This window comes from Pinus tabuliformis, chromosome 1_2 (genome assembly GCF_031772625.1).
Source record: "Pinus tabuliformis cultivar Carrire ecotype Pingquan chromosome 1_2, CPIR1, whole genome shotgun sequence".
NCBI lineage: Eukaryota > Viridiplantae > Streptophyta > Pinopsida > Pinales > Pinaceae > Pinus > Pinus tabuliformis.
The window spans coordinates 617,595,608-617,667,696 of NC_142298.1; the positions used below are offsets into that span (position 1 = coordinate 617,595,608).

The window sequence follows — 72,089 nt, forward strand, 5'->3', positions numbered from 1 at the left end:
TAGCAAAGAACAATAAATTTCTGCTATTTTTTAGAGCATCCTAACAAAATTCAATCGAATTTATTCCACTTGCATTAGATAAAAAAAAAATTCTAGTTCATAACAAAAATCATGCCATTTCATTTTCACTTGATTTGGTTAGGCATTTCTTAGATTTACTAGCTCACTAGTTCTCAAATTTCTAGATTTTCGACTAGTAATGTTTTTTATTTTTTTTGCATGGGTTAAAATAGGTATTTTTGAGTGATTCCACTTGGAATAGGGACCTAAGACATCCTAGTTAATAAAAAAAATCGTCCCATCCAATTTGGATTTTATTTGATTTGTCATTGAACCATCACCAATTTCATCATGTCACAAGGAAACTTCTCCAAGCTTTTTGAGCGAATCCATCCATCTCCCAACTTTGGTTTTGAGTTCTGGGTGATCCTAGGAATTTTCCCACTCCATTCCACCCATAACACACCTTTACTAGGCCTCCCATCACCTCCAAAACCTCACATTTTTCTCTCGGCTGTATCATGTAGGTTCACTATAATTCCTACACGATCATCCTGTAGGTTTTCTTGAAATGGCATGTTTTGAGGCCGAATTTATAGAAAACCTCTAGGAAGTTACCAAAAACCTCCCAAGGGTATCCCACACCATCCAACCATCTCCTAAGCCTTCCATCCGACCTCCAACATCCTTAATTCACCTGCCACATCACCAAAAGAAACTAGTTTGCATACTTGATTTTGCGTGAAAAGACAAAAAGACAAAAACATATTTATTTTAGTCCCTTTACTTGCACATTAGTGATGTTTGATGCTTCTTAATTCCATGCTTAGAAAGTAGCATTTGGTTCATGATAATTTAGCATTATTGCAAAGCATAGCTTCTTGGCAGTTAATTAGGAAATGGTGTGATTTAGCATTGAATTTCTGTCACTTTCCTTGTACTTTCTTTCTTGCAATAGGTTAAGGTTCCATTTCGAACGTTTCATTTTATGCAATTAGTTTAGGATTTGACTTCAGTATATGCACTTCATTACATCATGAAAACAAAGGAATGACACAATGTATGTCGCACATACAGTGCCAACACCTCTTAAGTTTGTACGAACCCCACGTTGATAATTAAAGTCGATAGCCTTAGGAGTTTCAACATTCTTATTGCAATACCAAGGCTCATCAAATAGTCGTGGTTTTTTCCCACATTGGGTTTGCACATGAAAAGTCTTGGTGTTCATGTGTGCTGCTTATGTGTGTTGATTTATTCTGTTCACATATGTTTACTACTGAGTAAATGCATCACACTCTGATTTAAGACAATGAATTCATTGTTTATCAAAGTTTATTATATACACGTTGGTTTCATTGTTTATAGGTGCAGACATACACTGGTTAGTTTCAGCAAAATAGCATATACAATTTGAAAAAGAAAATCATTATTGTGAATGTTAAAATACTGATTCACCCCCCCCCCCCCCCCCCACCTAGAATTTTCCCCAATAATTGGTATCAGAGGAGGTCCTTCAGAAGAAGCTTGATCACTTGATGAGTATATGAGATTGTAAATTGCATGAAGAATCTAGGTGAAGAAATAAAGGAGGCTACTTTAGTAGACAAAATTTTAAGATCTCTATCTTCTAAATTTAAGTCAAAAGTATCTGCCATTCAAGAGAAGCAAGATCTACAATCTATTATTGTTGTTCAAATTCATGGAATTTTAACTTCCTTTGAAATGAGGAAAGGAGGTCCATCAAATATTAGAGAAGCCACTTTTAAAGCCTCGACAAAAGGAAAAGAAAAGGAATATCTCAAGGATTCAGGATATATATCAGAAGAAGATGATGTAAACTTTGTGAAGAAACTTCAACGAGGTTTCAGAAGATTCAGAGGTATGCTTCCCTTCAAATGTTTTGCTTGTGGTAGAGATGGACATTATGCTGCTAAATGTCCTCATAAAGATAATCATGACAAAGGAAAGGATTCTGAAAAAGGTAATAGAAAACAATTTGTTAATAGAAGAAGTTATTATATTCATGAAGATAGTTATGGCTTGTCTAATAGTGATGAAGATGAATCTAAACAAGATATTAAACTACTCATGGCTTATGAAAATGATGGTTTTATGGATTCCTTATAAGAGGAAGATTTTCTTGAATAAATCACTCAACTTAAAATCTGTTTGGAAAAAAATAATATGGTCATAGACACTTTGACACATCAACTCATTGAAAGAGAAAAGAACAATGAAAAATTGGAATGTGAAGTAGTGGGTCTAAGAAAAGAACTTGAGAAGACAACATCTTTGAATCTTAGATTTGTTAAAGGATCAGAAACCTTAGATGAAATCATCAAGGTTCTTATATAATAAAGACTGGTCTTGGACACACTGGAGAAACATCCCAACTAGAAAATCCTTCATCCATCACTAGAAGCTATCTTGATGCAACAAAAATGAGTGAACAATGCATCAATCCTTAGTAAAAGCCTAAAGGTACTCCCCAGGTAAATCATGCTCATTTTACTCCAAGGGAAGATCAATAGAAGCACCAACCAAAAGGAGAATGATACCAAAAGACTTTATGATCACATAAACTTCTTCTTTAATGGAGAATGTTTTTCATACCATAACTTTGGTCATAAGGCTGCTCAATGTGTTGCTTACAAAACTATCATGACTAGAGAAGCAAGAAAACAAAGGAGCATGATAGGAATCAACAAAATCTCTTATAATAACTTTTCTCCTCTTGAATATGAAATTGAATGTTCATTTTGCAATAACTTTGTTCATGAAGAATCTGAATGTAGGAGAAAATTTCGTCCAACAATTCAAAAGGAACAAACATCATCAAATTCCAAGGTATGGAAAAGGAAGGAATTTTAGTCAGAAAGATGTGGCATAGATTTGTTTGCAGAAGGACAAGAAAATTAGTGGTACATTGATAGAGGATTCTCTAAACACATGACAGGTGATAAAGATAAACTCCTTTCATATAAAGCTTTAGAAAAAAAAAAATATGTCTCTTTTGGAAATGACACACTAGCTGTCATTAAGGGTAAAGGTTTTGTTTATTTAAAAGAAAAGGTTAAAGTTGGAAATGTTAATTATGTTGATGGTTTAAATCATAACTTGTTGAGTGCTACTCAAATGTGTGATCAAGGAAATGAAGTTATGTTTCGATCAAAAGAATGTGTGGTTCGTGAGCTTGACACATGGAAGACCATAATAAAAGGTACAAGAACTCCAAGCAATCTATATTTACTAAAAGGAGGTCAAGAACAATGTTATCTAAGGAAAACAAAAGAGAATTTGTTATGGCATAGAAGATTGGGGCATCTAAGTTTTTCTCAAATAAGAAAAGCATGCAGGCTCAAGGCAGTTTGTGATCTTCCAGATATCATCATCCCAGAAAATACCATCTTCAAACTGTGTCAATTCAGTAAGAAAACTAGAGTTCAATTCAATGCCAAAGAAGGATCAGAAGTAATCCCCTTGAACTCATTCATATTGATTTTTGTGGGCCAACAAGGAAAAAGTCACCTCATGGAGAAAAATACTACATTTTATTCATTGATGATTTTTCTAGAATGTGCTAGATTGGTTTACTAAAGCATAAAGATGAAGCATTTGAAATGTTTAAAGTCTTCAAAGATTTAATTGAAAATGATTAGATTTAAAAATAAAATGTATGAGATCTGATGAGGGAGGAGAATTCATATTAGATGAATTTTTTGAATTTTGTGAACAACATGGAATAAAGAGACACTTCTCTTCTACCAGAACTCCTCATCAAAATGGCATGGTGGAATGAATGAATAGAATAGTTCAACGAATGGCTGGAGACATACTTGATGAATCTGGAACTTCTGACACCTTCTAGGGTGAAGTTGCACATATTGCAATAAATATTCTCAACAAAGCTCATGTTCATGTAAATAGTGATGAAACTCCATATGAAATCTGGTATGGTAAGGCTCCTACTGTAAAAAACTTCAGAGTTTTTGGAAGCAAATGTTTCATCAAAAAGACTGATGAAAAACTTGGTAAGTTTGAACCCAGAGCAAAGGAAGGAATATTTCTTGGTTATTCATCTAGAAGTAAAGGATACAAATGTTGTAATAAGAGACTCCAAAAAATGGTTGAATACATCGATGTTGTAATCGATGAACCATGTAGAAATATGGAACAGGTGAACTCAGCAAACGAAGATGATAATGATAAAGATGGTGAATGATTTCCCATATGAAATCGAAATGATATAGAGGAAGAAGCCAATGAAGCATCAGAAGAAGATACATCTGATAAGGAAAAGGCTCCATCTAGGTATGTTGAACAGAATCATCCAGAATCTCAAATTCTAGGAGAAAAAGGGTGTAGAGTACAGACAAGAAGAACTCTAGTAGGATCTTCTAGTTATCTATCATTATTATGGTCAATAGAGCCACAAAATGTCAATGAATCTAGTAGAGATGAATGTTGGGTTAAGGCCATGGATGAAGAACTAGACTAAATTGAAAAGAATGATACTTGGGAATTAGTTCCTAGACCTGATGATAAAAATGTTATGGGAAAAAAATGGATATTCAAGAATAAGTTGAATGAAAATGGAGAGGTTATTAGAATTAAAGTAATGCTTTTTTGTAAAGGGTATGCTCAACAAGAAGGTATAGACTTTGAAGAAACTTTTGCACCTGTTTCTAGACATGAAGCCATAAGAATGTTTCTTTCTCTTTCAAGTTTTTGAAAATTCAAAGTGTATCAAATGGATGTAAGATTTTCATTTCTTAATGGATATTTAGAAGAAGAAGTATGTGTTGAACAACCAGAAGGATTCATTCTGGGAAATGATGCAAAGCTTGTATGAAAACTCAAAAAGGCTCTATATGGAATGAAACAGGCTTCATGGGCATGGTATGATCGTCTTGACAAATATCTTCAACAAAAAGGTTTCATAAAAGGATTTTAAGACAAAAACTTATATACAAAATTGAGAATAATAAATTATTAATTATTGTTGTTTATGTTGATGATATCATCTTTGGCAGTAATGAAGAATCTATGAGTCAAAACTTTGCTTTTGTTATGAAGCAAGAATTTGAAATGTCTTTACTTGGAGAACTAACTTATTTTCTTGGTCTACAAGTACAACAAACAAAAGATGGAATCTTTCTTTCACAAACTAAATATCTCAAGAAGATTCTGAAGAAGTATGGAATGGAAGATTCTATACCAGTATGTACTCCAATGGTAAGAGGATGTAGTCTCGGCTCTAATGATGAATCTCCTACAATGAATCAACCAACATACAAATCTATGATTGGAAGTATACTTTATCTAATAGGTACCAGACCAGATATCATGCATGCAGTAGGAATTGTTGGAAGGTTCCAAGCCAATCCAAAGGAATCACATATTTAGGCTGTAAAAATAATATTCAAATATCTCCAAGGAATTCAAGACTTTGGTCTATGGTATCCTAAAGATACACATCTCACTCTTCATGCATATACAAATGTGGATTGGTCTGGAAATGTTGATGATCAAAAAAGCACTAATGGAGGTTAATTCTATATGGGATCATGATTAGTATCTTGGTTCAGCAAGAAAGAAAGTTTGATTTCCTTATCTATAGTTGAAGCAAAATATGTGGCTACTACATCTTGCTACACACACCTACTCTAGATGATGAAAATGTTACAAGATATTCAAATCACATGTTGTAGTATACTTGGGGGAATAGAATGGGGTACTAAGGGAGGTACCCAAGGGAATAATGTAATAATGAGAGGGGCCATGGTAATAAATAAAGTGGTTAACCCGTATCATGTAAGGGACCACAAGTAGTTAGCAATAATATAATAAGCCCATTGTATTAGATAGATGGACACCTTTTTCACTGATAATCAGACTATTCGAGCATGTTTCTCACTGACAGTCAGACTATCCTCAAATAAGGATCTTCAATCTGAACAACAACAACTACAAAAAATGGTATATGGGTTTTGGCATGCCAAGAGTGGACAACGTGGCTACAAAATACCTTAGTGTTTTTAATTCCATGGGAGTCTCCTTATGTTTTATGTCAGATCAGACTCTGGTTCATTAATGAAAATAAGAAGAGCCTTCTTCGCGTGTGATAATAAATCTAGTAAATTGGTAAATATCATTAAAATCATTTATTTAACAAAGCTTCGACCATATGGAAAATATACATGTTTGTCACCCATGAAGATGGGGAACAACCTATGGTTTTATCCTGGCAGCGCGAAGCAATTTGTGTTGATGTGCATGAATCATGGCGGAGCAGAGCAATTTGTAATGATGTGCATGAATCATGTTACGGAAGGTGAGCAATTTGTGTTGATGTGCATGAATGATGGAAAATATACATGTTTGTCACCCATGAAGATGGGGAACAACCTATGGTTTTATCCTGGCAGAGTGGAGCAATTTGTGTTGATGTGCATGAATCACGGCGGAGCAGAGCAATTTGTAATGATCTGCATGAATCATGTCACGGAAGGCGAGCAATTTGTGTTGATGTGCATGAATCATGTCGGAGTAGAGCAATTTTCCTATAATCTCCAATTACAGGCTTCCACTGAAATTTATGACTAGTAGTTTAAATGCTTCCACGTCAAATCAAATCTACAGATTTAAATTTTTTGAATGAAGCCTATAGTATAGCCGGAAATATCGCAAAGCAATCACTTTCTTTAGTTAGAACAGTCTTCACTTTCGTTGGAGAGAAGAGGGCAATGACCAAGTTCTCGGATGCGCTTAATGCAACTGTAAAGCTTGGGCTTAAGCAAGGTCTTCTGAAAGGCTTGGCAGTAGGGAGCACAGGAGTGAGCTTCTGTATTACGGCATTTAACGCTTGGTACGGTAGCAGATTAATTATGTTTCATGGCGCAATCGGAGGAATGATTATGTCAAGTTCTGTTTCTCAACTTACCGGAGGCTTGTAAGCTTTCTTCATCTCCTTTTCTCTCTTCCTCAATTGTTTCTATAATTGATTCTAGAATGGCAAGTTTACATCATTTTTGGAAGTTTGATCCAAATTGCTGGAATCGCTGTTGCAATTTACCATATTTTCGGGATTTTGATCAAGATGTCTGGAGTCACCAATGTGCATGCAGAGATCTAGGGACTGCGCTTCTGTATATCAGATACTTTTCAGAAGCACGTGTTGCTAGTAAACGCATCTTTGATATGATCGATAGACAACTAATTATTGATTGTGAAGATACAAAGGGTAAAATACTTCAAGAGATCAACGGTGAAGTTGAATTTAGAAATGTGGAGTTTGCATATCCATCTCGACCAGAGTCCATGATATTTCACAATTTCTGTCTAACCATTCCCGCAAAGAAGACCGTTGCGTTGGTGGGAGGAAGCGGGTCAGGAAAATCTACAGTTGTGGCGTTGATAGAGAGGTTCTATGATCCGCTCGCTGGAGGGATTTTCCTGGATAGAGTGAACACCAAAATGCTACAGTTGAAATGGTTCCGTTCCCAGATTGGACTAGTAAGTCAAGAACCTACACTTTTTGCCACATCAATCAAGGAGAACATTCTATTCGGAAAGGAGGGTGCCAGCATGGATGAGATTGTCGGTGCCGCTGCGTCTTCCAGTGCTCACAATTTCATAAGCCAACTACCAGATGGTTATGACACACAGGTAAAAATTATCTTTTCTTTCTCATCCTCCATTTCTAGCAAGTGCTGTCGATTTGAATTTCCTTTCATTTGGGCAATACAGGTGGGTGAGCGCGGAGTCCAGATGTCGGGAGGGCAAAAGCAACGTATAGCTATTGCAAGAGTTATGCTCAGGGATCCTCGTCTGCTTCTTCTAGACGAGGCCACAAGTGCTCTAGATTCAGAGTCGGAGAAGATTGTTCAGGGTGCTCTAGAGCAAGCTTCAGTCGGACGCACAACTATTATAGTTTCTCATCGCCTCTCCACCATCCGCAACGCCGACATGATCGCGGTGGTTCAAAATGGTCATGTGATCGAGACAGGTACGCATGAAGATCTGATCTGTAAACCCAACGTAGCATATGCTACTTTGGTGCAGCTGCAACAGGCCGCGGCCGATGACCCAGATGAGCGATTCGAAGGCCCCACTATACTAGGCCAGTCATTGAGAGCAACGAGCTCTAGCATCTATATTAGATCGAGTTCGAACAAGTCCATATCTAGCCCGAACGCGTCCGAATCAGTCCAGCGAAAACTCAGAGATGAACATCAACTTCTGTCCGCCCCTTCATTCGATCGACTGCTTCTTTTAAATGCTCCGGAACGGAAACATGCTCTTTTAGGCTGTGTAGGAGCCTTAGGTTTTTGAGCAGTTCAACCTACCTATTCCGTTTTCTTTGGGGCAATTATATCTGCACTTTTTCTCCACGACCATGACCAAATCAAATCCAGAATCAAAGTATATGCCTCCATTTTTGTTGCCATGGGAGTAATATCGCTCATACTGAACGTGTTGCAGCATTACAAATTTGGAGCTATGGGGGAGTATCTTACTAAAATAATTCGATAGCGGATACTATCCAAGATCCTTACATTCAAGGTTGGGTGGTTCGACAAGGATGAGAATTCTAGCAGAGCTATTTTCTCGACTCGCAACTGACACTAATGTGGCGAGTACCTGACCTAAATGTTTTAATATTTCTAATAATGTTGTGAATCATGTTACAGTTTTCTAATGATTAGAGTGTTCTATTTGTATTAAAGGTGAGATCCCTGGTTGGAGATCGTATATCGTTAATTCTACAAACTTCGTCCGCTTTGACAGTACCCTTATCCGTAACTTTGATTTTAGAATGGCGCCTTGCACTTGTAATAATTGCAGTGCAACCCATCATAATATCATGTTTTTATGCTAGAATGGCTCTCCTCAAGACCATGTCTCAAAAGGCTCTCAAAGCTCAAGATACAGGCAGTCAACTCGTAACAGACGTTGTTGCTAACCATCGTACTATTAGTGCCTTCTCTTCATAGGACAAGATTCTCTCTCTCTTCGAAAAGACTCAAGAAGGACCTTGGAGAGACAGTATCAAAGAATCTTTGTTTGCAGGATGTGCCCTGGGAGCATCACAATGCATCACTATAGCTAATGTCGCTCTGGACTTCTGGTATGGGGGACACCTTCTAGCGAAAAGACAAATCACCCCCGAAACTCTTTCCGAAGTTTTCTTCATTCTGATGAGCATTGGAAGAGTGATAGGAGAAGTAGGAACTATGACGGCGACATCGCTATAGGCTCTGATGCAGTTAAATCCGTCTTTGGCATTCTGTGTTGGGAATTTTTCTGGGAAAATTTCAAAAACAAATTAACTGAACATAGAGACAATGCTCTGTTTTTTCTCCAAGATCTTAACACAGAGAAGATATAACTGATTTCTGATAACAGAGTATTACATACACCCACAAAAGCTTTGTATTCATTAAAATAAAATGCCTGATACAAAATTCATCCTCTTTCTCTCAGAGGGATTCACCAAAAACATTTCAGCAAAATTACTCTGCCTCTTTATGAAAAGATTTACACTTCTGTGTGTAAAGTTTTCATTTACATTTACTGCTGTAAATAAAAAAAATTCTTACATATCCATTCTTCACATTACATTTCAATCAACAAAAATACATATGTGGTGCTGCATATATTTTCCTCACGCTGCTGCGTTTACACAATACATTTCATTGCTATGCGTTTCAATGCAAATGCTCCACACACAAATAAATTTCCACGCTGCCCATGTTCTTCTATGTTTGCACTGCTGTGCGTTTCACAATATGTTTTCAATAAAAGGTCAACAAACAACAAAACATAACATAATATATAAAATGCGTTTTTACTATGCCCATACCTCCGTAAGAAAAAAAAAAACATTAAAATTAAAAATCTTTACCAATACTCTACGAACACATTTAATTTCATTTATATTTTACCGGCGGTCAACCAAAAACTTCACGCAATGTCATTCCCTACAGGCCTGAATGCAGCTTTGGATTAATTGGACGGTGGGCAGCCTTCCTTCCAATCAAACGGTTCGGAACAATATCGGATGGGCCTTTTCTACTGAACTTTACATCCCGATGAAAAATGGATTTTGGAAAAGTACAATGAACATGCGTCAAAAAGTGATTGCATCGGGTGCGTTTGGAGGAAAACCACTTTTCGTGAAAAGTAGTCCGATAAGGTCTGGTGGTTTTGTGCATTAAATGCAGCATGGCAAGTTGAAATTAATATTTCAACACTCCCCTTTAATTTCAACTGCTGGGTTATCAGTCATACCCAAACACTTCCTCAAAAATTTGAAGCTTTTCTGGTCCAATGGCTTTGTCAAAATGTCTGCAACCTGATCCTGAGTCCTGCAATGTTGTAAAACAATTTCTCCATTGCTTACCAATTCCCTGATGTAGTGAAACCTTGTGTCGATGTGTTTCGTTCTCTTATGAACATGGAATTCTTGGATAATGCAATAGCTGAGCTATTGTCACAAAAAATCATTGTTCCTTTTGCCTGCTCTTGGCCTAAGCTTCTTAACATTCTTCTCATCCAAACTGCTTGACATGCTGCTGCTGTAGCTACCACATATTCAGCCTCTGCTGTAGACAATGCTACAATAGGTTGTTTCTTAGAAGCCCATGAAATGGCTCCTGAACCCATGTGAAAAACATAACCGGATGTGCTTTTCCGATCATCTACACTTCCAGCCCAATCGCTATGAGTGTATCCAATTAAATCTGAACATTCTGAAGCAGTATATAAAATGCCAAATCTTTTTGTACCTTTAACATACCTCATAATCCTTTTTGTTGCCTGCCAATGAGTTTCTTTTGGCCTCTCCATGAATCTGGAAATTAAACTAATAGCAAACATTATATCTAGCCTAGTTGCAGTCAAATACATTAGGCTGCAAACTATGCTCTTATACAAGCTAGGATCAAAATCCTTGCTGCTCTCCTCTTTGCTAAGTTCTAATCCTATCACTATGGGAGTGATTGATGCCTTGCTGTCCTGCATATTAACTCTGCTCAACACTTCATTTACATATTTTGCTTGTGAGATAAAAATTCCATTTTCATTTTGATCTACTTCTATTCCTAAGAAGTATCTCGGCAAACTCATGTCAGTCATCTCAAATTCTTCTTTCATGACTCATTTGAAATTTTTAATGAGGTAGTCATCATTACCTGTAAAAATCACATCATCAACATACAACACTACAATTAAAATTTTACCATCCTTTTCTTTGATGTAGAGGGTGGGTTCTCCCTCACACTTTGCAAATTCATTTTCCAGTAGATAGGAATCTATCCTACTGTACCATGCTCTTGGTGCTTGCTTCAACCCATAAAGAGCTTTCTTCAATCTGCACACTTTGTGCTCTTGGCCTTTCTTTTCATAGCCTAGAGGTTGCTCAATATAAACCTCTTCCATTAACACTCCATTTAGGAATGCTGACTTCACGTCCATTTGGTAAACTTTCCACTTGTTTTGTGCTGCTATGGACAACACTGCTCTCACGGTTTCCATTCTTGCAACCGGTGCGAAAGTTTCCTCATAGTCTCTCCCATACTGCTGCTTGTATCCTTTGACAACCAGCCTTGCCTTGTGCCTTTCTATCTTGCCTTCAGCATTACTTTTGGTCTTGTAGACCCATTTAACTCCAATGACTTCTTTACCTTTTGGTAGCTCAACTAAATCCCATGTCTTGTTTCTTTCTATGGCATTCATCTCCTCATCCATAGCTTCTATCCATTTCTTATCTTTAATTTCATCTTCGAAATGAATAGGGTCATCAACATGACAATACAAAGAAAACAAGGAATTCATTCCTTCATCATAAATATCACTTAAATTTCTGAATTTCTTACCTCTTTCATTTGGTGTGCAAGTGCTTGAAGATGCACTTGAATTTCCTCCTTGTGGTGTGCTTGGAGAAGCACTTTCATTTCTCCTCAAGGGTGTCTCTTGCTGTCCTTGTGTTGGCGCTGCTGTTTGGGGATGTGTTTCAGCCATCTCCTCATCATCTTCATCATGAGACAAACAGTTTTTAACATTCACTGTTTTCTCTATGCTTCCATCCCAAGCTTCCTCCTCAATGAACTGAACATCTCTGCTCACAAAAAACTTCTTGGTAGATGGGATATACAACCTGTAAGTTTTGGATTCCTCACTGTATCCAATGAAAATACATTTCTCCCCTTTGTTGGCCAACTTCTTCCTTAGCTGATCTGGAATGTGTGCATAGGCCACACATCCAAAAACCTTCATGTGGGTAACTCCTTGCTTTCTCCCACTCCATGCTTCTTCCAGCACTCTATTCATCACTGCTTTTGTTGGACACCTATTCAAAATATATACTGCACAGTGTATAGCTTCAGCCCAATAATCATTTGGCAAATGATTTTCCTTTAACATACTCCTCGCCATGTCCATGATGGTCCTATTTTTTCTTTCAGCAACTCCATTTTGCTGAGGGGTGTACCTTTCTGTAAATTGCTTGTGTATTCCATTTTCTCTACAAAACCGTAGGAATTCTTTGGAGATATACTCAGCTCCTCTGTCAGTTCTCAAAACTTTGATGCGTAGCCCACTTTGATTTTCCACAAGTGCTTTGAAATTTCGAAATTTTTCAAACACTTCACTTTTGTTCTTCAGAAAATAAACTCAAGTCTTTCTAGTGAAATCATCAATGAATGTTAGAAAATATTGGCTGCCTGCTAGTGATGGAGTTTGCATTGGTCCACATAAATCTGAGTGGACAATTTCTAAGGGTGCTTTTGCCCTTATGCTTTTCCCTAATGGAAAACTTTCTCTGTGTTGTTTCCCCAAAATACAACCTTCACAAAGGCTGTCCGGTTTTTCTATCAATGGTAATCCTCTTACCATTCCTTTTCTACTCAACAAGTTAAGACCTCCAAAGTTGAGATGTCCAAATCTCAAGTGCCACAACCAGTTTTCATCCTTTGGTATGCTTTGGAAAGCCTCTTGGGTAACTGCTGCAATTACTTCTTTGTTTCTCAAATCTGCCCTTATTCTAAGAGGGAACATCTTGTTCCTTGTCATCTTTACTTCAACAATACATCGTTTGCTGGGTGCTCTATCCATGATGGTGCATACATCATTCACAAAGAAAACATTGTAACCCTTTTGAACAAGTTGTCCAATACTTAAGAGGTTACACTTCATTCCAGGAACATAATAGACATCTGCTATGGTTTTCTTTTCACCTTTCTTTGTAAATATTTTTACTTCTCCTTTTCCCATAACAAAAATTTTACTATCAGTCCCAAGTGTGACTTGTGATTTCACATTTTGATCTAAAGCAGAAAATAGGGCTATGTTTCCTGTCATATGGTTGTTGCAACCAGAGTCTAGAAACCATATATCATCACTGTTTGTTTCAGCCATGTTACAAGCTAAAAGCACATTATCTTGGATGATATTTTCTCTAGTAATATTTGCAGTAGATCTATTATTTATATCATGCTGCTTCTTCCTACACTCATTTGCATAATGCCCATATTTTTTACAATAATAACATTGGACATTGGATTTTTCATACCTTTGTCCTTGAGCATGATGTTGTCCTCTTTGTTGGCTGCTGCCTTGGCCTTGGTTCTGATTTGGATTGCTGCCTCTTCCTTGAGCATTTACTGGATTGTTCCTTCCACCTCTGTTTTGGCTTCTGCCTCTTCCTCTCTTGTTTCCTCTGCCTTGACCTCTTCCTCTTCCAAAGGACATCTGAGTCTTGAAGGCTTGCTCTAGAGATAAGTTTTCATTTTTACTCAACCTCTGCTCATGTGTTATTAGTGATGCATGAAGTTCATCAACTAAAAACTTTGTGAGATCCTTTGTCTCTTCTATGGTGGTGACAATCACATCGAAATTTGAGGGTAGGACCCTCAATATTTTCTCCACAATCCTCCTTTCTTCAAGAACTTCTCCATGAGTCCTTATTTGTGTGACCAGACCAATCACATGTGTGAAGAATGAGTCAATATTGTCTGACTCCTTCATGCACAGGTTCTCAAAATCTCTCCTCAACAATTGTAGTTTTGTTGTCTTCACTTTCTCCATGCCTTGATAGGTTATCTTGAGAGTTTGCCATGCTTCTTTGGATGTCTTTACTGCTGCTATCCTTGGAAACACACTCTCATGAACTGCTTGATAAAAAAATACGAGGGCTTTTGAATCCTTCTTCCTATTGCTCTTCAATAGATCTTTCCCTGCCTGAGTTAACCTATTAAACTCATCTTCATCTGCTGGTTCTTCAAAACCATCCTCAACTAATTCCCATAAATCTTGAGAAGCAAACAGGGCTCTCATGGTTATTGCCCAATAGTCATAGTTTTTCCCATTAAACTATGGGAGCTGAGTATTAAACATACCCATGCTAGTGCTGGTGCTGTCCATTCCTTGCATTCTCAGCTATGCTTCTAATATTTGACTGTGTTTAAAAAAAAAAAAATCACTGACTGTTTCCTCAACAACAACACAAAAAAAACTTTGAGAAATACCTTGGATTCTTTTGCCTGAGACTTCACTCTGTTGGAGAAGTTGTTGTAGCGAAAAAACTCATTCCTTCAGCTTCTTTGACACCTTCAAAGAGCCTGGATATGCTCCGATACCACTATTGGGAATTTTTCGGGGAAAATTCCAAAAACAAATTAACTGAACACAGAGACAATGCTCTTTTTTTCTCCAAGATCTTAACACAGGGAAGCTATAACTGATTTCTGAGAACAGAGTATTACATACACCCACAAAAGCTTTGTATTCATTAAAATAAAATGCCTGATACAAAATTCATCCTCTTTCTCTCAGAGGGATTCACCAAAAACATTTCAACAAAATTACTCTGTCTCTTTATGAAAAGATTTACACTTCTGTGTGTAAATTTTTCATTTACATTTACTGCTGTAAATAAAAAAAAATCTTACATATCCATTCTTCACATTACATTTCAATCAACAAAAATACATATGCGGTGCTGCATATATTTTCCTCACGCTGCTGCGTTTACACAATACATTTCATTGCTATGCGTTTCAATGCATATGCTCCACACACAAAGAAATTTCCACGCTGCCCCTGTTCTTCTATGTTCGCACTGCTGTGCGTTTCACAATATGTTTTCAATACAAAGTCAACGAACAACAAAACAAAACATAATACATAAAATATGTTTTTACTATGCCCATACCTCCGTAAGAAATAAAAAACATTAAAATTAAAAATCTTTACCAATACTCTACGAACACATTTAATTTCATTTATATTTTACCAGCGGTCAACCAAAAACTTCACGCAATGTCATTCCCTGCAGGCCTGAATGCAGCTTTGGATTAATCGGATGGTGGACAACCTTCCTTCCAATCAAACGGTTCAGAACAATATCGGACGGGCCTTTTCTACCGAACTTTATGTCCCGATGAGAAGTGGTTTTTGGAAAAGTACAATGAACACGCGTCAAAAAGTGATTGCATCGGGTGCGTTTGGAGGAAAACCACTTTTCGTGAAAAGCAATCCAATAAGGTCTGCTGGTTTTGTGCATTAAATGCAGCATGGCAAGTTGAAATTAATATTTCAACATCCTGGACAAAGAGAGCCAGATAAACCCGGACGACGAGATGGGTGAGAAAATGGATAAGATAGAAGGAGGCGTGGATCTGAGAAATGTGGACTTTGTTTATCTAGCTCATCTAGATGTTATGATCTTCAAGAACTTCTGCTTAAGCGTAAAGGCTGGATAAAGCATGGCACTTGTAGGACAAAGAAAATCTGGAAAATCGACCATCATTGGATTAATTGAAAGGTCTTACGATCCCCTAAAAGGATCTGTGAAAATCGATGGCAGTGACATCAGGAGGTTCAATTTGAAGAGTCTGAGAAATCACATTGCTCTGGTCGGTCAGGAACCCACCCTGTTTGGAGGAAGCCTTCGGGAAAACATTCTCTACGGAAAAGAGAAGGCAAGCGAGGTGGAGATGATCGAAGCTGCAAAGGCTGCAAATGCTCATGACTTCATCAGGTAAATACTGCAATTGTTGAATTGAAAGAGAATGTTTATGCAGTAAATTACAACATACTGAATCAACTGCAATCAAAATTATTGTTTATGGAATAGGGATTTATTGAACCAGATCAGTGAAATAAACTTGGATTTGTGCAGCTCTTTGAAGGACGGCTACGAAAAAAACTGCAGAGACAGAGGAGTTCAATTATAGGGAGGACAAAAGCAAGGCATTGCGATAGCCAGGGCAATAATCAAGAATCCAAGCATATTACTGCTGGACGAGGCAACAAGCACGTTGGACAGCCAGTCAGAGAAGATTGTTCAAGAGACGCTCGATAAAATTATGGTGGGAAGAAGGAGCATTGTGGTAGCTCATCGACTGACCACCATTCAGAATGCAGATTCGATTGTTGTGATTGAAGGTGGGAAAGTGGTTGAGCAGGGAAGTCGTTCTTATTTGATGAGCAAAGGAGAAGGCAATCCATATCACTCTCTTGTCAACATGCAGCGTTGAGAAAAGGAGAAGGCAATCCATATCAGTCTCTCTAGCGGCGGAGAAGGCAATCCATATCACTCTCTTGTGAACATGTAGCGGTTATCCTTAAGTCTATTGTAGATTCCCGGAATATTTCGGGATCCGACGGATATAATATGGTTAATTTTTTAACCACGCCCATATCTATCAAATATCAAAATATTCCGAGAATCTACATTCGACTTAACCCCACCGTGCAGCGACGCCACCACTAGATCCTCATCTTCCTCATGCAACTCATGAGCCACGTCGTTAATCTTTCTTTGGGGCTTCCCCTAAATATTGAATTTAGAATCCCTGCGAATATAGCTCGCTTTATCGAATGAAAATTTTACAAGAAATGTTTTTTTACAAAGAACCTTAACGATCACGTAAAATATTTTGACCGTATTTCTATTTCATTATTATTCGAAAATATATTTATTTAATTATTTATTTATTGGAATGTAAAATTTATATAAATTTTATAGTTCATATATATTATACTAAAATCAATGCTTATTAATAGTAATCCAACCTCCCTAACTCAATGATGTTTCGATCTTTAATGTGTTATTTTGTTCACTAGCCAAAATGTTACAAAATATATATTAACATTTGTAATATGAAAATTTGGATATAGAAGAAATTCAATACTAAATAATTACTATTATGATTAAACATTTTTCAATATAATATATAAATTTGTTAAATAGTTTTTATTCTAAAATATAATAAAAATGATTCTTTGGGGTAGCTTAATTGGCAATGGCCGTGGAAACGAAATTTCACCAACCAAAAGTCTTCGATTCAAATCTATCTTGTGCTATCCCCAATCCAGGCGAGAAGTTAGACATGATGAAGATATAATCTTACCAAGTTTATAAAAAAAATATAATGAAAATAAAAAAATATGCATTTGAGTTTTCAAATTTTAATTATTTCAAATTAGTAAACAAATGTAGGAGGATTTGGGTTTTTATATTTTTATATATTATATGGAGTTGTAAATTCATAATTTCTTTTTTTAATATTGAGAAATGAAAATATTTTAGTAGCCTGGTTACAAATTAAAATTAATTATGGATTATGGGAGAATTAATTAATTAAAAGTGACTAACTAAAAATAAGTATTATAAGTCACTCTAATAAAAGAAGAAAATGACCCATGATATTTGAATGACCTATAGTATTATGATAGTCCATGACTATCAAAGGAGATGAGAGCTCACTCGTGTGTGCATTCATCTTGGAGCTTATAGGGTAAGAGCCCACATTATGTAGAGGATTAGTTTGATGGTCATTCATTTTCGAGCTTGTTAAGGTGAGAGCCCACATTATGTAGAGGGTTAGTTTTGATGGTCAGTGATCCAACCTAGTTGATCTAGTAAAGAGAGACTTTGGTATTGAGAGATATACCATAGCCACTCAATGAGGAGTGATTGATCAGATTCCTCATTGATGCTTAGAAAAATTGAGATTTTGGAGCAATGGTGAGAAGGATGAAGCAACACATAATTGAAAATCGAGGAATCTAGAGAGAGAAAATTTCTCTAAATTATCTATTTGTTAGGTTCCTATGAATTTTGATGTGATTTGCTTCTTAATAATAAATAAATAAATAGTTGTGGTTTCATAGTGAATTTGTCTGTACACTTTGCAATTATTGATTTTAAATCAATCAAATCCTTGGCAAGAATTATTATGTGCTTCCCTTGAAGAAATTTCATAGAATAATTTCTAGGAAATTAAAATAAATTTAAAAAGGATACTGCATTAGTATTGGAGCCAATTTTCCTAGATTTTTCTGGGTTGCAATGTATAACCAAAACCCATAGCAGTAAAGCCGACTTGTCACCATATTACGACAAACAATTTTCTAAAGGATTTTGCGAGATTTAGTCTCATAGATTCACGAAACAATTCCTTCAAAGAATTCCTTCAATGAAATAATATTTGTAGCTTAATCTCTCATTTTGCATTTGATTTAATTAGTGGTGATTTCTAGTTGTATAAATTCTAGTGTTTTATTTCCCAAAAATAAATTGTGCCACAAAATTTATGTAGCAAACCCTTGAATTTCTATGGTGTTTTTCCAGCAAAAAATTATGCCATAGAATTTCTTAAACAAACCCTTGAACATTGTGAAGATTTTCTTTAATGGATGTTGGCATATTTAGCAATAATGGAAAGGGGAAAGCATAATATCCCTTGAAAATTCTAAAGAGGAATTTGAAAAATTTCATGTTCATTGGCTCATGGATGCTAGATGGAACCAAGCCTTAGAAGGCCTCATACATGCCATCAATAACTTGGTAGGAGGGAAACAACAATTTAGCAATACTTTAATGGGTTCTTTGGGCAGTGATGTTCTTCTGGAAAAAATAACAAGATAAATTAGCAAACCTTTCTACAAAGGAGTTCATATCTCTCTTCAGCAACAGCATGTGAGTGATCTGTAGAAAGAAAATGATGTGGGAAATTTTCTCTTTGTACTTGGGTCAAATTTAGAGTTTATGTAGATAGGGGATGTTCACTCTCAGTTGGAGGATTTGGATACATGCTTGTCCAAAGTAGCCCAATTTGATTGTAGGATATTAATTTGGGAAGTAAAGCCATAGATGCTTTCCTTTATCTAGCACAAGTTCATGGAATATCCTTGTAAGGAGGTAAGACTTGCAATTGCTTCTTGCCTCTATGATATCATAAGCATAACTACTATTATTCGCCCTACAACAAAACAATTCTAAGAATGGTGTTATAACTGATTGTGGAGAGCTTCCAAGAATTGTAGGATATTGAGGACTTTACCTTTGGTAAGAAAATCAAGATCTTGGATATAGTGGCCAGAACAAAAATGTGTGCCAATATGTTCACTCTAGATTGCAATAATTTGATTTCATATACTACATTATGTCTTCACCAACATTAGAGAATATCACCCAAGCATTGTAAAGGCCAACATGCAAAATATTTTTTCTTTGATTTCAAGTGATGATCATGTCTTTTGCAAGTAGTTGCAATTGAAGGTGCTGGCTATTCTAAGGAAAAATAAGTTGTTTCACCTGTTTCCCATGGACTCTTAGGAAGATTGGTTGAGATAAACCTTAAATGGTTTAAAATATAACTAACTGAAAGAGAGTTAAGTTTAATGGGGTTGTAGGCTACATATTATGCCAACAAGGGTAAGAACTAGAGGGGAAGGAAGCAAAATTTTTAATCACAATAGGAAAGAATAACAACTTGCCACTGTTGAGGAATTAGTAAAGGAAAATATTTGTTGCAGTCAAAGGGTGCTAAGGACAAAGGAGTAGGTGAAATCGCAAAGTGTAGGGTCAATTCCATACGCTAAGAAGAAAAGATGTTAGTTGAGGAGGAACTGATAGAAGAGAAAAAACCTAGTGAAGCACAATCCTCATCATCTGTAGATACCATAACACAAGAGGATGATGGAAGTGGTGATCCCTAAGACAGAGCGCAGGAGCTATAAATGTGTCAAGAAGCCACAAATTTGTAGGATCTTGTAGGAGGCCTCTTAGAAATAATGCAAAAACTCAGGAGGCCAAAGTTAACAATATTGAAGAAGGATAGTGAGCTTGAAAAATGGAGGTCATAAATGCAAGGTCAGTTGTTAAACTTTATAGTATTGAGGAGTAGTTAAAACACCTTAGAGGGAAACAACAAAAACATGCTCTTAAGTTGCTCTTAACAAGAGGAGGAGGTGAGATGTACAATAACCCTCTTCAGAGGTACATAAGCAAGGCTTGCAAAACATGGAGTTCACAATTGTAGAAGGTGATTGATGGATGGTACAAGGAAGCATGAATCTGATCTTATGGGTTGTTAAAGATTGATGATAAGTATATCAAGATACAAAATCAGAAATTAGAACTATGTTGTAGTGGCATCTTAGTTATAATCAGAATTGTAACATCCATGACCCTGAATTAGGAAATGCTACTCACCCAAAACCCAAATTTTATCAAAAATTCCTATAGAAGGACATAATTTATGATTCCAATTATCAAACCCTAGCTAAATTCCATTACCAATGAGATACAATTGTACCCAATGGTTGACAGTGACTAGTAACTATACCAATTTCCTTTTCATTTTCCATTCCAACCCATGATTGTAACTATACGTGGGTAGGAGTTACTTACCCAACTTTAGCATTTCCAAGTTTTCCTAGAAAAACAACCAATTTAATTGCAACACCTCATTTATGCATAAATTGATGCCATAATGCATAATACCCATGAGTTGTATAGAAAATACTTGCTAATTAACCTTGATGTGTAAAATATGGGCACAACGCAAACATAGGAAAATATACATATATACATATTTAACCTTTAATAAACATAAATTAAACAAGGTTTAACATTAATTACATAATCCCTACGCAACATAACTAGTATGGATGTAACCAGAAATAATTAGAGAGGGGCCAAGCCATAAATGGATCAAACTCTAACAACATATTCAATATGCATGTAATCAATTTCAAGCAATTAACACCATGGAATCCATTCTAAGCATAAACAGGTACCATGTATTGATTCAACATTTAACCACACATTGCATGAACAATTATATACATTAATTATTTCTTGCATAGTGGAATAATCATAAATATAGAACCCACACTAATATTTACAGGAAAACATGGCACATAAACATAAATCAATACACATGGCACATGAACACTTATTTGTAATAGAAATCCAATTTGTTGCAAGCCTTACACATTCCACCCATTCATAGACCTCATTATTCCTAAACTGTCAACTACGGGTCACCTCCGAGATGGGGCTTCAACTCCAATGGAAATAGTTTGTTTATCGAGTATCACACATCAAGACTTTCCAAGGTACCAACACTAGAATCCTTAGCCTCCAACCATATGCTCATCCTTGCCCAACCTACACCCAAGTCTAGTAACCCTTTGTCGTACCTAGTGGTCCCTTAAAAGTGCCCACCTTCTAGGGTGCCTTACAGTTACGGAGGAACAGTCTCAACTCATGGCTCCTATAGCTCTACCACTCTTCAAGGCTTCCAGGCACGCTTCCAAGACAAACTAAAATAGCTCCGAGTTAGTTACATAACCTAAGCATAGGGCTCGCTAATTGGACAATAGATCTGAAATAGCTCCCAGCCAATTACAAGTCCAAGCATAGGACTCATTGACTATTTACTAAGAACCAAGTTCCATCATCACTCCATGACTTCCAGAGCCATAAACAAGGCCACCAACGCTCTTACTAGGATGCATCCTCTACGACATGGTTAACTTAATAACCATACATCAGTTAGTTTCAAAGTCTAAGTCCATGACTCATTGACTACCCAACCAATAAATAATTCCCTACTTGAATTCCCTCATACAAAAAACATACACTTTTTATAAATGCACGGCTTTCACTTTTCATGTGGCACCTTCTAAAGCCATGTGGGGCTTGGGTTCTTTTTTCAACGCCAAACATCACATTAGTCTTGTTGCCCTTTTTTCCTAGGGGTAGGTTCCCCTTCTACTCTTTACTATGGATTTGATTTATAGCCAACCATTATTTTATTAATAAATGTATAACTACATCATATTACAAATCTAAGGTCTCTCGTATCATAGCCTATAAAGGCATATATTCCATGCTCGTTAACCGAAAAATATATTTTAACATATTTACATGGGCAGACTAGCCGTAAATTAAACCTTGACTCAGTAACCTATAAGTCACCTGTTTTTGGCTCACCAACCTAATATCTTGGTCATCAACCCATTAGATAGGCACATTGGATTTAATAATATTCACAACTCAGCCCACCGACCTTTCTCCCACTTGTTGTTTTCATTCCATAGGGGGCCACAAGAGAGCTTAGTCATTTATCTAGCCCTGCAATGCACATTATCTCTCTACACCAAGAGAACTTCTCAGAGCTCACAGATTTTGTCAATGCATCTACAGTATTCTTCAAAGTGTCCACCTTTACTAGCAACACCTTTTTGTCTTCTATCATATCCCTCACAAAGTGATACTGAACATCAATGTGCTTTGTCTTTGAATGGTAAGAAGGGTTCTTTGCCAAGAAAATTGCACTTTGGCTGTCACAGTCTATCCTTATAGCTCCCTATACTAACCCCATACTTGAACATAATCTCTGCAACCAAACTGCTTCCTTGCTTGCATGAGTGGCTACCATGTATTCTGCCTTTGTAGTTGATAGTGCCACTACAGATTGTTTCTTACTCATCCAACTAACTGCACCTCCAAATAGGTTAAACACATACCCACTTGTAGATCTTCTCTGATCTAGATCTCCAGCCCAGTCCGCATCAACAAAGCCACGAATATCCAAAACTTTGTCCAATCCTAGTCTTCCTTGGTAGCACAAACCATAATCACTAGTGCCACGCAAATACCTGAAAACTCGCTTCACTACTGTCTAATGCTCCTTCCCTGGTTTTGACATAAAGTTTCTCAATACTCCCACTGCATGTGCACTGTCTGGTCTAGTACAGACAATTGCATACATCAGTCTATCGACTGCACTTGCATATGGAACACGAGACATATCCTCTTCCTCTTCTTATGTCTTGGGACACTGTTCAAGAGATAACTTTACACCTACAAGAATAGGAACCTACACCGGTTTACTATCTTGCATATTAAACTTCTACAATATTGTCTCAACATACTTCCCCTAGTTTAACCAGAGCTTCCTCTTTTCCTGATCTCTTTTAATTTCCATGCCCAAAATATAGTTTGTAGCACCAAGATCTTTCATGTCGAATTTAGAGGACAACTGGGTCTTCAAATCCTGGATAATTTCTTTGTCATTTCCAACCAGCAACATATCATCCACATACAAGACCAGATAAATAACACGGTCATCAATTAATTTAAAATACACACAGTGATCTGCTTTGCTTCTAGTGAAGCCAAGTCCTCGTATAAATGTATCAAATTTCTGATACCACATCCTTGGTGACTGTTTTAACCCATACAGAGACTTCTTTAACTTGCATACCAGTTCTTTCTTACCCTTTACTACAAAGCCTTCAGGTTGCTTCATGTAGATCTCCTCTTCCAGATCCCCATGAAGAATTGTTGTCTTCACATCCATCTGTTCTACCTCAAAATCAAAAGAAGCAGCAACAGATAAAAGTAATCTAATATAAGCTACCTTGGCAACAAGAAAAAAAATATCACAAAAATCAATTCCTGGCACTTGGGAATAACCTTTTGCTACCAACCAAGATTTGTATTTCTCCACCTTTCATTCTGCATTTGCCTTCTTCTTGAACACCGATTTGTTGCTAATGGGTTTCCTTCCAGTCAGCAACTCCACTAGATCCGATGCCTCATTTTTGTGCAAAGATGCCATTTCATCAACCATGGCCTCTTTCCAGAGTTTTCCATCCTCTGAATCTACTGCTTCCTTCATAGTTATGGGATCATCATTAGTAATAGACAAAGAAAAATTTGAATAGAAAACAGATGGACTATACCTTTCTGGATGCCTTCTTTCTCGAACTGATCTTCTCACACCCAGAGTTTGTGGCTCTTCATCTTCTGATTCCTCCTCTGCTGTAGAGTTTGATTCTTCCTCGTTTAACTCAAACTCTATTTTCTCAGGTTCCTTTGGTTGGACTTCATGTTTAACCACATATTTCACCTCTCTGAACACCACATCTCGGCTCTACACAACATTCCTTGTTACTGGGTTCCAAAGCTTATAGCCCTTTAAACCATCCTTATACCCAATAAAGATGCACTTTTCATATTTACTATCCAACTTGGTTCTTTTCTCCTTTGGAACATGTACATATGCATCACATCCAAATACCCTCAGATGTGAAAGAGAGGGTTTCTTACCAATCCATACCTCTTGTGGAGTCTTATCCTCCAACACTGATGAAGGTGATCTGTTGACCAGGTAACATCCAGTCTCCACTGCCTTTGGCCAAAATTCCTGTCCTAACCCACCACCATTGAGCATGCTTCTTTCCCTTTCCATCAACATCTTGTTCATTCTTTTTGCAACTCCATTTTTCTGAGGTGTATATGGAGTAGTCTTCTGCCATGCTATACCACACTTCTTACAGAATTCTTCAAATTCCTTACTGCAAAACTCTCCACCGTTATCTGTCCTTAGCACCTTTATCTTCTTCTTTGTCTGGTTTCCCACAAGAGCCTTAAATTCTTTAAACCTGTCAAAGATTTCAAATTTATTCTTAAGGAAATATATCCATGTATTCCTTGAGAAGTCATCTATAAATGATACATAGTACATAGACTTACCCAGTGATGGAACCTTCATAGGTCCAAACACATCACTGTGCACAAGCTCTAATATTTGTTTCGCTCTCTTACCACCATAGGAGAAACTCACCCGATTCTTCTTTCCATATACACAATTCTCACAGAAATCAAAATCTAGAGAGCTATTACTCATACCTTCTACCATACCTTTACCATGAAGTATTTGAAGGCCCTTCTCTCCAATATGTCTAAGTCTTTGATGTGACAGGACGGTCTTCTCCCCAGAGACCACTAGATTTTCTGCTCCACTTTCAGGAACCATAGAACTGTTGCACCCATAAACAAAAGTGCTACCTTGTAGCCTATACAGAGTTCTAATTCGAACTCCCTGCATCAATACTAGTGCTCCCCAAACCATCTTGCAGGTATCTTTCTCAAACACTGTTTTTACACCTGCATCATCCAGCTTGCTTATAGAAATCAGATTGTCGACCAATGCAAGAATATGCAGAACACCTGGAAGTGTTCTAACCCTTCCACCTTGCAACTTAAACTTTACTTTTCTGCGACCAATGATTCTAGCCTTCCTATCATCCCCTAAGAAGACATCACCTCCATTATATTTCTCATACTCGCAAAACCACTCTCTATGTGGAGTGAAGTGAAAGGATGCACCTGATTCAATCAACCATGTCTCATGATCTACATGCGTACTTGAAGAAGCCAAGTACACATCCCCACCTTCATCTGAGGTGTTTTTTGCCTCTGCAGAAGGATCATCATCAGATCCATTTCCTTTATCAGGAACTTTAGATTTATAGTCCCTTTTGTAGTTCCCTTCCTTTCTACATTTCTAGCACACCACCTTTACAAGTTTCCCTGGAGATGCAGATCTCCCACTCGATGACTTATTTTTGCTTCTGTTCTTGGACCGTCCTCATACAGACAAGGCATCACCATTCTGGCTCTCCATATTTTTCTGTCTCATCTCCTCCATCAGCAAGGATGAGACTATTTCATCAAACTGTAAGGCAGTTGCATTGATACCTATTACAATAACTAGACTATCCCACGAATCTAGTAGAGAACACAACAATCTAATGCACATATCTTCATCTAAAATTTTGATATCAACAAACGATAATTGACTTACGACAGTACTAAACGCATTCAGATGTTCTGTCACTGAGTCTCCATTTTTCATCCTCAGGTTATACAGTTTTTTCCGTAGGTACTATTTATTCACCAGAGACTTAGATAGATATAAAGTCCCTAACTTGTTCCACAAAGCCTTAGTCGTTGCTTCCCCTGATACATTCAGCAATACTAAATCTAAGACAAACAATCATATTGTGCTCTTTTCCTTCGGATCTAATTTCTTCCATTCTTCATCAGACACTGCCGTTGGATTAGTACCCAGATCTACTGCGATCCACTAATCTTTATCCACCAACAGATCCTCCATCTTGAGTTTCCATAACTCAAAACTCTGACCATTAAATTTCTCGATCTCTATCTTTCCACTGCTCACCATCCTCTTTCACCACCAGAATCGATCCTGCAGATCTCCCACTGAACAGGGTCTACCACAGGCCCGAGTGGAACCCCTCAAAAACAAAGGTGTCCCCTTGAAGCCAAAACAAATCTGATACTAAATGTAAGCTTTAACCCCTTATAGAAATTTCCTGCATATGAATTCTAAAACATAGAAAATAAAGAGTGTGAGAGCATAACACATAAAACACATATACACAGAGATTTTCCCTTGGATCCCAAAACCGAGACTACTAGTTTGGTTTTTCATTATGTTCCTTTCGATGTTACAATACATATTGATACATGCCAAAAGCATCCAATACCATGGACCAAAAACCATTGCATCCAAAACCATGGACCGAAAACCATCACGTCCAAAACCATGGACCAAAAACCATCGCATCCAAAACCATGTGCGAAAATCATGCACAAAACTATAGGTAGGTCCGCCCAACCTAACATAGGGTCCAAAACCAAAATTTTCTGGGGCGCTGCCCCGGACCTCATAGAGTGGGGTTACCTGCACCCCTCAAACCCCCTGTGACTCCCCTCGCTATGCAATTGGTGCAACGAAGGAGGGGCTCCACCTCCCTCCTAACCCCCTGGTTAACTACATGGGCTAGTTGTGGAAAGAATATAACACAACCCAACAACATGTGGATACTTACAAAGGCACCCCATCCTCAATATCATAAACACCTGCATATGCATCAGAGGGCTCATGTAGTAGTATTCCACTCATGCCCCCATTATTTATGCAATGTCCTAACTGCATCATATGCACACATACAAATATGTTGTTGCGTATTAACTTGTACTCACAATCCATAGCTAAAATTCAATATCCTTTTGTAACACCAAAGGATTCATTCAAGGGTACCATCCACACTTCTAGTACCACCTACAAAATAACCAATTCAAGAGTTCCTTACCATGCCCCACATGTATGAGCATGAAATCTCATAACAATCACCATCACAACTAGGGGACATGTTGGATTCATGGGGCCTGACCCAAGTTCAGCGTTATTTAGCCAAACAAATCCCTACACTACTGGCCCTTTTGGCATCAGCTCGCAGAGCGCAGACTGAAGTCTCACCCAAAGTAGTATGGGGGGATGCTGGAACCAAGTTTCCACACCCTGAGATGGTCATGATGTTGGTTTTTACCCTCAGCCCCTACTTTCGCGTAGGTCACTAAGCCTTAGGTCTCTGTCAGTCTACCCTTTATTTCACCCTTCAGTACCTCCATGAAGGTGTATGACTGACCTTTGCGTAGCCTTAACCCATGATTCAGGTACTTCCGCACAGCTATGACAACATATTGTATAGGTTCCCAAGTTATCTTAAGTGTTCTACTTATCTTACTAATCAATCACAGTTAGCATCGCATAAACTGATATTCTTACTTGCGTTCAATTAACCAATATAATCACATATATTCGCGCATCACATAAACATTGTAAATTAAACCCAAAATGCAATATAAGAAGATGCATTAACAAGAACTAAATACACAGTAATTGTGGAATACTTCTCTTTATTGATATATTTAAGTTAATACAGACTCTATCTGCCCTACACAGATAGCTGCAGGGGTCTGCGCAATCAACTGTAGAGCCTCTTCCTACGCTAAGACCTAAGAACACTTAGACTCCAATGCTTAACTCCTTACTTCATTCTTCGCTATGCACTACTTAGAGCTTACTTACTTAGCTCTTTTTTATACAATCCCATGGTCCACAGACCATGGATGGATCTTTACAGCTAACTTTACACTTTACAAAATAAGTGTGGACAACGCTTTATGACTCTTGACACCTTCGCACTCTGCGACCACAAAATGCAGAGACTTTACAACTTTATTGCAAAATTGTCCCAAAACATGGGCTTTTAGCCTCAAAATTGTCCTTGGGGGAACCTGTTCCCAATAGGCCCCCAACACAAACATGGTGACTTGCCCTTGAGTCACTTTGTGGGTGCGAAGATCTTGGCGCGAAGACCTCCTAGCTCAACCTGTATGATGGCAACCTCGGTGGTGCACTGTGAGGCCACCTGCTTCATTTCTTCAACCAACTACTCTGCTGCTGGTCCTGAACTATCATTCTGAAGCTTCTTCTGAGTTGCTTGCAGAATAGCAAACTTTCCTTCAATGGAGGTCATGACTGAATAAGCTTCATCCAACTAGGGCTTCAAGCACGCCTTCAGCACTACCTCCTTGTGTTGCGCTGCGTCGACCTATTCCTTCAATGTTTTGGCCTCCTGCAGTTTCACCAGTCTCTGTGTGAGAGCGATGGTGTGCACTGTACCTTTTACTTCGTCATAGCGCTGCCACAGTTCCCGTGCCTCTGTCTTGAGCTGCTATACATTAGGGTCCTCTTGTAGGCTCTTCAGGACCTCAAACGACTATTTAAACAATTGTGTGTAGTCTACTACTACACTATCTACCACCACTATCGCCTCTATGACAGAGGTTGCACGTTGCTCCTTTACTTCCAGTGGAGTTGAAGGTTGGGCCTTCAACTATAATTTTACAATCTGTAGGCTTAGCTCAGTTGAACCTTAGCCAACTCTGTGTGAGCATCACGCACCCCTCTAGCAAGCTTGTAGACCTACTCATCTGCTTCTGCATCCTTAGGAATGGCCAATTCGGGGACCATTCGGTAGGCTTCCCCCACAACATTAATCATGCGCATATTTGTGTTAGTGAGTTCCACCATGGAAGTGAGGGTGGTGACTTACTGTAGGGCCATCTATTCATTATTAATCTTCTACTCACTGATTACCTGCAAAGTGCGGTGTTCACGGGTCCTCAGCTTTGAAATCAGTCCAACCTATAGTAGGTGGAGTGCCATGCCAGGGAGCACTGCTAGGTTCAACCCCACTCCCTTGAGGGCACTGATAGTGGGCTTGTCAGCTTCATTTTCTATGGTCAATGCTCCATCTCGTAGCACTATCACTCAAGAGTCCTTCGCATGCAGCATCTTGGCATCTTCTAAAGTACTGATAGCGAGGCTGGTGGACACTATGCCAACCTATGATGCATGGATCTGTAGCTCATGCAAAATCATCTGGATGGCCCCCAATAGTTGTTGTTGTTGCTGCTCGAACTGCTACAAGACCTCCGCAGTGACATCACGCACCATGTCTCCAATGCCATTCAAATATCCCTCTATGAGGGTGATTGGGTCTAGCAACGCCTTACTGGCCTTGGATTTCTTCTACGATCTCAATTTTTTTAGTTCTCTTGGAGGTTTGATGTGGTATGATGCTATCTATGAGTCCGCTCCATGATGCTCTATTTACTCGTCTGTTTCTTCCTCCGTTTCGGGCGAAGGCGACCTTGCACCTTTGTCAAAGGCACACTCTATTTTTCCTATCTGATTTTCTGCCTGCTGGGTGGCATCGCGCTCTGCCCGTGTCTTATCACTGGCCTCCTTCTTCCTCTTCTCAGCCAGCTGCGTCATATTGATCTTGGCCTCCTCCTTTTTGCACTGCGCAACGGACTTGCTTGACCCCACCACCAAGTCTGAGGTAGTGCGCCACTCTGCCGGCCAGCAATCAAGTACTGCATCAATCACATCAACTATTGCCAAGTAAGATAAGTCATACCACGTCTGCTCAGGGTCCTTCTGTGCCTTGATTGATATGCATTGAAAGTCTGCCTTGAACTCCGCGTAGTCCTATAGTTTGGCAAACATAGTAGGTGACAATCACAGTTTGGGATTGATAGCCATGTGGATGTTCATTTCCATCAAGATCCAGAAGATCTTGCTATCCTTTATGCACTAATCATCCTTGGTCACCCACATCAAAGCGTACTTCGCTTCTTCTGGCAAGCCCAGCATGACTGAGGAGAATTAACTATCTTCTGGCAGCTCCCAGGCTATCAACAGAATAGACAGCAAGAGCCACACATAGTGGAAGGTCTTGCTAAGCTCCTGTGCCTCGTGGTAGTTCGGAAGGAACACATTGCAGAGATAACACACCCAATTAACCTGGACTGCTTTGGTGCATTGAGTTGCTAGCACGACGACTGGTGTTGACACTTCATTTGCGTGACACTTCCTCATAACCTTTCCTGCCAAAATCTGCATGGCCACCTTGACCATAGGGTTATAGATACTTGAGATGGCATAGCCTCGTGACTTCTTCACAATCTTGAATTTCTCCTTCATGGCCTCCGCGAGGGCCTGCTCACCACCTTTTCCTCCAAACGTCATCATCACATTTTCCCCTGTGTAGGGCAGCCGTGTGTTCCTATGGATCAATCTGTCGGTGATGGGTATCGGCTCCTCCAGCCATAGACACCCATCGTGCACCAAGCATAGCAGCTATCTGATGACCAATACTGTAATGGGGGTGTGATTGTAGTGCGACACCCACAGCAGGTTCAGTAGACCTGCCTTGTCTACTCCCCTGAGTTACTTTTGCGGTTCCAATGCAGTCATCCTGGTGGTTGTGTCAACAACACGGAGCATTAGCTACAATGTCGCCAAGTGTGAGAACTTCTCATGGTCAGCTAAGTCCCAATCTTCCAGTTTCAATAGAGGTACTAGCCCCATGTGCGGTCCTTCAAAGACAATTTCATGTAGTAGCAGAGGTGTGTGCAAGATGACCTTGCTTTCGTCAATTTCCTTCAGCACTTTGGTCTTGCCCTTGCATGGAGGGACGTATTCGGGCAACTTAGTGATAGGGTTAGAACCCTCAACTTCAACTTCATCCACTTCCACGCCCAACTCCTCATCATCCATCGGGATGTCCTCAATTTCTTCCTCCTCCGGCTCCAAGTTAATGGATTTTCCCTTTTCCTGTGCGGTGGGCTTGTCCTTCGGTGGGTTTCTTCTAAGTGATGTGCGCAACGATATCGCAGCCTACTTACTCTTCTTATCCTTCGAACTCTCCTTGGTTGGGGTCGGCTTCGGTCTAGGCGTCCGTGGTGATTTTGGGACTTCAGCTAATACCTATGCAACCTCTGGGGTAGCTCCCTTTGCCTCCATAATAACCTTCGGCATAGCCCCCTCGTCTGTCACTACTTCGGAATCCATAGCTTCAGATCCTGGGATAAAATCACAGATGAAATTGCGGTTGGATTCTGGGAATCGATCAAACACTAGGCAGTTGAGCAATGCTTCAAGGAATGCGCGGATCATGCATGTCTGAGAGCTCACCAACGCAATTTTCAAAATGCTAATTGTTCTTCGTTGGGACTCCACCTATAATTTATAGGCCATTTTGAATTCAAATCCGACCATTCCCCCCACATTCGGTTCATTAATGCCGGATTGCTGGAAGATTTCCAAGGATCTTACCCATAAAGTTTGTCTTAAATGTCGTTCGCCCACTCCATTTGGCCACATTCTTACTGCCAAATCATGAACGGTGACTTTAACGGTCACTTTCTGGATGACCTATGTGATTTCTCCCTAGGTAGCACAACTCTCTTCACACTGTCATGAACCCTATGACATTTCCTCATTCCGCACAATCCTCCAGTCACGCAGTTCCCCAACCCAAGCAGTGTAGTTTATAGTCCTGCACCTCCTTTCCGCTGCCTGGAGTGCTAAGACTATGCTACCTTCATATTGTCACCTAGCCGAATCACCGGTGTATGGCTTCAACCGATTGCCATTCACCTTTCATAGGAAGGGATCTCTGTTCAATTTAACCAACTAAACTACTCCACCATCGGTAATCTCTTTAATGACATAGGGCCCTAGTGCATTCTGAATTTCCATAGAAATTTATCAAACTTGCTATCATATAACAAAACCTTATCATTTACCTTAAAGGTTCACAACTTAATGTGTTGATCATGGCATGCTTTTTCGTGCTGCTTTTGGACCTGTTGGTGAAATCCAGCCAGGAATCTTTCCTCCTCAAGCTCAGCAAGCTGCGTGAGCCCCTCTTCCAGGGCTTCACGATCCATCATACCCATGAGTGCTGCTATGCATAGACTAGGCACAATGTATTCCATGGGAATCACTACTTCAACACCGTATACAAGCCTAAAGGGTGTCTGTCCAGTCAACTTTTTTCATGTCGTCAGATAGGCTTATAGTACTGCGAGTATGCACAGGTCCCAATCACTTCACTGAGCATTGCAAACCTTGGTCAGCACATTCTCCAACACCTTATTGAATGCTTCCACCATCCCATTAGCCTGTGGGTGATAAGGTATGATTTTCTGGTGATATACCTGAAATTCCTTTGTCAACGCACTGATCGTTTTGTTCAGAAAGTGCATATCACGATCACTCATCAAAATCTTTGGACACCCAAATCACGTCAATACATACTCAAAGAGGAACTTCACAGTAGTCGTGCATGTGCAATCCTTCATAGGCTGTGCTTCCACCCATCAAGTCAAATACTCAGTCGCGGTGATAATGTACCGTGCTCCTTTCTACTTTCCTTGGGGCTGAATGGGTCCCACCAAATCTATCACCCATTTCTTGAAAGGTTGCAACATCATCTGTGGGTTCAGAGGCACCTCAAATGTTAGGTAAACTTGACTTGGGATAGAGTCAAATTTGACGAGATTAAACAGTGATGGTTTTGGGGCACATGGTATTGTGCACCCATAGTATTTTTCCCTTGGTATTCTATGTAATGGAGCTTATAAAAGGCTGGAAGGACTTCATTGTAATGCAAGGCCTGGAGGTGAGCGGTGTTAGCTACCTATACCAATAGGTTTCATTTTTCATGATTGGCATGGGAAGTGCCAATATGATCTACTTTGGGGATGCAAAGATCTCATATTCTGATGGAAGACACACATTTGCATTTGGTTGATGCTTCCCTATTTCCCAATGGGTGATCCAACAGCCTAAGCTGGGTCAGGCCATGTTTCAATTTTTGTTATAGATTAGAGAAACAAGTCTGTCCAAACAGTTCAATCTTGGCAGAAAAACTAGTTAGGTAGAGAAAAAAGGTTCCCAACTGTTTAATCTGGGGCCTTGGAAGCAATAAGGTTAGCCTTAGATAGAAAATCAAAAGAAAAGCCAAAGGAAAAGAAAAGGCACCTAAGGGTTTGCAAGTCCAAGTGCACCCTCCTTGAAGTAACAAAAAATGCTAGGAAATAGGCAGGGTAGGCAGTGGAAGGTTGCAGAAAGCTAAAACCAAGGACATCACTTGGAGTAAGGCAAAGTGGCCATCAGCAGGAAAGGCAAGAGCAGTGGCCTAAGTGGCAAAGTGCTAAAGTCATCACTAACTTCCCTCATTTCCTTCAAAGTTTCTTACTAACCTCCCATGAGGACTGCAGGATCTGCCTGACCAGTCCTCCTTGTGCTCTTCATTTATACAAATTTGATGTCATAAATGACTTCTTTCTTTGAAAAGAAGCCACATTTCTTGTGTAAAAATTCTTTTCATTTTGATCTACTCCCTGACTAAGTTTGATTCCCAAAAAAGCTTAGTAAACACCATTTCCCATTCTCATTCCCCCCAGTACTAACTACTGACTGTATCTACACTAAATCCCTTATGTTTCCCTTCCCCCTACTATTATAACACCATGGTGTATAAACCCCTAAACATGTATAAATATCCCCCCCTTGTTAGCACTATAGCTAAATAAATTTGTTAAGGGAGACATTAGTCCACCAGGGACTATGGTCAACCCTGTCATGGGATTACTCTAACCTCTGGTTAGAGTAATAACCTCCCCCTAATCCATCATCTCCCCTCTTTTCTTAAAAAATTTCATCAAAAAACCTCTTTCCCTCTGCTTAAACCCACTTTTAATTCTTTTTCCCCCCACAGATTAACTCATACCCCGAAAAAACCCACAAAAACCCCAAAACCTATAGTCCCGCGCCACAAATATTAAATTGAATATTTTAATAGTTGGGCGGGACCCAACCCGAAACTGCGCCTTTGACCAACAGTGCCCGCCAACCGTTGATCGTCCGCCACCCCCGATCCAACGGTGGGCGGTCAATCTCAGATCCCGACCCGTCGCCCTTTAACCTCCGGGGAGATGGCGGTATTGGGGGCCGTACCCAGGACGCGTGGCAAGCGGCGGGGTTGTTCGGAGCCCCCCTCCCCGATACCGCCTTTGCCCAAAGGTGGTGCGGGGAGACCGCTTCCCACTCTCCCCGATACCGCCCCTCCACTGTCGCGTCAGCCCCACGTCACCATGACGTAATGCCACTCCCCGCACCCCCGCGCCCCGTGGCCCTCCACGTAGCCCTGCCACCGCCTCTGCCCGCCACCGTGTCCAGTCACGCTGGCCTCCAGCTCAGCGTCCACGTCACCCTCCGTACCTCGGGCCCGCCATGACGTCATGCTGACGTCATTGGCGGAAAAAGCGCCAATGACCCTTTTTGTCCAAATTTGTCGTTAAAAACGCCCAAACTAGCCGTTTGTTGTCATTTTCATGCGAAAAGGACGCAGCCATTGTTGACCTGTTCACCGCGAAACCGCCTCCGAGCCATCAAATTCGAAGTTGCAGCTACCACAACTTTTCAATCCAGCTACAGTAAGCTCCGCCCGCTCAGCCCGAAAGCGTTCAGTGCTATTTTTCCAGGTATTCACCGCAAGTTCCTTGTTTCGCCCCTATGCATGCCATTTCTATGCGAATTTGTTGGCATTATGATTCAAGTGTTGTCCTTGATGGCAACTCACTCAGAGGTTGGTACAGGTGCTCAGAGGTTGGTACAGGTGATGGCAACTTAATCAGAAGACAGATCTTAGTACAGCATGCCAAGGAAGTTCATATACGCAGGTTCGTTAAGCCCAAGTCGCGTGTACACGCTAGTTGGATTCAGAAAAAGCGCGTGTATGTGGAAAAGTACCTTTGGTCCATGGTGGTTAGTCCTTGGAAGTTGTGCCTATGATTTCGGACCATTGTGTCTCGACGGGCGTGTCGATCCCTAGTTTTGAAGTTGATGGTATTGTGTTACTATGGTTTTGGCTCTTGGTATTGAGCAAGGCCTAAGGCTATATAAGGAGAAGAAGATCATTAGGCAAAATCATCTTTCGACAAGGCTTGAATATCTAAGAGAGAAAGAGATCTGATATGCAGGTTCTGGGTTGCTTGATCTAAGCCAAGGAGAGATCACATCGGTTGATGGAAGACTAGATCTAAGGATAGATCGGGATCTAATGGTTTGAAATGCACTATCATGATATGGTTGATTATGCGTATTTCTAGATCTGCATATTGTCGCAATGTTATGTTCTGAGTCTAACTGATGTCTGGTACAGCTGCAAATTGAGAAAGTTTATTTTTAGATCTGTACGCAGGTTGGCTTCGGTAAAAGCGCGTGTATACGCGGGTTTTGCTCATTGAAGTAGCGTATATCTTTTGAAGCTTGATTTTGGGTTTACAGTGGGGTCTGACTGTTATTGCAGAGTTCTGTAGTCTGCTCTGTGTTCTGGTAACTGGTGATTGACAGGGTTCAGTCGTTCAGTGATTCAAAGTTTGGTTGTTTTATGCTTCAATGATCTGTTGTGAAAATTGAATAAATTGGGGTCCACAGATTGTAATGTTGTGCTTCAGGAATATCCAGTCTGAAAATGTATGAAAGGTGGTACCTGAAGGAAAGAAGATTGTAGGTCAGCACCTACGTACTAGTATCTTGGCTAGTACAAGAGCAAAGGGGGTTGGAGCTCCCTTCCAAGGAAGTTTGGAGAACGAGAGAAGGTTGTAGCCTTCTGCAGGTTGTAGCCTGCGTACTGGTATAAGGCTGCACCAGTACAAAAGATTGTAAACTGAAGTTTCATATTAAAGAAAGATAGAGACAACTTGCAGCAGGTGGTTTTCACCCACATTGGGTTTCCACCTTACATCTTGGTGTTCATGTGTGTGGCTTTTGATCTGTTCTGTTATACTGCACCTGTTTACTATTAATGTGGTGAATAATGTCCTGATGAACTTAACTGAAGAATAAGCTAACTAAATTATGAGTTTTCTTCTTATACGCTGTTTTATTTAGTCATAGTAGCGTGTACACGCTGGTTCACCTAACTGAAGTAGCGTATATGTTTCTGAGCATTGAAAAAGTTTGATTGATCTGATAATACTGATTCACCCCCCTCTCAGTATTATTTCCAACAATTGGTATCAGAGCAGGTCCTTCAGAGAAGCTTGATCGCTTGAAGGTAGATCATTCATCATGAGCAACTACGAGAAAGAAGCATCAATCAGGCCACCGATTTTTGATGGGACAAATTTCAATTATTGGAAGGTAAGAGTTACTGCATATCTTCAATCTCTTGGTACAGAAGTTTGGAACATTGTAGAAACAGGCTATGCTTTTCCTTCAGCTACTCCTACAGATCCAGCTGAGAAAAAGCAGTATGAAACAAATGCAAAAGCAGTCAGTACTCTATTAGGAAGTATATCCCAAACAGAATTCATGAAGGTCATGCACTTCAAATCAGCAAAAGAGATATGGGACAAAATGATCACTAGCTATGAAGGAGATGAACAGGTAAAGCAAGCTAAACTTCAAACTCTCAGGATTCAATATGAGACTCTCAAGATGTATAATGATGAAAGTGTGGCTAATTATTTTCTTCGGGTAGATGAGATTTTTAATTGCATGAAAAATTTGGGTGAAGAAATAAAAGAGACTATAGTAGTTCAAAAGATTCTAAGATCATTATCCCCCAAGTTTGAATCTAAAGTATCTGCAATAGAAGAAAAATAAAATCTCCGTGTTCTCACTATGTCTCAGCTACATGGAATTCTAACTGCTTATGAAATGAGAAAGGGAGGTCCATCTAATAGAAGGGAAGCTGCTTTTAAGGCATCAGGAAAAGAAGATTACTATGAAGCAAGCCATGTTCCAGAAGAAGAGGAAGAAGAATCAAATTTTGTCAGAAATCTTCAAAGGGGTTCTGGAAGGTTCAGAGGTAAGCTACCTTTCAAATGCTTTGCTTGTGGAAGAGTAGGTCATTATGCTGCAAAATGTCCTTATAAGGATAAAGGAAAAGAACCTGCTAGATGGAACAAGAAACAAAGTGCAAATAAGAAAAGCTACTACACCCATGAAGATAGTGATGGCTTATCAAACAGTGATGAAGATGAACAAGGTAATAAATATAAGCTGTTAATGGCATTTGAAGATGATGATTATGAGGATGCTGTAGATGTGGATAATCTCTATAATGAAATTACTAGACTCAAGAGATGCATAGAAGAAAAGAGTGTGATCATTGATACTTTGCAATTTCAAATTGATGAAAAGGAAAAACATCTTGAAAAACTAGAAGGTGAAATTGTTGGTCTCAGAAAAGAAATTGAGAAAACAAAAGCTATTAATCTTAAGTTTGTCAAAGGATCTGAAACTTTGGATGAGATTATCAATGTGCAGCGGTCTCCTCTAAACAAGACAGGTTTGGGCTATAATGGAGAAACCTCTCAAGCATCCACCTCAAAAAGTTATCTTGATGCAGCAAGAAGAAATGAGCAGAAGAACAATGAAGATAATCAGGTAAAGCAGGGACGAATTACAAACAGAAACTATCAGGGACAATCCTTCTTAAGGGTGAACAAAAGCTACAACCAACCACAGGTAAAATCCTCTCAGTTTGGCTCAAGAATAGATGAAAATAGAAATTACAATCAGTTGGCTGGTAGATTCAATAACCGCAGAAGCTTCTTCAATGGACAATGCTTTTCTTGCCATAACTTTGGTCACAAAGCAGCTCAATGTGTTGCATATAAAACAATCATGACTAGGGAAGCTCAAAAACAAAGAAGTATGACAGGGATTACAAAGAGGACCTATAACAACTTTTCGGTTCTTGAAAATGAAGTTGAATGTTCTATTTGCAATAATTTTGGTCATAAAGACTCTGAATGCAGGAGCAGGTTTCAGGAGAAAAAGGAACAAGCCACGAGCACCAAAAAATGGAGAATAAAGGAACCTCAGACAGAAAGATGTGGAATAGCTTTTTATGCAGAAGGACAGGAAAATCTATGGTACATTGACAGTGGATGTTCGAAACATATGACAGGTGATAAAGAAAAACTTGAATCTTATTCTACTTTAGAAAAGGGAAAGAAAGTTTCTTTTGGAAATGATACTCCTGCAACTATAAAAGGAAAAGGTATTGCTCCTTTGAAAGAAAAGGTCAAGGCTGGAAATGTTTTGTATGTTGATGGATTGAAGCATAATCTACTAAGTGTCAGCCAGATGTGTGATCAAAAAACCGAGGTTATTTTCAGATCGAATGGATGTCTTGTTCGTGATCTTGATACAGGTAAAACAGTTCTCAAAGGCAAAAGAACTCCAAATAATCTGTACATATTTGAAGAAGGACAACAACAATGCTATCTTAGCAAGGATGAAGAGCACTGGTTATGGCATCGAAGGTTGGGACATCTAAGCTTCTCACAAATAAGGAAAGCATGCAAATATCAGGCAGTTCGCGATCTTCCAGATATCAAAATTCCAGACAACACCATATGCAAATCTTGTCAGTTTGGAAAGCAAACCAGAACTAACTTTCCAGAGAAGGAAGGATCAGCTAGCTTGCCTCTTGAGCTAGTCCATACAGATGTATGTGGTCCATTTAGGAAAAGGACACCTCGAGGAGAAGAATATCTGATATTATTCATTGATGATTTCTCAAGGTTTGTTTGGTTAGGGCTTATGAAGCACAAAGATGAAGCATTCGAAAAATTCAAATCCTTCAAAGCATTGGCTGAAAATGAATCAGGACACAAAATTAAGTGCCTCAGATCTGACAGAGGTGGGGAGTTCACATCAAATGAATTTTTCGATTTCTGCGATGAACATGGGATAAGAAGAGAATTCTCTACAGCTAGAACTCCTCAGCAAAATGGGGTTGTGGAAAGAATGAACAGAACTATCCAACAAATGGCTCGTGCTATGCTCGATGAATCAGGTACTCCTGCAACCTTCTGGGGTGAAGCTGCACATGCTGCTGTTATTATTCTTAACAAAACAAATGTCCGAGTAAACAGCACTCAAACACCTCATGAGCTTTGGAGTGGTAAAACTCCTTCCGTGAAGCATTTCAAAATCTTTGGGAGCAAATGTTATATTAAGAATACTGATGAGCAACTTGGAAAACTTGAACCTAGAGCAGATGAGGGCATTCTTCTTGGTTATTCTCCACATAGCAAAGCATACAAGTGCTACAATAAAAGACTTGGCAGAATTGTTGACAGTATTGATATAGTGGTTGATGAGAAGGGATATATTCCTAGGCAAGTTCATCATGAAGACATTGAAGAAGATGAAGGTTACTCTCAAAGGCGAAATGATGAAGAAGAAGAACCTCAAGAAGAAGAAGAATCTCAAGAAGAACCAGAGGAGCAGACAAGAATAGAAGAGAAGACTCCATCCAGATATGTCCAAAAGAATCATCCAGAAACTCAGATTGTGGGGCAGAAAGAAGCAGGAGTACAAACAAGAAGGACACTTGCAGAAGCTTCAAGCTACTTGGCACTACTCTCCTCCACTGAACCACAAAATGTGAAAGAGGCATGCAAAGATGAATGTTGGGTCAAAGCAATGGATGAAGAACTTGAGCAAATCGAAAAGAACAACACTTGGGAATTAGTTCCTAGACCAAAAGATAAGAATGTAATAGGAACAAAATGGGTCTTCAAGAATAAATTAAATGAAAATGGAGAAGTAATTAGAAACAAGGCCAGACTTGTTTGTAAAGGGTATGCACAGCAAGAAGGAATAGATTTTGAAGAGACCTTTGCTCCTGTGGCAAGACTAGAGGCCATCCGAATGTTCCTTGCTCTCTCAAGCTTTCAAAACTTCAAGGTATTTCAAATGGACGTGAAATCAGCCTTCCTAAATGGAGACTTAGAAGAAGAAGTATATATTGAGCAGCCAGATGGCTTCATTCTTGGGAATGATCCAAACCTTGTATGCAGATTGAAAAAGGCACTCTATGGACTCAAACAAGCTCCAAGGGCTTGGTACTATCGGTTGGACAAATATCTTCACCAACAAGGCTTTTCAAAAGGATCAGCAGATAGCAATCTCTATATAAAAGTTGAAAATAACAAATTGCTAATTCTTGTTGTTTATGTAGATGATATTATTTTTGGCAGCAATGAAGAGACTATGAGTCAAAACTTTGCCTTGGTTATGCAGAAAGAATTCGAAATGTCACTTCTTGGAGAATTGACATATTTTCTTGGATTGCAAATCCAACAAAATGAAGGAGGTATCTTCTTGTCTCAAACCAAATACCTCAAGCAGATCTTGAAGAAGTATGGCATGGAAGAGTCAAAGCCAGTTTGTACACCCATGGTTACAGGATGCAGCCTCAGTGCAAATGATGAATCAGCAGCAGTTCACCAACCCACTTATAGATCCATGATTGGGAGTTTGCTTTATTTGACAGGTACTCGACCAGATATTACACATGCAGTAGGAATGGTTGGAAGATTTCAAGCCAACCCAAAGGAAACTCATCTTCAGGCAGTCAAAAGAATCTTCAAATATCTTCAAGGGACCCAAAACTATGGCTTATGGTATCCTAGAAATACAGATCTCACTCTTCATGCTTACACAGATGCAGATTGGGCTGGAAGTGTGGATGATAGGAAAAGCACAAGTGGTGGTGCTTTCTTCATGGGTTCCAGATTAGTATCTTGGTTCAGCAAAAAACAGAGTTCGATTGCCTTATCTACAGCTGAAGCAGAATATGTGGCTGCAGCATCTTGTTGCACACAACTTCTTTGGATGATGCAGACCTTGCAGGACTTTCAAATCACTTGCACTCCACCCGTCTCTATCTTATGTGATAATACAAGTGCAATCAGCATTTCAAAGAATCCAACCATGCACTCAAAGACCAAGCACATACCAATCAAGTACCATTTTCTTCGGGAACAAGTGCTTGAGCAGAAGGTCAAGTTGGAGTATGTTCCTTCTAAGGAACAAGTTGCTGATATTCTCACAAAACCACTGCCCAGGGAAACTTTTGAATATCTCAGACAAAAGCTGGGAGTAGTTGATGCTTCATCCTGCTGTTGAAGCTTGTCTGTTCTACAGAAAAGTTGGTATACGCAAGTTACGAAAGGTATATACGCGTATACACGCGGATTTATGCTGAGAAAGTCGCGTGTATGGTGTACGCATGTTGCAGAGATTATATCCGCGTCCATACGCCTTTTCTTGCAGGAGAAATCGCGTATATGAAGTTCTGAACAGCAAGGGAAAACTCTGGAGTTCTGAACAGCAGTGGGTATATCAGAATTCTTCAGGCACGGTTTCAGGAGGTGCAGCAGGCACAGGTTCAGGGGGAGCAGCTTAAAAGTCTCATAAAGCATTGTTGGCATTCAGATGTTTTGGTTGTTGATTTCAAGAAAAGGAGCTCAGAAAGAAATCCTGGTTGCTGATCTAAAAAGATGTTTATAATATGCTACTGATGATTTTCATAAGTCTTGGTCTAGATCTGTTGTCTCTATGTCATATATCTCTCTTGTGATATCTCTTTTATGGAGTCAAGGTCATGTAACGGCCTATGTTGGTTTCCCCACTATGCCTGGGATGACTGCTGTAATGTAATTGGTTGTTTCTGATATGTCCCCTCTTGGTAGGGAGTATGGATGTAAGTATTGAGTCTTTTGGTGATAGGAAAGTCCCTTATGGTGTATAAGTCTTGGTTCTTGTTGAAGAACATCTTTTGCAGATCTGGCCTACTGTCACGGGGAGCATGAGTCAGCACAGCCAAGCAGAGGTATCAGCATGTCCTCAGGGGGAGCACAGCCCTTTGCCCTTGATGTCAAAGGGGGAGAGTGACTTGGTGTGGTGGTTGCCATCAAGTCCAAAGGGGGAGATTGTTGGCATTATGATTCAAGTGTTGTCCTTGATGGCAACTCACTCAGAGGTTGGTACAGGTGCTCAGAGGTTGGTACAGGTGATGGCAACTTAATCAGAAGACAGATCTTAGTACAGCATGCCAAGGAAGTTCATATACGCAGGTTCGTTAAGCCCAAGTCGCGTGTACACGCTAGTTGGATTCAGAAAAAGCGTGTGTATGTGGAAAAGTACCTTTGGTCCATGGTGGTTAGTCCTTGGAAGTTGTGCCTATGATTTCGGACCATTGTGTCTCGACGGGCGTGTCGATCCCTAGTTTTGAAGTTGATGGTATTGTGTTACTATGGTTTTGGCTCTTGGTATTGAGCAAGGCCTAAGGCTATATAAGGAGAAGAAGATCATTAGGCAAAATCATCTTTCGACAAGGCTTGAATATCTAAGAGAGAAAGAGATCTGATATGCAGGTTCTGGGTTGCTTGATCTAAGCCAAGGAGAGATCACATCGGTTGATGGAAGACTAGATCTAAGGATAGATCGGGATCTAATGGTTTGAAATGCACTATCATGATATGGTTGATTATGCGTATTTCTAGATCTGCATATTGTCGCAATGTTATGTTCTGAGTCTAACTGATGTCTGGTACAGCTGCAAATTGAGAAAGTTTATTTTTAGATCTGTACGCAGGTTGGCTTCGGTAAAAGTGCGTGTATACGCGGGTTTTACTCATTGAAGTAGCGTATATCTTTTGAAGCTTGATTTTGGGTTTACAGTGGGGGTCTGACTGTTATTGCAGAGTTCTGTAGTCTGCTCTGTGTTCTGGTAACTGGTGATTGACAGGGTTCAGTGGTTCAGTGATTAAAAGTTTGGTTGTTTTATGCTTCAATGATCTGTTGTGAAAATTGAATAAATTGGGGTCCACAGATTGTAATGTTGTGCTTCAGGAATATCCAGTCTGAAAATGTATGAAAGGTGGTACCTGAAGGAAAGAAGATTGTAGGTCAGCACCTACGTACTAGTATCTTGGCTAGTACAAGAGCAAAGGGGGTTGGAGCTCCCTTCCAAGGAAGTTTGGAGAACGAGAGAAGGTTGTAGCCTTCTGCAGGTTGTAGCCTGCGTACTGGTATAAGGCTGCACCAGTACAAAAGATTGTAAACTGAAGTTTCATATTAAAGAAAGATAGAGACAACTTGCAGCAGGTGGTTTTCACCCACATTGGGTTTCCACCTTACATCTTGGTGTTCATGTGTGTGGCTTTTGATCTGTTCTGTTATACTGCACCTGTTTACTATTAATGTGGTGAATAATGTCCTGATGAACTTAACTGAAGAATAAGCTAACTAAATTATGAGTTTTCTTCTTATACGCTGTTTTATTTAGTCATAGTAGCGTGTACACGCTGGTTCACCTAACTGAAGTAGCGTATATGTTTCTGAGCATTGAAAAAGTTTGATTGATCTGATAATACTGATTCACCCCCCCTCTCAGTATTATTTCCAATAGAATTCTCCAATAAGCATTGGTCAAATCCTAAATTGCACACTGTCTACTACTTAATTTGCAATTAAATCAACCCACATTGCCCCAGCTCCATGAATTTGATATTCAAACGATAATTCACGGCTTAAAAATTACAAATTTAGCCCCGAGTTGCCCGGCATTGTTCCCTTTTGCCGGGTGGAGGCCCAAGTATGCATGTCACCAAATTGAAGCCCGCACACCCTCTGCAATCATCCTCATCAATTCACAATCCCTGTGAATTTACCAAAAAACAGCAAGGACAAGTCTGCCAAGCCTGCTTATTCCACTTTGAACAAAATTTCAAGCATTATCTACAGTAAGCCTATCACTTAAGCTTTGAGGAACCTTGCAAACCATTGCACTCACCTTGTTCAAATTCAGATTACATAATGGCTGCTCCTGCACCCACAACCCTCAGTGTTGCTCCTATAAATGCACCAAATAAAGACCTGGAGTCCTTGCCTCTTGCTGACAGGGACTACCTCATCCAAGACTTTGTGGGTAACAGGGACTTTTTGCAAGCCTTCAGGCAATTAAGAGATGACTACCTGAATGGCGAGGATACATATGGGATATGGGAGTCAAATCTACCACACTACTGTCTCCCCTCTGTCAATGTTTTTCCTGAGATTATTCGCCTATGTGCTGAAAATTATGATGTGCAGCACAGAGCTATTAAGTCTCCATCTGGGAGCATCCTCTTTCACATTAATCCTGAATCCATCAATAAGATGCTCAACTTTGATCAAACTGAGTTGCTGTTCCCTTTTTCCATGAATTATCTGTTGGACACTGGTGCCAAGATGACCAGTGAGGATATTCAGAAAATCACCAAGACATTTATGAGACCTGAATGCCAGCCCACAGGGCCACCTCCCTACTTGGATGTTTATTTTACTGAGGTAGGCAGACTTTTGTTGGACATGATTGCTTATGTGCTGGGGTACAGAACCAGTGAGCATGTGGATGAAACAATGCTGGTATTATTAGCTGCTTACAGCCCAGGCCAACCCCCTGCCCACAAATATAACTTTGCCAAGTTCATAGCTAACAAGATTCATGATCAGTTGTGCAAAATAGACAGACAGGGCGTCTTCAAGTACTCATCCTATATATACCACATTTTCATGTACTATCAGTCCGAGGTTTTTCCATGCTACATCAAAAAGCTGGACTTTAAAGGGGAAAGAAGATCTGTTATCTTCTGGACATCTGTCTTTCACGAAGTCCAAAATTCACCCTATTCCTATTGTGAATTTATTGATCAATTTGTATACCCTGTCTCTTGCTTATTGATGAGGTCCCCTCCTCCCAGAATATCATTTGAAATATAGAAGGTCCTGCAGCTCTCCAAGAATTACAAAATAGGTGATTGGTACCTATATGAGGATCATACAGTCATCAGAGTCTATGGCTATGAGCTCTGTCCATACAGGCTCCCAAAATATGTGCCTATGAGGATATTTGCCTTGGAGTATTATAGGCAGTTAATTCACTCTGACCTCACTCACTTTCACAGCTCCAAAAAGAAAGCCCATCTCAAGTTCAAGCACCACTTGGGCCCCTTCATCATGAATAAAAAAGAAGGATGGGAAGATTCTACCCTAATCCTCAAAGACAAATACAAGCTATCACATAGTTTCCGGTGGGTCCCTTATGACCCTGAAGGCTTCATTACTGCTAGAAGAGTCAAGTACAGGCTACTAGGTTATAAGCATTGCAAATATCCACACATTGAAAAATATGTCAACCAGCAAGAATGGCAGCAGGATACTTTAATTGAAAAATTAACTGAAGAAGAGATAATGCAAAAGAATGTCAGGGAATTGGAAAAGACTCTTGACCTAGATTCTGTGTAGCAGGTACCCTTCAAACGACCGCACTCAGCAGGGGAAGGGACCTCGGCCACAAGAACTGCACCAGCCACACAAGCACCTTCTACAGAAGCACCAGATACAGACAAAGGGAAAGGAATAATGGGTGCTGAAGAAGAAACCGTGAAAGAAAAGCCTGCCCCTTCAAGTGAGCAGCAACTAGGGCAGCAACCAGGGCAGCAACAAGAGCAAACTCCCCCTCCACAAACTGAGCCACCAACAGCTCCAATTTTGCAGACCCCAGCACAGGAGGAGAGGGGTATGAAAAGAGACAGAGAAGAGTCCACTCCTATTAGTGGATCCTCCCAACAACCCCAGACCAAAAGGCAAAGGGCTGACTCCCTAGAGGTAGAAGACATCACTGAAGAAGTCCTTGACAGTTCAAGGAAAGATAGGGGGGGCAGCCAACATACAGGTACAAGCTCCTTTCAGCAGGAGCAAGGATTACAACTTGGTTTGGAGGTGTCCTCCTCCTCTCAGCAGAGCAAGAAGCCCAAAAGCACTAAGGCTTCTTTCAAGCAAATAAAGGCACAGAATGACTTGCTGAGGGTGGAAGTCTATAAACAATTTCTAAATGCAACACCAGCCCAAAAAGAAAGGCTAATGTGTGTATATGAAATTCAGGAGGAGAAAATGATCCTCAGTCATTTCAAACCTACAGTGCCCCATCCAAAATCAGCTACAGATTATGTGAAGACAAGGGTGAAGGTCATGGCCAAAGACATCCATCCCATGGACCAAATTGAACTCCACAAGAAAACTGGAGAGATGGTCTATGCAACCTTGGTGGACAGGGCAACCATGGCCCATGAACTAAAAGAGTCACTGAAAAATACCAACATTCAGTTGGATTTTGAAAGAATGTCCTCCCTAGCCAAAGGCAACAGAATAAAATCACTTGAGGACATCATTATCGACCTAGGACATGATCCTAAGGATCCAAAGGGTGTAAGGGCCCTTATGAAGAAAAAGGAGGATGACCTCAATGCATTGAAGAAGAGGTTGAAACTGCTACCCACAGAGCACCCTCAAACAACAGAATTACAGCAGGCAAAACAAGCCGATGATCAGCTTGACCTTATAATGCAGCTCAACCAGAAAGTCATCGATTTAGAGAAGGAGCTTGAAGGAGCATTACAAGATAAGCAGGGGGAATCCACATCCCAAGCTCCTCCAACTACTTCAACCACTGCAAAAACTACAGAGGCAGCAGTGGCTCCCACAACAGAAGCAGCAACAACAACAGCTCCAGATTCCAGCGCAAGCATGGAAGAATTGACTAAGGCCATTAAAGAGATGGAGCTTCAGGCAAATGAAATAAAAGAGGCCAAGGAAAAATTGGCAGAACTAGATGCCAAATATGATAAATCAAAAATGACTGTGGCAGAACAAGGCAGAGAAATAAAGGCCCTAAAAGAAAAGATAAAGGCCTTGGAGAAAGAGCTGAATCTGGAAGGCACCATGGCTGAAATAAAAGGAATTCTATGGGCCAAAATTGACCAATCTGTCACTAAACAATGGAAGTCAATTAAAACTATACATGAGCAAATGGATTTAATTGGCCAAGCACAGACAGAGATTCAGAGGGCCAAGACAACGCTGGGAAACAGGACTGACCAGGCCAATAGAATGATAGACTTTTTGAACAGACAAGAAAAGGAGGAACTGGCAGCCATTGGCATAGTCAACAGAACAGAGGCTGTCCTCATAGCTAAAAAGGTACTCACTCTCAGGAATTATGTACAAACTGTGGAGAGGAAGTGCTATGAAATACAGGCTAAGGTGGATGAGTACCAACTCAAAATGGCAGCACTGCAAGAAAAAGGACTGCCCAGCCTACTAAGCGGTGCAGGAAGACTGATCTCTAGAGAGCAATTTACCAACAGAATGGAAACTTATATTGAAAATCAAATCACTTCATCTAGCAGTACTTCTGAGGAAACAGGGCCTCCAACAGGACAAAGCCTATATAATAAACTTGAAGGCCTGTTTTTTATTGAAAATGAGGTAAAGCACCTTTTTGAAATTCCTCCAAATTTTTACAGATATACAGAGGCCGATGAAACTTTAGTAAAAATTCGAAGACATCAGTTGCCCAAGGAGGATTGGTGGCAGTTAATGCTTCAAATTATGCCACGATAGCCTCAGTTGCTCGGTCATTGCAAGCTCCAACTCACTAGAAGACAAAAAGCAAAATAAAGTTAGCATTTAAGGCAGCTGAAAGGTGACTCAGCACATGGACAACGAAAGCTAGCCCAAAGGATAAGAAAATACGCAAATTTTGGACAGCGTACCCTCAGCTGACTCCAACAGCCACCAAATCAACAGTTTCTGACTATTTTGGACAGCTAAAGCACTGAAGAGTTACTACAGCATTAAATTTCTCAGCTACAAAGCTCCAGGAGTTGGCATAACATTAATGAGCCTTTAACTCATTTCCTTGATATTTTTCTCATGTAAATTTTGTATATATACCCCCCCTTAGAAACGCATGAGGGGTTGGTGATTTTCACTCTGAGGCAAATGTATTGTATGCTTTCAGATTATCTAATACAAAGGGTTGGACCAGCTCAGTGATTTCCTGAAAATTTGATGTCTTGCTGATGACATGCGTGATATTACAGAATTCTTGTGTTGTCTGATGGAATAATAAGGTTTTCTCAATCTCTATTTTGTCTTCTTATGTTATTAAATCATGCTCATGTTTCACTGATCTAGCAATAGAGAAAAGGGATAGTGCAGGATATGTTTGGTTACACCTTGTGCTCAATCTTTTATTGCTGTAAATGTTTTCTTCAGAATTAACTATGGACATGAATTCTTAATTGCTCATGTTTTATCATTAATTCTATAAATATGAATGTTATCTAGAAATTCTTCACTGCTTCTAAATAATATTCTCACTTTTTCTGCATATCAGTTTATTGGAAGATTCTTAATTGCCTTTCATAAACTGGATACATCACACTTAATCACAATTTCAAAACGTTGTTCCTCAGACACTTATTTAGCTCTGCAGCATCACTACTGTGTCAACACAGCACACCAAACAACTAAAGGACCCCTGACTCCATGCCCAATGGCTTAAAACATTCTAGTGAGCACATATATATCTTGACTGAAATCATCATCCAACAAAGTCCAAAAACAAACCTTGAGCATCATAGCTAGCCTAAAATATTACACAAACAAAGCTAAAACATAAAGAGAGAGCCCTCTCTGGTCATAGGTAGGCTAGAACCTGTGACCCAAAGATTGGTTAGTGGTTACCTCGGCCGTATTCCCTTGGGAGTCAAAGGGAACAACCTGAGTGTTAACATAATTGGCGACTCCGCTGGGGATAGCATATTTTTTCAAACTGCTGTCTGTCTTTAGACAGTGGTTCTTGAGCAGTCCCTTGAAATAGTTCTAAAAATATTCCAAAAACATACTTAAAAACAAGTTCAGAAGCTGGCTCCCAAGAAGAATCCGCGATATACAAGGTCAAATCCTGACCCCAATCCACCAACTATTTTTGAAAATCGTAATACAATCCCTAAAATCATTAGGAAGCAACAAGGACAGGAAACTCTTGCTGATTTGAGTCCTGAGACAGCTTGCCCAAACCCTGTTCCAACTCCAATCAAGGTTCTATTTCGGTCTACAGCTGATTCCCCCAGTTCACCATCCACATCTCAAAGCCCTCCTTTCACACCTCCATCCACTGCACATATTCCCTTGACCAACACTCTAGTTTCTACCGTTCCCATTACCCCTGTTGTACCAGTCGTTCATGTTATCCCAGTTATCCCTGTCAATCCTATAAATCCTGCAAATATGGCTAATAGATATGCACCCCTGCAGCTGCCTGCTAATGCTGCAGCTCTGCCTCAGGACTACCAATCCAAGATCTCATATTTTGACTCCACTGGCCCTTTCACGGCAATTCAGCATGCCAGAAGGATGCAAGACCATTTTGAGAACTATGAAATAGATGATGACAGTGTAAGAATGAGAATATTTGTTCAGAGCCTGATAGGGGATGTAAGAACTTAGTTTAGATCGCTGGCTGTAAATACCATCACAACTCCTGATGAGCTTTACCAAGCCTTTACTAACAGATGGGAGAAAAAGAAAGATCCCCTGCACTTACTTGGTGAATATGATACAATCAAACGAGGTCCTCAAGAGACCGTTTTGGACTATTGTGCAAGATTCAACAATGTATATAACGCAATACCACAGAATTTAAGACCTCCTCCCGATTTAGCCTTGTACAAATTTCCTGATGGTTTTGACCCTGATATGGCATATCAGTTGAAGGAAAGAGCCCCTGAAACCCTTGAAGATGCCCAAAAGGTTGCTGTCACAGTAGAGGCTAATCTGATTGCCAAAAGAAATAGGGCAAGATTGGAAAAGAGAACCACCTTTAAAGAAGAACCCTCAACCTTTGATCAAAAACTGGACGCAATACTCACTAGTATGAAGAGATTGGGTGATAGAGTAGAATCAGTTGAGAGAAAGTCATCATGGGAAGCACCACAAAACAACCCTATCAGGAATCCCAATTTTAGGAGAAATCAAAACCCAAACGTTGGCAAGGCCGGTTCTGATCCAGACATAAGACCTCCGTTCCAGGAAAACTATACTGAGGCATCCACTTCGAATGAGCAAACAGATGACACCCACATTAACCTGATGGGCCTGAATGATGAGCAGCAAGTTTTTCTGAGTCAAGAAGATCATAAGGATGATGACATTCAACCATTCTAAACCAGGTCACGTGAGTCATTTGACTTTAAACAAGGCTATGACACAGCTGTTTATGAAGTTCATAAGCAATACAAGCTAAGAAGCAGAACTATAAATGTAACACAGCCTGAAAGAACAAAGGATAGCCAGCAGCCCAAAAGAGCCATAGTCACAGAGCCTAATGATACAATAGATTCAGTTACAAATGAAGTAACCGTTCAAGAAGTCACTGAACCATTGCCCTCAAAACTCAAGAGATGAGTAAGAAGGACAAGCCTCAAGATCAAGATAAGAATCAAGAAGAAAACCTAGTGAACAAGGAAAAGGTTGTCACCCACAACACCAAGATCCAATCTGAAAGACCCTTTGACTTAGAAGCTGAAATTGGAAAATTGAAGGTAGCTATTCCTCTTTCAGAACTAGCCAAGCATGACATTTATAAACAACAAATCAAGAAGTCCCTTCAACTTACTCGTAATAAAGATAATGTCAATGTGTTGGATGACACCCCATAATTGCTTTTCGGTCCAGAGGTTGATGGAAAGACAGCAGTTACAGGGATCTTACCTTTCTATGTCAGCCTGCATGTTCATGATAAGATACTACACAATGCAATGTTTGACTCAGGTGCCTCTCACATCCTGATGCCTAAATCAGTCATGGAGAGATTGAATCTAGATATTACAAGACCATATAAGGACCTATTCTCATTTGACTCTAGCCAAGTTAAGTGTTTAGGCTTAATAAATGACTTATGTGTGTCCCTTGTTCAGTACCCAAATAAAACAATTCTAATGGATGTTGTAGTTGCTGATATCCCACCCAAGTATGGGATGCTCTTATCAAGATCATGGGGGGCTAAACTCCAAGGTTCCCTACAATTAGACATGTCATATGCCACCATCTCAGTCTTTGGTCAACCCAAGAGGTTATATAGAGAGTCACTTATGAAATACATGGTCAGCAGTGAAGAAAAACCTCAAAACTTTCCCATATATGCTGTACATTCTGACATAGACTCCTATATTCTCTTCAATGATAAAACAGGTCACACAAATGATGAAGAAAACCAGACACTCAAACAAGATTAGCATATAAATGAAGAAACTGCTGTTCATAAAATAATGATTGAGAAATCAATTAACAAAACTGTTCAAGAAGGAAAACCAAATGTAAGCCAAGATCCCAAGTTGTTGATGCTTACTCCCACAACAGTTGACAATTCTTCCCTTAACCAAGAAGTCCTCTGGTTTCTTGAATTTGATGGGTCGATCAACAAATTAGGGGCAGGAGCAGGGGTTTGGATACATAATAAACAAAACAGTTATGCAGAAGGCCGAGCCTATAGGTTAAACTTCAGATGCACCAACAATATGGCAGAATATGAAGCTCTCTTACTAGGCCTCAAGCTAGTAAAATCCTTACAAGCCATAAAAGTTTCAATCCTAGGAGACTCAGACCTAGTTATCCAACAAGTAAAGGGTAATTTTGTCACCAATGACAAAAGACTGAGATCTTATAGATCTGCTGTTGCTGAACTACTAAAGTCCTTCACTAAATTTCAAATTACCAAAATTCCTAGAACCCATAACCTGCATGCTCATAGTTTGGCTACATTTGCAAGCACTTGTAAACTTCCTTTTGAACCCCCGCATTGCTTTACAGCCGAGGTAAAACACAGACCTTCTGTCCCAAACAATGTCAAGGACTGGCAAGTGTTTGAGGATGATACCCATATAAATCAATTTTTGACTTTACAGCAAGAGTTTTCAGGGCTACACATTGATATGGAGGCTGCAAGTGATTCACAAACACCAGGTGAATAGCACCAAACAAGTATTTCACCCAAAACAGCAAACCAAATGTTACATCCAACCATTTTTAACAAAGAAAACCTACAAGAACTTAAACAAATCAGTTGTGAGGAGATAGCTGACAATGAAGCTAAAATTATACAATTGAAAGACAATTTCCTCCCAACAGGCCTCACTCCCTTGGAAGACATTTTTGACTCAAATGATATTCTCAGGAAGCCAAAATTGCAGCCCCTCAATACTACCATAGAAGAGTGTAACATTGGAACTGCAGAACAACCCAAGATAATTAAATTGTCTGCATCTTTACCACCTGATCAGAAGCCTAAATACATTGACCTCTTTAAAGAATTCCAAGATGTCTTTGCATGGAGTTATGAGGATTTAAAATCCTATGACACCTCTGTTATTCAACACACTATCCCTCTAAAGCCAAATCAAAAACCCTTTAAGCAAAAATTGAGGAGAATCAATCCTATGCTTCTCCCAGCAATGGAGCAAGAGGTACAAAAAATGTTTAAGGTTGGCATCATAGCACCAATCAGATTTTCTGATTGGGTTTCAAATTTGGTTCCTACCAGAAAGAAAACTGGTGAAATAAGGCTTTGTGTTGATCTAAGGAACTTGAACCTAGTGTCCTTGAAAGATAATTACCCCTTACCCAAGATGGATCACATCTTGCAAAGAGTAGTGGGGGCCTCAAGAATTTATTTACTTGATGGATTCTCAGGTTTCAACCAGATCCTAGTTCACCCTGATGATCAGGACAAAACAGCATTTACAACCCCATGGGGAACCTTCAAATATGTAAAAATGGCTTTTGGATTGAAGAATGCAGGGGCTACATTTCAAAGAGCAATGGATATTGCTTTTGCTAAAGAGATTCATGACTTCCTTGTCATTTATTTAGATGATCTCACACCTTTCTCAAAATCTGACCAAGAACATTTGAAACATCTAAGGCAAATATTCATAACTTGTAGGAAATATGGAATTTTTTAAATCCCAAGAAATCCCTGTTTGGTTTAGAAGAAGGTAAGATGTTAGGTCACATCATCTCAAAGGATGGCATTAGAATTGAGCCAGATAGGATACAGGCTATCTTACAAATGCCCCACCCTAGAAACATCAAAGAATTACAAGCCTTCTTGGGAAAGATTAACATTTTAAGGAGGTTTATCCCAAACTTAGCAGAATTGATCAGATTACTGAATAACATGCTAAGGAAGGATTCAAAAGTGAAATGGACGGTAGAAGCAAATCAAGCTTTTGAAGGTATAAAATTGGCCCTTACCCAAGCTCCAGTCTTAACAAATCCTCAATTTGATAGAGAATTCATCATTTTCTCTTTTGCCTCCCAGCATACCATTGCTGTTGTCTTATTACAGAAAGATGACCAAGGAAATGAGAAACCCATTGCTTTCTTTAGTAGAGCTCTTAGAGATGCACCTCTGAAATATCAAATCATGGAGAAGCAAGCTTATGCTTTGGTCAAAGCCATCAAAGACTTTAGGATTTACATCCTATACTCCCATGTTATAGCTTATGTACCAAGTCCCATTGTGAAAGACATACTTACTCAAGAGAACTTAGAGGGCAGAAGAGGAAAATGGATTGCCAACATCTTGGAATTTGGTATTGAAATAAAACCTACAAAACTGATAAAAGGGCAAGGTTTGGACAAACTAATGACAGAAGAAAACTTTCAAGCCTTAGACATTAACCAACTGGACAGTGAACCGGAGCTGGCGAAATACAACATGCCCCAAAACCATCACTGTTTAACATGGTAAACTTTGACTCTATCCTGAGTCAAGTTTGACTCTATCTTGAGTCAAGTTTACCGAACATCATCTCTCCCCGATGGCCTGTCAATCCTTTAACACACATCACATGCCTTGCAGTAAGCTTTTGAATCCTGATGGAGGATTGGCCACCACAACCCTGTGCATAGAATATTTTGTGTGATCGCTCTTCCTGCATAATGGCCTCACCCGGTGCCCCATGAGCATCTACAAGGATACTCCTCCTTTCAAACTCCGGTACATATCGTCGTAATACTTCATCATACCCGATTTTGTATAGATGTCCGACAATGAAATAAAAGTCTATCGTATGTACCACTAACTCATTTCTTTGCTCGATGGTGTAACCTTCTGGTGTAGTTCCTATCGTTAAGAAGTGTATGATGTCTTCGAAGTGTCCATCCATGACACGCACTGTAAATAGTTGCACGCCAGGTAATCCCTCCTCCAAATTAGTGGGCTCTTCCTCCATTTCGATGCGCAATAGATGGTCTGGTCCTGTGTTCAGTCATCCAGGCTTCACAATAACTTCAAAATCATATTTCTGGAATGATAACAACCACCCATAGATTCTCCCCCCCAACACAGGCTTATTGAACAGGTATTTCAATGTAGAATGATCTGTTACATCTTAAAATGTCCACCCAGCAAATAGTGTCTAAAATTTTGGAGCACGTATACCATGGCTAACCCTTCGAACTCAGTGGTGGAATAGTTCTTCTTAGCCTTGGATAACCTCCTGCTTGCGAATGCTATAGGATGGTCCAATTCTCCTCCGCCAGCGTATTTTAGTATTCCTGCCAGTGCTATACATGACGCGTCTACATGTACATGAAACACCTCTTTCCAATCTGGGAAGACTAAAATTGGCACGATGACCATTTTTCCTTTCAATACATCCAAGCTTTTCTAACAGTCCTCGTTCCAACAGAACGTGACATCCTTTTTCAACAACTTCTCCATAGGCACGGTGATCTGGGCATAGCCCTTGATAAACTTCCTGTAGTACCCAGTATGTCCCAAGGTTACGCGCAACTGTTTCACACTCCTCGGTGCCTCCAAGTTAAGTATCAATGTGATCTTCATGGGATCTACCATCAGTCCCTGTCTACAAACCACATGACCTAGCAGAGTCCCAAAAGGCACATAAAATAGACATTTCCTCAGATTGAGTGCAATCTAGTACCTTCGACAAGTATCTAGCATCAAGCGCAAACTTACCACATGGCATTTCACCAGCCCAAACACAGTCCAGTCATCCAAGTACACCTCCAGAAACTTATGAATGAATTATTTGAATGTAGCAATGGTTACGCGCGAAAAAATTGTAGGCATATTCTTCAATCTGGAAGGAATTATAGTGTACTGAAAACATCCTTGTTCAGTCGTGAAGGTCATCTTGCTTCTATCTTCAGGCATGATTTTGATCTAATGGTACCTAGAGAACCCATCAGCAAAGGAGTATGCTTTCTGGCCACCTAGATTATCCAATACCTCATCAGTGAATGGAGTTGGGAAATGATCATGTACGCAAGCATCATTCAACTTCCTGAGATCTATGCATATCCTTATTTCATCCTTCTGCTTATTTTCCTATACCAACATTGGGATCGCCCAATCAAATTGTTCTATGGGCTCAATGATGCCTACCACAAGCATCTTGTCTGGCTCTAAGTGGACCTTCTCCTTATACTTCGGATTGAGATGGTAAGGTCTTTTCTTAACTGGCTTCGCGTAAGGTTTTAACTTGATCTTCATAATGCCCAGGTTTCCTATTATCCCCTTTAACTCCGTGAACTTGGTAGGGAACAAATCCTGGTATTCACAGAGCAATTCAGTGATGTTATCTACCATCGCATCATCCCAGTAATCTACAATCTTTGCGAATTTGGGCTCCACTTCCTTACCAATATTTACCTATTTCATTTCCAGTGGCGCGGTTATACCAAGATTCTTGATCTACGGTCCCTTGACCTCACGGTGATCATCAATTTCAGGGATATTAATCTCTCATGGGTCCTCATATTCTTCTTTAGCAGTAAAAATTATAGCATTCCATTGCGTGGCTCAACTAAGTGGTCCAATCAGGTTGAACCAGATCCAAAGGATCCTGCGATATCCTAAAGATTGCTGCTTTAACTTCTTGTAGCACTTTGTCAATACAGTCAAACCTGTCTTCAAAGCTAAACGTCATTATGAATCCTTCACACAGAATATCCCATTCACCTACGCCATGGCGGAGCTATATCTCCAAGTACCAGTTCATCGGGATGACATCCAAGGTATGATAGAACAAGTGCACCCATTCAGGTTGGGGCTTCACTCCATAAGCCTTCTCCCATTTGGCCAAGTGTGCACATGGATCATCCTTCTCGTCATATTTTTTTGTCATTTGTACCTTCGGCTTCCCAAAGTGTGTTTGCATCATCCTCCTAAACTCGCGCTAATCATCAAAACTACTCTTTTGTGTACCCCACCATCTCCCGGGCGTAGCACACAATGCCCAGTCCAAAGCCTGGAAGAACTGCTTCTCTGGTACTTCCCTGTCAAAATCATCCAAAAACACATCCACATCATTCAAGCCATCATAAGTGGGCAGATTTCTTGCTTTTGATGACACACAATGCAGCGACCGGGTCATCATGTTATAGCTTAGCGTGGTTAATTCATGTAGCTGATTCTACCAATGCTCTAATTCTTCATCAGAGACTGAGGTACAGGAACTCTCGCGATCCTATGTAAGTCATCCATCCGCTATCAGATTCACCCAATCTTGGTCTCGCATTGTTATCTTATATATGTAGTCCAAATCGTCGTCGCTTTCGTAATCGCGAACTAGTTCAGTATAGTGCAATCCTTCAACAGGATGTAGGGGTACTATCATGTAAAGCGATTTTTTTTCAAATATCATCTTTCGCTTCTTTAGGTTGATTACCTGGTTGATGTCAGTAGCCCAATCAATGCCAAGGAGCGTAGGCTAGGGGTTTCTACCATCCACAATCACTATCACTTCAAGGTCAGCCAATGCGCTCGTGCCTTCAATGTCAATAGTTATTCCTTATAGCTGTCCCATGGGGATGATCTTCTGTTGATTTGCCATCCTTAACTGAATCGAGGACCACTGCAGCACGAGTCTCACCATCCACTTCCAACTCTGCTTTGGTAAAACGTTTACGTTTGACCCCAAATCCAAAATAACCTGATCCATTTCATATTCCCCTATCTGCGTGATGAGTCTCATCCCACGCCTTGTCCTTTCTTTATGCTTAGCAATATTCTGTACCACACACGGTTCACCTGGAGCGTTTCTAACGCATTTATTTATAAGTTCCTGTAACCCCTCCACAGCTTTGCTATCGTGCAACAGCTTCATGCAGGTCTCTAGAAATGTCATAAGCATAGAAGGGTCCATTTCCTGAGCAGCCTTATCCCTGCTCCCTGAGGTAGAGGCCTCAGCAAATCTCTTCTTTGCTTCCATGAACGTTTCGCGTGTGCTCTTCAAATCAAATTTAGCCTCCTTTTCCGGAGCTTTGCAAACCCATGCACTATCTTCGGCTTGTTTTCCCTTAACATTGCTCATTGCAATTCCACTTCGGAGCACTATATTCACATTTGGATCCTCTTTGTGAGGCTCACCCCTCATCATCTACAGGCTCTAAATCAGCTAAGGTGGTAGCACCCCTTTGTCGTGTATCCTCACTATTAGTGTAGGACAGTCCTCTGTGTCATGATCAAACTGAGTACAATATTTGCACGATGGACGTGTTGGGTTAGTGCATTCATGGGCATAGTGTCCTGGTCCTCCATAATTGTAACAGATCAGCTGTCCCGACCTCTGTCGGGTCCTCCTCCGCCTCATCCTCATTTGTGCCCCTAAAAGCCTATTCGTGCCATCCCAATGCTTTGGTGACGAGGCTGCATTTCTTCCTGAACTCTATAGGCGGGTGTTCTGTCCATCATCAATTCATAACTTCGGCAATTGCGTTCATCATGCCCTACCGACCAGCAGAAGTTGCAAAATAGTTGTTGTGGTGTTTGTACAAACTTCTATAGCAAATGACAGTTATCAGTCGTATGTTTCCATACTACCTGACATATAGCGCACCACAATGCAAGCCCGCACTTGATCTTGCTTGGGCTTCCGATCTCGAAGGCATTGATCCTCCTCCTGCAATATAGTTTGTAAATATTGGGTAGTGGTCTTTATCATGCCCCTAACCTTTACATTTCAGGCACCATATCTCTTCGCACACCTTCAGTCGAACTGTTCTATCCTACTTCAAACTTTGCATTTCGAGGCAAAGATTTTGCAACTTTGCATGGATCTGTGGAACTCCTAGATTTGGATCTTGCATCTGTGTTTCATGTAATCTTATTGCAATCTCCAAGGCCTCTACCTGAGTCATAATCTTCTATTGTGACAATGCAACCCTTAGGTGTGGTGGGAGCGAAGCCACGAACCACTCATGTTGCTGTCGATCTGTCAACTTCATATTAGCTTCACAAATTTTACACTTCAATCTTTGATCTAATTCCCAAGGTGTCTCACCTGGTTTCATCACAATTTACTTGAACCCCACAATCGATCGCACCTCAGATATAGGCCTACTGAACTCTTTATTCAATGCGGTCTAGATCTCTGCCAACCCAGCATTTGGGTTATTGTTAGAGTACTTGATGTACAAAGTTAGCGCGTGATCCTACAAAGCGCTAACTAATGTTGCCTTCTTCATGTGATCATCTGTGACACCCTGAGCTTCCCATACAACTTTTACGATGAACCAGAATTGGTCCGGGTCCTCATTTCCCAAGCCCTTAAATAAAGGCAGCTTCACTGAATTCACCATGTTGAACTATGGTGGAGGTGGTGATGGTGTGGGCGAAGTCGCAGGGGGCGATGGTGGTGAAGGTGGAGGTGGTGTGGGTGGAGGTGGTAGTCATGGGAACCCTCACTTTATCAATTGAACTGCACTTCGCGGAGAAGCCTGTGCTACTCCCTCTTTGTCACTCAAAGGAGGTGAAATCAATGGGCTATATTCAGGACCCTTTCTTTCTTCGTTTCTGTAAGTCTTTCCACTTCGCGTAGCTTTGAACATCAAGGTAGCTGCATAACCCGTTTTTTGCACAATAAAATCTTAATCCAAGTGTTTAAAAACTTCAAGTACTTACCTCGCGAACCTTTGAAAAAGCATCGCTCCGCCTCACTGTAACTAATTGAGGTTTCAACCATGAATTCAGTCACAAATCCTCCTATGATACAATCAAGTCAATTATCAACAACGTAGATTATATTATCCTCAGAGGTTTCCAGTATCTGTACTAACTCTAGGCTCTAGACAATAGGACCATCAAGTCTCCACCTTCCTTGGCTATCGGCTAGCTTTGTGATCCACTTGTATAAGTCAAGTGGAAAGGAATAGAAAAATATCTCATTGATTTCTATATACAGGTACATGTATAGCCACTGTTCTTTTGTCAGCCATGGATTTTAGTTCTTTTGCACCACAAATTCATGGATCTTCCTATCGAACTAGTCTTCAACCTCTTTCTTAGTTGGATTCCAGTGATACGACATCACATATCTCTTATGTAGATTCCGGTCCCGATAACGGAACCATTTGTTGGCTTGGTGGGGCCTGACCCAGGTTCAGCGTTAGTTATCCAAACAAATCCCTACACTACTGGCCCTTTCGGCATCATCCCGCAGAGTGCGGACCGAAGTTTCACCCAAAGAAGTATGGGGGGATGCTGAAACCAAGTTTCCGCACCTTGAGATGGTCGTGATGTCGGTTTTTACCCTCAGCCCCTACTTTCGCGTAGGTCACTAAGCCTTAGGGCTCTGTCAATCTGCCCTTTATTCCTCCCTTTAGTACCTCCACAAAGGTGTACGAATGATCTTCATGCAGCCTTAACCTGTGATTCAAGTACTTCTGCGCAGCTATGACAGTGTACTGTATAGGTTCCCAAGTTATCTTAAGTGTTCTACTTATCTTACTAATCAATCACAGTTAGCGCCGTGTAAACTAATATTCTTACTTGCATTCAATTAACCAATATAATCACATATATTCGCGCATCACATAAACATTGTAAATTAAACCCAAAACGCAATATAAGCAGATGCATTAACAAGAACTAAATACATAGTAATTGTGGAATACTTCTCTTTATTGATATCTTTAAGTTAATACAAACTCTATCCGCCCTGCACACACAGCTGCAGGGGTCCGCGCACTCAGCTGCGAACTTCCACCCTAGGCCTCTGCGCACTCAGTTGCAGAGCCTCTACCTATGCTAAGACTTGAGAACACTTAGACTCCAATGCTTAACTCCTTACTTCATTCTTCACTATCCACTACTTAGAGCTTACTTACCTAGCTTCTTTTTGACACAATCCCATGGTCTGTGGACCATGGATGCATCTTTATAGCTGACTTTACTCTTTACACAATAAGGGTAGACAACCCTTTATGTCTCTTGACACCTTCATGTTCCGTGACCACAAAATGCAAAGACTTTACAACTTTATTACCAAATTGTCCCAAAACATGGGATTTTAGCCCCAAAATTGTCCTTGGGGGAACCCGTTCCCAACATGACACCAACAAATGGATTTAATATCAACAACAATTATTTTTATGCATATATACATATTTTCTTTCTTTTAGAAAGATAAATAGAAACCATATGTATTGTATCATTAATAATTATAAAAGCTATAAAAAAAATGATGGATTCCAAATGCCTCAACCACGAAGCACTATCCATTTATACAATTCTTGTATACAATCATATTTCATTAGTTGTTGTTCTTTCTCTTCTAGTTTCCTTTATTCTTGCCGCTCTGTCTGAATTCATATAACAACTCAACCTATCAAAGTCATGTCAAACTTGCTTCCATAACCTTTATCTTCTATTGTGTTAGATGAAGATTCATTGAGTTTAATTATTAATGCCAACCCTTTATTGTTATTTACCCTCACACAACTGATGTAGATATTTTCCTGTTATTCAACCATCATACAACTAGTGAGTCCCAAAATAGGTCAAATCATTAACCCCCATAACTTCAAGGGTATCAATAACCATATACATATATAACGTAATGTAGGCATCACTATTCTATGCCTCACCAGAAGAAAATATAAGCAACTTGCATTCACATTCTATTCCGCATCTAACCTAGATAAAACCCAAAGTTTTATCCTGTGTTATATATATACCTATTGTGATCTACCATAAAATCTATCATAATCTGTCATAAGCATACCATATCACCTATTATGGCTGGTTACAACCATGTTGTATACCTATTATAAGACCTTTCTTAACTTGTCATAACACTTATTATAACATGTTATAAATCTATTGTAACCTGATCATCCACCCGTGACAAACTTTTTATAACTTGTCATGGACTTATCACCTACCTGTGATAAACCCATTGTAATCCCATTAGAAAACCTATTACTTTTTACAAACCTATGACACCCTCGGTATAACCTATCTTGTAGTGAAATGTGTCACTTCCTTATTGCGTATTTTGTGTTATTTTACAACTACTTTTATTCCACAACCCTTACATCCCATTTCCAGGCATTCAAGAAACATTCATAATGTTTTATTTATTCTAGATTAGGAGATTTATTCTAATGGCTCCTTGGAAGACTTGGTAACAAATCCATAGCAATTTGGCTATCATCATCCCATGGACAGAGCCTTGCATGCTCCCACTTTGATATGGTAAACCAAATCCTAGTTTTCCATTTTCATGACACAACTCCCTACATAGCTTGCCCATTTTGTTGAATCCATGTTTTAATGACATCAAGTGAATAACATAGACAAGTGTTATCCATTTTCAACGATTTCACGCTGTAACAATATAGTTTCCTGCATGTTTCCAATATGAATAGGGAACAATTAAACTATATAAATGACAACATCATAAACAACATCAAGCATGTTTTTTTTGAACATTACATCCTACAACTTTAACGTCTCATGGGTATTGTCCATATTGCAAGATCCAACCCTCAAAATGGTAAATATTGCAGTATCATGGATAATAGCCTTTCTTGACATCCCATATTTCTCATTCAGTGGCAATCTCCTCTTTAAACCTGCCACATTCACTGTCTTCTTTGCTCATTGTTTAATTAAGGAGCTTCAATATGAAAATTCTTGTAGCTTTCCTACAACATCTTCTTTGAAATTTTCACTCAATTTCAAATTATGGGTTTTCCAATATTTTGTTCTCATCAATAGCTTGCTATTGACTATATATTTATCCAATTCCAATACTTGGGTTATAGGTTACTCCTTAAAAAGTCTCAACATGTTAAGTCCAATTTTTCCCTTATATCTCTTGTAGCTTTCTTTTGGTATTTAGATAGAATTTCATCCTCGAATCAAAATTCTACACTGATAGGTGTAGTTTGATCATAAACAATTTTTTTTTACTATTTACATGCGAAATTCGAAATTTTGACTTTTGGAATGAAAGTTATGGCCCTGAGAAATTTGACTGGTCTCTTGAATTTACCCTTAGTTTCTATTAGGGCTTAAAATTTTCTTGGCCCGCCACCTCATTCACTGAATCACTTGTCTACCCACATCTCCACTCCTTAGGACATCTATGAGTGCCACCTTCACGTTGATATGGCTCCACCACCTCATTAGTGTAATCTGTCATTGCCAATTCATCTGTCAAGACCCGCATACACAATATTTTTAAAATAATGGTATATAATATGTTATACATTATATATAACATATATTATATACAATGATACATTTTTCTAGTTATTTAGTAATCAAGGTCGAGCCCTACTTTGAATTTGGTACCCATGTGTTTCTACCTATGGCATGGGTCCCTACTGGACAACGTCAGATTTAAATCACTATTTAAGGGCTAGCCATCCAAGTTACGTCGCCACTGATTATTTACACATGCCACAATCTAAAACACCTCCAAGTGACTGATGGTGGGGAGGATCCCAACCAAATCAATGATAGAGGGGGCGTATCATGTCGTAAGTAGCATGCCTGTTAACTTGGCTAAACTACCTGATGGGTAGTGTGACCCCACCTATCCACTTACGTGGAGCCCCCTTTTTTGGGTGCCAGGTTTGAAAGGGCACCACATTTTGGGAACCCGATACTTCCTTAATGGGCAGTTTTAACATTTGGGAAAATTGACCGTGTGGCATATGATACTACTACCACTCTAGTTTCAAATTTATTCCCCATCCAAACTGGGAAGCCTATCATTTTCTTTGCAGTGCATATGCACGAGCTCAAATGTTATTCCCCTTTTGAAAATTGAGATACACACACTATGGAGACTTGGAATCTGGAACAAGAAATTTCTATATATTACCATTTTGTAACCTGCCTGTGTAGTGTATTAAGATTATACAATTGATATAGTTCATTGTCATTCAATACTTCCTCCAATGGCTCGACAAGTTATTTGGTTTATCTTGGATATAAAGGCCAAAATACTTTGTGACTCTCATCAAATAACATCCACCATTTTTTTGAAGTTCAACATAGCATCGTCACCACAGTCAAAACTTTAACCATAGGAAAATCAGATATCTTTGATGGCCATTGATCTATATTCATTCAGTATAAGGTTCTCAGTGAGCTCATTGTTGATATATTAATAACACACAAGTGGAATCATTGAATCAAGAGGTTGGATCGAGTGTAGATTTGTAAGGCTGAAAATATCATTCTTCCGATGAAATTCCAACTTAAACACTTTAAAGAACCAATGTCGAATGCTAAGATACCCCAAGACACTACAGAGAGACTTGATTTTAGTCCATAACTGGCTAGAAACATAGAGGTATGACTCAACAAGAAGTGTCAATTTAGAAACCAAATATAGAAAACCTTGATAACAAAAACTAATAACTTCTCCTACAAAATTTCTTTCATTTTGTGTCTATCTGTGCCATGTGAATTGATGACTAGAATCCAAAACTGTCCTAAAGAATGATGTCAGGTACGTGTAATGGATTTTGTACAATTTTTAACTCGTTCCATGCTAACATTAAATTAATTAGATGAACAATCTTTGTCATTCCATATGGACTTAAAGAAGTAGTAGCCCTTGATTCAGGAAATTCTTAACAACAACTTACTAAGCCAATCATAGGCTTAGTGCTTGGCCCCATGAGTATGTCTGTATGTATGTATGTATGCATGACTTTTTGGAAAATCTAGCAGTTTTTGCAATTCCAATTGAGGTGACAAGCCTGACTCTTGTCCGTCTATCCACCAGAAATGTCTTTGGATGGTTCCCAAGGTTTTACAATGAACAAGCCGACAGATGGTTTCGTTCAGAAAACATACTTCATTTATGTTGACGGAGAATGGCCAACAAAATACTTCGTCTTCATTTCAGTTTCTATCATATTCTCATGTTTCCATCGTTTTTTCGTGCTAACTCAGTGGTGGGTTCTGTTGTAGTGGCTACAACCATCCTCCAAAATTTTTCCCTAGCTTTGTTTTGGAGCCTCCCTACCAACCACCCTTAGTAGAATGTCTTGTACTGACACGTAATTATGTTTCAGTTGAGTTTTTGTGGCTTATCAGCTTGTATTTACTAGCTTGCTTTCCTTCCACCCGCAAGCTCACATCCCATGGCTTGGTCATTATCTGGCTATTGTGCTCACTTGAAGAATTGTGCAGAATTGGAGGGCAACCAACCTTGCTCTCTAGAATTGCATTGAACATCAAGGTAGCCTGCTACTCTCCAGAAAAGTGTAGAGCAAGCAGACTACATTCCCTTTGAAAATTGTGCAGAACAACACATCATCAAGCTTGCTCTCAGAATTTTCATAGTTCTGGTTGGAAGCCTTGGTTTCAGTCCAGAAATTGCACAGAGCTTGAGGGGAAACCAGAGCCACTCAGCCCAAAAACTGTGCAAAAGTCATCCATAGGCTTGTAGTCCATTACATGTGCTTCCAAGTTGGTAGATTCCCTCAAGGACTGAGCAATATTGCTTTGCATGCATGGGAAACTTTTTCATGAAAAAGAAAAAGGAAAAAAATCAAAAAAACATCCCTATATTTTAGGGATCTATTTTTAGCAGTTGGAGGTTACATGCAAAAGCCATTTGAGAAACCTCCTGCCAAGTGTCGCTTTTTCCTAGATTTGTGGCATGTGTGTCATAAGCCTCGATCTTTAAAAAAATATTTATTTTATGCTTCAAATCTCATTCTTCACTTTAATTTTGGAGCTCTGGCATATCCATTGCATCTAGGAACATTCGACACACTCAGCTCAACCTTTTTGGGGTAAGTCTGCCTTTCATGTCTTTTGCTGCTTTTTTTTTTGCCTTTTGTATTTCAGTTTGTGTGAGTGTAGTTTGCTTGGTTTTGTTGAAATCTTTTTGTCATTTTAATGCATGTTATCTTGTAGAAGCATTGTTTCAAGCTTTCCACTGCATCTCATTGTTGTCACATGCATGGCATTGTTTCTGCACTGACGGTCTTCATTGTGGCGAATCATTTCGTACACTTCATTGTTTTCCATTTTACTAAATCTTTCACTCACTGATTTCATCCATGTTCATTCACTCATGTCTGCACCTATTTTTGCACATGCATTTCATCCGTACTATTTTCAGTCGCCCGTCGGTGGGTCCGAGATGCCTTGGCCAGGACCCTACCTTTACTAGCTTGCACTGCACATTTCTTGGATGGAAGGCCTTGCCTTGCTCCCAGAAATTGTATGGAACTTGCATCACATTGGCCTCCCAGGGTATGCTCTATGAAAGTTTGAGAGGCAGTGCCTCAGTTGGCCCTTGGAATTGCGCAACACAATCTTCACGGGTTGCAGTCATGCTGAAGTAACTGCACATTGCACAATTTCAGTCCTCAATAGGCCAAGATGGATTGTGCTCTGTGCAGTTTCAACCGTCAATCAGCTCACTAGCAGTCTAGACTATGCTTTTTCATAGTTCTGGTAGTCAGTCTCCCAGGCTCCCAGTGAAAATTGTGCAAATTTCCCACTCAGTCACCCATGTGTGTTGCATGTCAGTCTTCAAGTTTCTTTTGGTTTTCAACTGACAGTTTTCTTGCCATGAGTGTTGCTCTGTCTCCAGGTATCACAGGTGTTCAACAGTCTCTCAACAATATAGGTACAATGGATTCCAAGAGAGGAGGTTCAAAGGACACCATTGAGAGAACAATTAGAGATATGGTCAAGAAAATTTCTATGAGCTTTCCCATCTATGAAGACACTAAGTTGTTCATAGACAAGGAGATCAAGATCACATGACATGACATCAATTACATATTTTCAAGCACCTTTGAGGAGAATCTGGAGGACCACAAAGTCTATGTCAACATACACAAGTTTGGTTTCTATCAGGTTGCATGCAGGTATCCTGCATTTCCATGCGCAGACATGATCCATTGGATTGTCTAGCATACTGATCCAGGCACAATGGTGTTGAGTAGTGTCAGTGGAATACAACTTGCTACCTTCAGGGAAAAGGACTTATAGGTGATGTATCACTTGCCGCAGTTGGTGGTCACAATGGATGCACCCTTCACGAGACCTAGCAACAATGAAAACTCAAGAGACATCTTGAAGAGTTGGGTGAGAGAGCCATCTAAGTTCAGGACATCACCCAAGGAACTGTACAAGACAAGGATACTACAAATGCCTTATCAGCTCTTTGTAATCTTCACATGCTGCTTATACGAACAAGAGAGTACATAAACATTCCCATAAAGTTGGGTGCTTGTGTTGGATCAGTTGGCGAATGAAGGAAGACCTTTCACCTGGTCTGATATGTTGGCTCTTTGGTTTAAGGAACAAGTAACAGAAGCTCGAAATCCACCTAAGGTTCACTAGACAAATATTTTCATGTCTACTTATATAATTGATGTAATCTGTGCCCGTCACCAGTTCCCAAGCTTGGGTTGGGCATGGACACCTTCAAAAACCTCTATGCATACTTACTGCAGGTTGTTCTCTGATTAGAGCTTCCATGGAGTTATCATACATCGATCAGACCACTTCATCACCCCAGTGTATGAGATGATCTTTGAGCAGGATCCGCCTTGCATGTCATAGGCATCGATGGAGGTGTTGATTAACATATCATATGGTATGCCTCACCCCTTGGCACCTTCATCTGGATGTACAACGTGGATAAGGCTCCGCCTATCTTGCCGAAGTTTTCCATGGATAAGTTGGTCATGCAAGAAATTGCATATCACATCTCGACATTGTTGTCCGCGAGACTACACAGGAAGAACAAGGCACCTTGGCTCGCTCTTCCTTTGCAGATTGGGTTGTATGAGATCCAAAATCTCAAGCATGTTGAGGTCAAGATGGAGGAATTCAAGGGGCTCACATTCGACACTAGAATTTTCAATCCATATGACCCACAATGCTTAGTGAAGGACCACTGTGTGAGAGTGTATCATCCGTGGATCCACTGGGCATGTCATTGGCTTGAGGAAAACCCATGGAGATACTGCTACAACTTCTCAAAGCTCAATGAACCTGTAAGAATAACCATAGAGTGGTTAGTAGTCCAGAAGGTAATAGCATCATCAGCAAGAGCAGAGGGCAATAGACCTGAGCTTAAGAAAGGAAAGACAAAGGTTACAAATAGCGTAGAGGCAGAGCAAAGCTGCAAGTTCAATGAAGATCCACTTGTGCTAAGAGAAGCTTTAGAGATTGAGGTGAAGAGGCAACAACACAATAGAAGGATCATGAAAAGGAAGAGGGAGAAGCAGAAGCTGGAGGAAGTAGAAATGGAGTTGCAGGAGTTCAAAAAATAACTCAGGGAAGAATAAGAGCTTCTTAGAAGAGAGAAGGAAGCGCAATAGGAACATGAACAACAAGAGGTGCAACATGCACATAGTGATGAAACAATGCCCATATAGGTTATTGATTCATTCGAATAGCTGGCACATAGCAGACAGAGTGAGCATTCGCAGGAGTAGGACTTTTCTTAACAGATTGAACAGATGCTATAGCAGATGGACACGGATGTGGTTCAACTAGAGTTAGATCAGGGCATTGACGTCATGCCTCAGAACTAAGAGGTCACTCCACCGGCTTCACCAAATCTAGGAGCAGAGTATGTCCCAAGCAATCAAGGAGACATTGAAATCCTTGAGGAGAATCTGAAAGTGGATGTGCACAACATATCTTTCGACGAATCACAACACAGAGTTGTGTAGTCATGCAGAGTGCCCACACCATATGTTCATGTATCTCCTGCGCAGTTTGAAGAATGAGTGATCATTTCCGATGTGTGCAGACATCCAACTGCGTTGGCCGATTCTACCAAGGGATATGCTGAAGCTACCAGCTCGATTGTTAGATTCTTGATAGCTGAGAATGAGCACATTTCTAAGGAGCGACAAGCGGCCAAGTAGGGAGAAGAGCAAGTTACAGCATCCACCAGAGTAGATTTGAGGAAAGCGATACTTGATGAAGTATTTCCTCTCGAGAAATTCATGGGGAAGTTGTACTTCATGTTCATCATTGTGAATAAGTCAGTTGTCCATCTTAACAATTGGCAATAGCACTGTGCTAGGAGAGCACACATTTTTTTAGACATACACACTGTTGTCAATCACATGTAGGTATGGAAAATGAGATATAAGGGAGCCCCTTTGCACTTGCTAATGATGATGAAGCCAAAGGCAGTGGAGTTGAAAGCACACATCCGGAGTCAGATTCAGAACTATGAGGAATTCCCACAGCTCATCATCAGCTTACAGGCTTCACATGAATGGGTGTTCAAAAGCATGGATTTCATTGTGCACATGCATGTGATCCCATCCATTGGCACACTCACCAAGGTGAAGACAAAGAACCAAGTCTAACTAGAGATGGACATGTAATTTGATCAGCTAATGTGCATAACCACCAGTGCAGACTTGTAGATGAGTGTAGACACTATGCACCAATATGTCGCTAGTCTGGCTACACTCAAGACCATGATGGGCATGCTATCTGATGAGTTGGATAGAGGTGCCAAATTAGTGTTCCCAGATGCAACGAAGGCAAGAGTTCTCTTTCAAAAGGGTGTCACCATAGAGTACATGGACATCATAATAGAATACCAAGCTTGGCATCAGTTTGCCATCGCCGATCATTGAGAGGACATCAAAGAGTTAATCTTCCCACAACTGTCTAAGTCTTAGTGATGTCTTGCATGGCTTACTCAAGCCCATTTTTGTCTCACATGGGTACATCTACATATTGTATTGTAAACATGTCATAAAGTGAAAGACCAAGTGTCAATAGTAGAATGTAACAGTCATATGTAAGTTGAAGAGTCATGAGGGTAGGTGAAGAGTCATAAAGGGAAATGTCAAGGGTCATCCCACCCTTTGTTATTTATAGAACCTCATAACTCATTGTACAAGCTTTTTGGAGCCAAGCTTCTTATAGGTATAACTTAGAGAAATCTTGGAGTGTATTGTAATGAGCCTTGGCTCCTCCATAGTGTAGAGCTAGTACATCTCGTTGGAGGAGTAGGTGGCAGTGACTGTAATGTTTCGCTATTGGGGGAAGTGGCTGTCGTGGCTGTATGTATGATTGGATCTTTCACTCTTTTAATATAATAGAGTTGTCACATTTCATGCATATATTGTTATTGTAGTTCGGCTATCATGGTTACTCTAATGATGTATGTAGCTATAATTTACGCATGTATGTATGGACTATTCCATACGTGTTTGTATGAATCTTATCGAAGTGTGTTGTTGGTATAACTCATCATTTTGGATTGTTGGCTATCCTGCATTCCATCTCGTTATGTTTGTTGGAAATATTAAGCCCAACCACTGCGTTAAACACCCTGACAGCAGCCAAACATGTCAGAAGTATTTTTGCAGGTTTTGTCTCTGTTTGAATATGGAAGGACTGAAGCCATCATAGAGTACCACGTGAACCATTCCTCAACACAGCAAAGAATTTAAGGCATTTAATGTATTTTGGCAAATATATATGGGCAATCATTCACTCCGTGACTATAGCCCGCACTCCACAAACACCTGCACGATTCTGATAACACTTAACAACAACAATATATTAATTATTTTCTCTGTCATGCATTAATGTAAAAAAAAAATTGTATGTTGAGATAAAGAAGTAGGTAAAAGTCATTTTGTATGCAATAGAGTAGGAGTGAAAGAGAGCGAGAGTCTCTGAGGAGAAAATGGTGGAGAAAATTTTGGTGGGCGCGTGAAAAAAACAGTTACTGTGTTTTACTGTGTGTTATTCTGCGTGAAGTGAAAATCTCTAAAAATATTGTTTTTACTTGGTGAATGAGTCGCAGTCTCATATGAAAGTATTTTTCATGAATTAGAAGTTAATCCTATTTTTTATTGTTTCTCAAAGCTTTCTCTTTTTTACTATGTATTTTTTCTGTGAGTGAATATTGTGTTTTTTTAAGTCTCTGTAATAGCTGCATGAAATCTAGTTGCGCGAAGCTAGCTGCGTGAAATCAACTTCACGAAAGTCACACCCCTTTGCCTGTCTGCATAATTTTTTTTAACATGGTATTAGAGAGGTTTAAACTCTGTTCATGTAAAAACAAGTGTTTTTACTAATAATTAAATTTGTTTTGAGGGTAGATTGCTTTTAGCATATTTACTAGCAGGTAGAAAGTTTTTTTCTTACACTCATAAATGGAAACATCAAGCAGAAGCTTGAATAATCCTCAAATACCTTAGTTTAATGGAAAAAATTATGATTATTGGGATATTACAATGAAGGCCCTGTTTTCTTCTCAAGACATTTGGGATTTGGCGGAGAATGGTTTTCAAGAACCAGCAAATGCAATAGCATACAATACCTTATCTCAACCAAAAATAGATTTGTTAAAGGACAACAGGAAGAAGAATTCAAAAGTCCTTTTCTATATTTTCCAAGTAGTTCATGAAAGTATTTTCCCAAGGGTTGCAACAATAATGAATTCCAAGCAAGCATGGGACACCCTCCAGATAGCCTACCAAGGCATGGAAAAAGTCAAGACATCAAAGCTGCAAATGTTGAGAAGAGACTTTGAAACACTTTGTATGAAAAAGTCCGAGAATGTAGACTCATTTTTTACACATGTAAGTGGGTTGGTTACTCAAATCATGTCTCATGGTGAGATACTTGAGGAAAGAAGAATAGTTGAGAAATTTTTGAGAAGTTTGCCAGCAAGGTTTGATGCCATTGTTGTGGCCATAGAAGAGACAAAGGATCTCTCACAGTTCTCAATGAATGAGCTTAATGCATCACTGATTTCTCATGAACATAGATTGAATAGAGAAACAAGATCCTGATTGGAGCATGCCTTCAAGATAGAAGTTTCATTTGGTCAAGGTAGAGGCAGAGCAAGATCATATGCTAGAGGAAGAGGAAGAAGCCCACACAGAGGTGGAAGAAGCAGCCCTTCAAGCTCAAATGGAAGAGGCAACAATCAAAATCCAAGTCAAGGCCCAAGCCAAAATCAAGCACAAGGTCAAAGGTATGATAAATCTCAAGTTCAATGTCATTACTGTAAGAAGTATGGTCATTATGCAAATGAATGTAGAAAGAAGCAATATGACATTAGTAACAAACCAAGTGTAAATTTCACAAAAGAAAATTAGAACCATGATAGCATGTTTTTATCTTGTAACGTAGAACAAGAAAAATAGAGTTATATATGGTATCTAGATTCAAGGTGTAGCAACCACATGTCAGGAAACATAGAAATGTTTTCCAATCTAGATGAAAGTATGAAATTTGAAGTGACATTAGGGACTGATAGCAAAGTCTCTGTCATGGGAAGATGAAGATTTAATATCCTAACAAAGAAGGGTGAGAAGAAGTACATCTCAGATGTTTACTTTGTCCCTGGTCTAAAGCATAACCTCATAAGCATTGGACAGCGAATGCAAAAGGGCTACAATGTTTTTTTCAAGAATGATGTATGCAAAATTTTGGATAGGTCTCCAAGAAAACAACTGATTGCAAAGGTTCATATGAAAAACAATAGAATTTTTCCCCTAAAATTAAAATTAGATTTGAAGGAAGAAGGTGCACAAGGACAACTCTCAATGAAATCACAAGAGAATGGAAGAAAAGATGCAGCTGTCATACAAGTCATCTTTCAAGTAGAGGTCAATGGAATTTGAGATTTGGTCATCTCAACTTTGGAGGTCTGAATTTGATGCATACGAAAGGCATGGTGAAGGGACTACCAC

The 72,089-nt window shown here is 39.7% G+C and overlaps 1 pseudogene; it reads left to right on the forward strand.

Moving 5' to 3' along the window:
• The first annotated feature begins 7,260 nt into the window (after nt 1–7,260).
• LOC149207149 (ABC transporter B family member 15-like) lies at nt 7,261–16,544 on the forward strand (annotated as a pseudogene).
• Nucleotides 16,545–72,089: the final 55,545 nt, after the last annotated feature.